At 42.0% G+C, this 60,948-nt stretch overlaps 1 protein-coding gene across 1 annotated transcript; it reads left to right on the top strand.

Annotated features, from left to right (window-relative positions):
- Positions 1 to 1,108: 1,108 nt before the first annotated feature.
- Positions 1,109 to 32,255, top strand: ZNF365 (zinc finger protein 365). Its single transcript, XM_065408585.1, has 4 exons — positions 1,109 to 1,839; positions 13,140 to 13,320; positions 25,876 to 25,913; positions 32,015 to 32,255. Exons 1-4 carry the CDS (start codon positions 1,109 to 1,111, stop codon positions 32,253 to 32,255), a joined length of 1,191 nt encoding a protein of 396 aa, XP_065264657.1.
- Positions 32,256 to 60,948: the final 28,693 nt, after the last annotated feature.

Raw genomic sequence — 60,948 nt, 5'->3', positions numbered from 1 at the left:
TCTCTGCACCACAGAGCCTGGAGGCGGGGGGAGAAAGAGAAAAGATGTGCTTGCTGCAATCAGTGCATGTGTTTGTCAGTGCAGGGAGGAATGGGGTTTAGGGGTGTGCCTGAGGGAACTGGACTGAGCTCAGAGCCCTCGTAGTACTGGGTCTAGGGAATCCAGGGAGACAGCATCAGGCATCGTACACACTGGAGGAGATGGGTCGCCTAACACACACACACACACACGCACGCAGTAGAGAGAGGTTGGAGCTCTGCCTAATCTTCCCCAGCCCATGCAGAAATAGTGACCTTGTTTTATTTAGTCCACTGTACCTTAAACATCTTTGTGCCCTCCGCATGCACACTGCACAGCCCCCCTGTTTTGCATGTAAGTAGCCTCTCCTTGCCCCCTTCTGCTTGAAGTCCTCCTCTTGCATCCCTCTGCCACCCCCCTTCAGCTTTTCTGTGTGTAAGCTACCCAGCCCCCATTTGTCCCCATCTGCTGAGTTCATGTCACCACCAGTACTGTCACCTATCTGCATGCACACCTATATGCATATATATGCACAGGTACAATTTTAGATTTGTCTTATCGATGGAAACAGGTATCAGGTCTTATTGCTTACTAATCAACATGATGAATATAAAAACCTTGTTTTTGGCCTTTATCTGTGAGTAAGGAATAATAATGAAAGTATGAAAAAGCACAGTAAGCTATTTAGTTTCTGAGCATGCTACACTACAGACTAACATTGTACAACAGGCTAGCTTTTCATATATATGTAGTCTGACTGTTAAACAACTGCTTCAGGGTTAGTTGCTCTCAATATCATGATGTTTCAGCTTAAATGAGAGCCTTATGAGGGCTTTGAGGCAGCTAAAGAAAGTTACAAATTAATTTGTTGATTTTATTCTGCTGTGTGATGTGCTGCCATTGGAATGAGATGGTTGAATTTGCTTTCCCAGGAACCAGTTAGAAAAAAATCACTCTGAAAGTTTGTTCTTACTTCTTGGTTTGTATTAGCAAAATATGCACCACTTTCCTCAGTATGCAATAAGAGCATCTTTTTGAACAAACCTGAAAATTAGTTGGTCTTTTCTTTCCTTCCAGGATTCAGAGAGTAATGCAACAGAACACTTTTGAAGAAAGCAGACACCCCTGGCAGGAGTCATTTGAAAATGTCAGTATCTGCATGCCATTTCGTTGCCCACGATGTGGTGACCACACTAGATTCAGAAGCCTTTCTTCTCTGAGGGCACATCTGGAGTATAATCATAGGTATGAAGAAAGAAGCCTTCTGACAAAATGCAACCTATTTTCTTCCCTCAAAAATGCAGACTTGCTCTCTTCCTCAGAGACCGTGACTCAAGGAAAACTGGGGAACACCAGCAATGCAATAAAACAAAAACCATCCTACATAAATTTTTGTGACACATCTCATGAGAACCCAAAGAACAGAAAATCACTGGAGGTGGAAGCTGAAAGGCCCGTCTCTTTTGTGGCAAATTACGGGTCAGCTGACTTCACAGATGAGCAAATTTCTAAACCTGGTGTTCCAACAACAGACTCCAAAGCCTCTTTTGAGGCACATGTACGAGAAAAGTTTAATAGGATGGTAGAAGCTGTAGATAAAACAATAGAGAAGAGAATTGACAAGCTTACCAAAGAGCTGGCCCAAAAAACTGCTGAGCTGTTGGAAGTTCGGGCGGCTTTTGCGCAGCTATCTCAGAAGAAACAGGAAGTTCAGAGGCGAGAGAGGGACCTGAACAGACAGGTGGATGTTGCAGTTGAGATGATTGCTGTACTGAAGCAACGTCTTACAGAGTCTGAGGAAGAACTTCACAGGAAAGAAGAGTAAGTGGAAGGGCAATAGAAGCACAGTGTTGATGGCTTTGCATGTGCTTGGAGAACATGTGCAATATTAGAGTAGATTATATATATATATATATATATATATATACGATCATGGGTACTATTGTTAACTGAACATGAGGGCATATAGGCGGTGTGTCTGGTGTTCTTTTGCTTCTCTATTTTATTTCCAGAGTAGTAACCCCTACCACACTGGCATTATCTATTTGCAGTTGCCACCAAAGTCTTACTATGGGTTTCATGTCACAAGAACCCCTAGGTCACCACTACACATTGCAATTGCAGCTTACATCAAATTTTACTCTCCGTTATGCGAGTGTAATTCCTTTGACTTCAATGGAGTGGCACAGGTGTCACTGAGACTAAACTTTGACTTAATAAATGAATTGACATGCATGCTTCATATCATTTTTTAAAAGTGAGGTTTAATAAGGGCCAGATTGTGGTGCCCTTATCATTCAGACTAGTAGCTTACTCTGAGCAGTCCTATCAAAGTGGTGCTACTCGTAGAAGAAGATATTCAGTGAGTAAGGGTATCATGATCTAGCTCTAGCAGAGGGCCAACGCCTGCCCTGTGTTGTATGGATGCAGCATGACGAAGCGGTAAAAGGAATTTCTTCTCCCCTATGGAGCAGCAAGGCATGGCTGCAAGCAAGTGCCCAAAAGCGCACTTCTAGAAAAACCTGGGAAGGGATTTTGGGGGGCGGGGAAGTAGATCTATAAAAACAGAATTTTGTGTATCACTGGAACCACAAGCAGATTTCAGACTCGTTTGGCAAGCCTAGTCCATCTAAAAATATGTTCATGATGCACCCATTAAAAATGTAGCAGTGTTTGTTACATTATTTATGGATGAACTACTTACAGTATTTAGCATTCTCAGAAACCCTTTCAGACAGTTCGCAATAACTTATTTTTAGTAAAATGCATGTTCTTTAAAATATGATGCTCCTAAACTGGTTCATTAGTTACCAAAAAGAACTATGAGGACCCCTAGTAGATATAACAGTGATTTTAAACAGACGTAAGTTTCCAAAATAATAGATCTAATCCAGCAGCGCTTTTTCATGTGGGCTGGATCCAGCTCCCGTTGAAGTCAAAGGAGGTATTGCCAGGGACTTCAGTGGGGCCAGCATTTTGCATTCTTTCAATTACATGAGAAGTCTTACTAATGGCAATCAGAGCAGTGGTCAGACAGGGGGAAAAATAAGTGGTGGTACTCTGCAAAGCTGTGCCCAGATGTGTGGTCAAAGTGAGATGCATTAAGTAGATTGTGCAAATCTTTGTAATAAGATCACACTTCTCCCTTTTGTGTGAATGCTTTGATCAACAGACACACTTTAAATGACGACATGGTTAGGCCTCAGAGTTAACATCCCACTGTGCTCCATGGGAGCAGTTTACACCTCTCAGAAATATTCTTTTAGGCTACTGGCAGACTCAGGCCTGGTCTACACATAGATGTTGTGCTGGTATAACTATTTAGTTTAGAGGTTTGGTAGTGAATGCCCCCCCCCCCACACACACACACCAAGGTTTTGCACTTGCTTAAAGTGCTATAGGCCGCAGAGGACATGGCCTGACCAATTCTTAACAGTGGTCCTGTATTAACTCAGTAGCAGCTGCTGCCGGAGCACTACTCAACTGTGTGGTCGCAGTGCCACTGAAATTTGATTCAGACAAGTCTCAGTGAATGGGATTGCAACCTGACACACAGGATTGCAACAGCACTGAACTTTAGCCCAGCCACTCCCTGTCCAGAGAGAGGAGCAGCCAGACAAATGGTGTTGTGACCTGTCACACTGGGCGTCTGTTCCTGTATGGCACAGTGCATGGGAGTCCACCAAGAACTTGACTCCAGACAGCACCTACTCATGTAAGTAAGAGCGAGGGGAGGCTCCTCAGCCTAGGAAACCTAGGGGCCCTGCAGCGGGTGAGGGGAAAGCAGGAACCAGAACATGGTCCTGGCTGGGAAGGGGCAGTAGGGATGCCAATGTTGGTTGGACGTATTCCTGGAGGTTTCATCACATGACAATCTTTAATTAAAGATTAATCTTTAATTCCTGGAGACTCCAGGAGAATCCTGGAGAGTTAGCAACCCTAAGGGGCAAGGACTGGAATTTGCTCTCCCCTGCCCCACCCCCAGACATATTTAAATTGGTGCCACTGCCTTACTGGAATAACCATATCAGTATAAAGCATCCTTGTATTGCTATAACTGTCTAGATTAGGGGGGCTGGACTGCTTACCTGTACCAATATGCTTAAAGTGGCACAACTGGTGTGTGTATATGAGCCCACAGGCAGACACCTGAAGTGGAACACCACCAGGGACATCGCTCAAAGAAGAAAGGCCAGAGATTTCGGTTTCTAATTTGGAAAAGAAAGTTTAATACTCTAGAACACTAGCTACAGTCAACAAAGATAACTCAGGTCACTGAGCCACCTCAATCTGACCCATGACTGAGACCACACAGATGAGTAAAGGTTGTGGGATTAAGCTGTGAGTGGAGCCCTTGAGCAAATTTCAGAGTTAATTGGAAAATGTGGGCAGAAAGGAAATACTCAATGTTTGATGAAGGAGAGTGAGAGTCAGCATGAATACTGTGAGCTTCAGAATACCACAGAAACCTGCACAAAGGGAATACATTTTAAGCTACCAATTAGATCACTGCAGCTAAGAGCAATTATGAATTCAAGAGGGCATCTAGAGGCTTGTTTCTGGAAAATAAGGGGATTTATTGGTATGGTGAGAAAAAAAATCAAGCAAAAGGGATTTGATTTTAATAAACCTAAACAGAGTAAGCATGCAAGGCCAGGGGACATTTGTGCACCCCTAAATTTTAGTATGAGAAATATTTAAAAGATTAGAGACCTGGGCCTAAGTAGTTCTCTCTGCCTTGATCATTGTTATGACTAAGGACAATAAGTAATCAGCAGGAACTCTCCCTTTACAGAAAAAAACAGTGCTGATTTTAATCCAAAATCTAGAATTTCTACTGGCATTTTCTTTTTGTTTTGTCTATTTGGTCTTTCTATGTTCTCTGGCTTTAGTATAAGAGCAAGATATAAGGACACTTATTAAAGGCCAAACTTTCAGTACTTAGACAAAACTTCCATTGGCTTCCCTCTATCACCCACCTGTCATATTGTTAGTTTCTTACTCTCAATGTAGAGTCATTATTCTGGAATAAAAGTCACTTTAACTCTGGAAGAGTGTGTCCACATAGGGAGCTATTGTGGAACAGCTTATTCCAACAGAGCTATGCTAATCAACTTCCCCATGAAGAGTAGGCCTTGGGGCCAGATTGTGACTTGTTTTTCCATGGCAGTTCACAGAGCTGTTCCCTTATGCCCCTAAGTAGCAAATTGACACAGCTGTGGTCAGTGGCTCTCTGGAGTACATATCCTATTCCTTCTGTGCACCTCTTGGGATGCCCGGAGGGGAAAGGGAAGGAGCAGAGCCATGGTCTCATCCGCTTGCACAGAGAATAGAAAGGGGATTCAGAATACTGGAGGTCTTCAACTCAAGCCATGTGTGTCAAATTTCACAGAAACTTGAAAGGGGAGTTGGGCACCACATTGAAAGTCTGTGGGAGTTGGGTGCCTACCTTTCCTTGGTATCTTTGAAAAATCTCCTTCAGTTAGTTAATGCTTATCATTGGTGTACATTTAGGGTCACTTAGGATGTGGAAACTATCGAGGCATTGCCTTGCTATCTACAGGAGGGAAAATTTTTGCCCGTATCCTCTTAAACTGATTACTTCCCGTTGTTGAGGAAATATTGGCCGAATCTCAGTGCAGTTTTAGACCATCCCATGGGACAACTGACATGATCTTTGTTGCCTGCCAAATCCAGGAAAAATCTTGGGAGCAAAATTAGGACCTGTACATGGCTTTCATCGATTTGACAAAGGCCTTTGACTCTGTCCATTGCAAAGCCCTGTGGAAGGTGCTGGCCAGATCTGGCTGCCCTCCAAAATGTATTAAGGTCCTAAGGCTTCTCCATGATCAGATGACTGCCACAATTCTCTGTAATGGCTTTGAGAAGGAACCTTTCATTATCAAAACTGGGGTTAAGCAAGGATGCGTTGTTGCCCCAGCCCTGTTTTCCATCTACTTAGCAGTCATTTTGGTCCTTGTTAAAGCTCACCAACTCCCCAGTGGAGCTGACATTCAATATAGAATGGGTGGGCAGCTCTTTAATCTTTGACATCTCGCTCAACATCTAAAGTCTTCAGGGGGTCCATTACTGATATTCAGTATGCTGATGATTGTGTCATCCTTGTGCACACTGAGAATGACCTTCAGTCCATACTGGATTTTCATGCACAAGCTTACCAAAGCCTAGGACTCTCACTCAATATTGAGAAGACTAAAGTGCTCTATCAACCTGTTTCAGGCCTTGCACATGACCCACCACAAATCACCATCGAAGGTCAGACTTTGGAGACAGTTGAGCACTTTTGCTAGCTCAGTAGCAAACTTTCTCCAAATGCAAAAATCAACAGTGAGATCCAGCACAGGATCCAGTGCGCAAGTGCTTCCTTTGGAAAATTGCTCCGACGCATTTTCACGGACCATGACCTACGGCAGGATACCAAGATCCAGGTCTATAGGACAATTGTTGTTCCTACACTCCTCTATGGATGCGAAACCTGGGTGACCGATCGACAGCACCTCAAGAGTCTGGAGAGGTACCACAAACGATGCCTCGGGAAGATCCTTCATCTCAAGTGGCAAGATCACCGCATTAGCGCCAGCATCCTTGCTAAAGCAAATGTTACCAGCATTGAAGCAATGATCCTCATTCACCAACTACGCTGGGCTGGACATTATGTGCAGATGCCAGACTCTTAGCCCCCAAAACAAGTCCTCTACTCTCAGCTCAGACAAGCTGGGAAGAGCAAGCTACCAACTGACCTCAATGGCACCATATCTCCACCAGGCAGCGGCCCACTTTGAGGAGAAGTGCCTTGCCCTTGAAGCTGAAGAGAGAGAGAAAGAAGGAAAAAGAAATAACTTTCTCCCAGCAGGCTGCTGGCCTGCCACAAAATGTCTATCTACTGCGGGCAAATTTGCAGTTCCACGGTCGGACTCCTGAGTCATCTCAGGACCCATATGTAAATCCATGGTAGAGAACATCCTCGAATCAAGGGATCGCCAATCGATTGCCAATCAATCATTTAGGGTCACAGAAGAGGTTTTTTTGTGAATGGGTGACACCTTAGGGCCAAATTGAGACTCTCCTGACTCACCCTGGTGAGTCAATGGAACTATTGATGCAAATAACTACTCATCAATGTGAATACGAGGTTCACAATCAGACAGAGACCAGCGCAACTCATGCTTTTTTAAAGTACACAGTGGAATGTGTTTCTGATTATTTTCAGCAAAGACAGTCTTTGCATTGCCTGTAAGTATAGTAATTAGTAGGGCCAACCAGCCTTAAGATGATAATACTTACTGGGCTGATGAAATACCATCAAGACAGCAACCTTAATTTCTAACCAGGCCTCAATATTTATGTGGTACTTTACCAACCGAAGAACTAAAAAATAAAGCTTGCTGTATTATAAATTAGCAACATTCCACGTCTTAAAACAACTCGAGGGGGAGGAGGTTTGGACAAAATTGTTCAAAATTGTAATTTAGGGTTTTGACTCCAAATCTTAGTAAGTATCTTAGTATTTTTCTCCATTTAAAAAGTTTACTGGAGGAGAGGATACTGTTGCAATTGACTGTAAATAATACACCATATTCTCAGAATCTGTTGGAAGGTTCAATCCAGATGGCTGACATAATCTATTATCCCTTCCTGTGCATAGTTTTTAAGTAATGAGAAACATCTTCACCCTTAGAGTTACACCCAAACCCTACCTCTATCTCTACAAAAGCATATAATTACTTACAAATTGAAAATATTTTAGATACTCAAGGTATCTACAAACGTCCACAGTCTTAACACCACGAGGGCTCAAGGAAACAAGAAACCAAAGTGTTGGTTCAAATGATGTTGCAGGACCAGCGTGAAATCCATAGACTAAACAAAGTCATAAGAGTGAATCTCACCTATTCCTGTCTATGTTTTGTGACTCCTTGCTGACCAGGCCTTATGCTGGTTTGGAGGGACCAGCCTCTGTGAATAAGTCCATAGAGATTCTGAGCTCCACTGAATAAAGCCATCACTGCTTGGAAGGTGTCCAAGCAGGGCTCAGGATCTTATGCTCTATATATTTTAAGGCATTATTTTAAGTGATAGCAGACAAATGAGGTATTTTTGAAGAAACAAAAGGTAGGAATCCTCAGGCTGAATGACTATGGAAAGGAGAGCCAACAGATTACATTTGGGGGAAGTGAGGAAGGGGTTAATGTTGAAAATGGAGGGGTTCAGGAGGATTTAATAACCCTAGAGAGCCTGTTTAGAAATATTAGGGGAGTACACAGGGTGTAGCATAGCGAGCATGACCTAAAGGAGTTCTCTTTTGAAGGTACAGTGCCCCAGCTTTGAGGCAGCCCTTATCAAATGTTTCCCACTTCACCTTGAGTCTGCTGAAGAGGCTAGTTTGTGAGGACATTGGTCCCAACTGTCTTGCCTTGGTATATTGTGTGTATTCTCCATTCTGTCCCTCTAAACAGAGGGCCCCAAAATGGGGAGGATGCCACTGACTTCATTAGGAGCAGCATCTGACCATACCATAGTGAGTGTCAGTTTTTCTGTGAAGCAAAGGAGTGAAAAATGGGGACATTCAGTGTAGGTAATATTAACAAAATCCAAATTAGCTAGCATAGGCAGGCTAAACGGGAACTAAAGAGAAAAAATAAAAAGCACATAGCTATTAGTTATATATATATATTAAAAATAGATCTGAAGCAAGAAGGTCATATATAAGCCTGTGAGTAAGACCATGCAAACTGCCTGGAGCGAAGGAGGCAATTAAAAAGACAATGTAGCTGTGGTGAAGTTAAATAGTTTGTTGAATCAGTCTTCTCTAGTATGGATAATGAGGGGGAAATTCCCCAGTGAACAACTTCTAGGTAATCAAGGCATAGCAATGGCAGAGAGAAAGATGTCTCTAAGGAAGAGGGTTGGAACAACTAAAGAAACTTAATAGCAGCAAATCCTCAGGGCTTGATGTTGTTGTTAAAGGAAGTACAAAATATAATAATTATAAGATAGCAGAGCTACTAACAAGTATGTAATCTACCTTAACAGAACAGGAGAGGTGCCTGAGGATCAGAGAATTGCTACTGTGGTGCCTATCTTTAAAAAGAGAGTAAAACCCACCCTGGGAGTTATAGAGTAGGGAGCAAATTAGTTGACAGTAAAGTCATTAAAGACACATTAATAAACTGCTTGGATGAATCTACACTAAAAAGCACAGGATTTACCATCCTCAGTCAGACCATCTAGCTTGGTGCCCTGCCTTTGACAGTGATCTCAATCTTCCAAAGGAAAATCAATCCCTTACATAATATATCTAGCCAACTATGGATGTGAAGGAAGGGGAAATTACTTTCTGCCCTCTGCAGGTGATCCATTCACACCCTAGAAAAGGAGATTATGTCTCCTTTTAATGATCTTTCCTGGAATAGGTACAAATATCATTAGTATTCATGAAATTATCCAGCCCATCTTACAGCAACTGCCAATTATTCAACTCTTGACATGCTGTCGCATTGAATCCCACCAGGATGACTATGTACTTCAAAAAGTTGTAGCTTCTCATTGTTCCAAATTGGCTGGTTCAGTAGCTGTTCCTCCTGCTGTTTCTGGGGGAAGGAAAACCAACTATCTGCTCCTCTCCCTGGCAAAGAGTAATGGATTGTTACTCACAAAAAAATCCAGGCCAGCCCACCTATACCCTATATACGCTCAACGCGTGACCCAATCAATTTAGGTCCCCCACCCTTTCCCTTCCAAGGGCTCAGGGTGTAAGGTGCCTGTCCTTACCCATGGGGCTCAGGAAGAAAGTCAATTTAAGTACCTGCCCATTTCCTCAGGGCTCAGGGCTTTACAGGTCTGCGGGACCTTTTCCCAGTGAGAGAGCCTTACACAGCTGTGCTCTAAACATCTATTTATTAGCAACACACATAGAATACATATACCAAGCAAATCTCTTATGCTCACCACTCCCAATATACAGACAAAATTCACCTGATGGCCAGTCAGTATCCTCTTGTCTGGAGTTCCGGCGATGCCTCTGCACATCACGGTAGTGCAGAGGGGTCAGAGTTCTAGCAGCTTGATGTTAAATTCCAATCCGGAGATGGTTCTCAAAGAGCTTTTTTTTTTTTTTTTTTTTTTTTGGAGGGGGGGAGGGTTTACATCATATAGGCAAAACTAGCTACCTCCTTTAACTTTACTAAACCTATCACATTATTCAGTTCCCCTAGGTAACCAAATTTAACCAATCACATACTGACATCTATGTTTTCTCCTCCCTGCTCAACTCTTTTTATATTTTATCTCTCATGCCCAAATTGTAACTTATGACCTTCTTTGTTTGTGCAGATGGTCAGCTTAAATTCACTGGTCAGAGCTTATCGTATCTATTTTACCAATTCTTTCTGTTTCTTCCCTAAACTTCCCAGCACCTGGGTGTCTCTACTTTACAATCCTTAGTGTTATAACTCTTGTTAGGGGCATTCCTGAGGTGGGGGCACCTTAGCAGCAGTGGAGCATTTCCCCCCCTTAATTTTAGTGGTAAAATCATGGAGTTTCACCCAAGACTGGTTTAGTATGGGGTGAGTTAAATCTCAGGCCTACAGTATAACAAACTGCAAGTTTCCATGTCTTTGAGTTTCCTCTCCCCTACTAAACAGTAGGGCATGTAGGGAATGAGAAGGCACTTTGTTAATGCAAATTCATTATTATTTTCTGTAAAGTTTGTTGCAAAACATTGTGTCATGTAATCTATGCAATAACATGTGGGCAGACATATTCATTAGATCATTTCTGGGAGGAGTAACACTGTAAGACAGATTTTTTTTTTTTTGTAAACAAAGTAAAAAATTTCCTCTGACACATACAGGGACTTCTGATTTGCTGTCCAGGTAAGCATACGATTCCAAGGGCCTCTATTTGCTCTTGCATCAGTATAAATCCAGAGTAATTTCATGGAAGTCAAAGAAGTTACAACGATGTAAGTGAGTTAATGAGAGGAGAGCCAAGTGCTAAAATTCATCTTGGTTTTAGTGTTAGCATTATCCTAAACTCTGATCTGTGCCTTTTACCTGTTTGTAGAAAACCTCATGTTATTCTGGAGCAAGCCGATAGTGACAGAAACCATACATAGCCATAAAGCTGGTATTACCCAGTAGACAGTTTAAGAAATAAGGTTCCCATTATCTCATTCTTGCTTGTCACTAGCAAAATCTGGACTATGTGTAAGTAAATATCCTAAAAGGCGCTGGGATGAAAGACAAAGCCTTTGTGTGCGCCTTTAAACCACCATTCCTGGAGCACCTTCCACTTCCACTCCTGCTAGATTAGAGAGTTTTTTAGTGCATTCTGGTATTGTTTACAGCAAAATCCAGAGGTAAATCAAATTCTGCATGTAAAGATTCCATAGTCATTTGCTTGTGCCTGAAACTGCTCATGAGACAGATTCAGTTCATGGTTTGTTGGGCTAGGGTGACCAGATGTCCCGATTTTATAGGGACAGTCCCAATTTTGGGGTCTTTCTTATATAGGCTCCTATTACCCCCCACCCCCTGTCCTGATTTTTCACATTTGCAGTCTGGTCACCCTATGTTGGGCAGAAAAACTGTAAGGACGCTATTATCTACATACAACTATGTGGTATTAAAACAGTTTTTTAGATAAATTTAGATGAAATGCGAAGAGAAACTTCTGAGTGCTGATGAAGAAACAGGGCTTTAGAAGGTCATCACCACTATAATGTTTTTCTTTTTAGCCACTGTTTATAGCGCTCTCATCTCAGACTACATTTTCCCTTGGCCAGTTTTGTCCTTTTTTATTTACCAAGCACTGATTTCCCCCCTCCCATATTCTGTGTTTTGAATGAAGCTAAAACATGGTTGTATTTGCATACCAGTAACCTCAGTTTATCTAGCACTTCGTGATTAGGGGCAAATCTGACATGCTCAGAATTGCACTTAACCAGCTCACTCTTCACCCTGCCCCTTTCCTTACCATGGCAGTGTAGAGGGATTATGCCTCGGGCTGTCTTACTTAGCCTTACTCACACTTTTGTCTGGAGCACAACAGTCTTTTTCTGCCCTATTGTGCCCTTTGTAATGATCAAGCCAAAATACAATTTATTGGGCCTGCCAACAGTGGCTCTGTTGAATAATGAAGCGCTGATGTTTTAAAATAAAGCTATTTGGGAATCATAAAATTGTTTCATTTAATTTAATTTACAGGATGGATGAGAAGTTTTAGGTTTCTTTTCATTTCTAGTCATATTTCAGGGTTAAGTGTCAAACTAGTGTGTATGTAAACAGGGGAAATGGCATCACGCTTGCAATTAAACATTAAGGAAGTGTCAATTTTGGAATGTACTAAATGTTGCTTTTACAAAATCTCTCCAGCCACCACAGTTGGTGATGAAGGTTATTTCTGAGATTATGTGGGAGATCCTCATCTACTATGTGTTGGCCTTTCATATTGCTCATTATGAGTGCAAGTTTCTTCCCTGGATGCAACAAACATATGAGTGATTTTAGTGCTGTTGGCAAGGATCTTCCGAGATGAATTTGTCAAGAGCGTCTGAGGTGGAATTTCCATTTAAGGAAGGAAGTTGTCTGAATCACATTTTGCTAAATCTATCCCATATTTGCATGTTTTTATTTTAAGGCACAGCTCTGAGCAGGGGATATTCTGTGCACCATCCTGGCCCAGAAGAAGCTCCAGGAGGCCACTGTGCTTTAGTAAGTTCCTGGGAAGCACAGCAGCTGTGCCACCCCTTAAGGAGTGCACGGGGTATGTGGCATAGCAGGGAAACCTTCCTACGCTTTGTGGGGTGGCCTGCACGTCCAGGACTGCTAGCAGGAGAACAAGGAAAATCTATAGGATTAGGAAAGCCTCTCCAAGAAATTCCAAGTCTTTGTCTTTTTTTCTTATTTCCAATCATTTACATAACCAGAAAAAAAGAGAAATATGGCAGTAAACACAAAGGCATTGGTAGGAGATTTCTACAATACAGGTGAGAATCCCCTTTCCACTGCTGTTTCTTAGCAACAATTACAACAACAAAAAAGCCAGGACTCTTTCCAATACTTTGATGTTGCTATATTTCAAATACTTTTGTCTTACAGAGAGGTTGTTACTTTTAACCACTTCCTGGAAGAGGCAGCTGAGAAAGAGGTCCGTGGGAAAGCCAGGCTCCAACACTTCATTGAGAATCTATTGCAGCGGGTTGATCTGGCTGAAAGACAACTAGAATATTATCAAAATCAGCAGATAATGTGCAATTACAATGTCGTCAATGAACACATGGTAAGCACACAAAATTGTCATCTCATGCAGGGGTTGTCAAACTGTGGACCGGGACCCCAAAGTAGGTCATAACCTTGTTTTAATGGGGTCACCAGGGCTGGTGTTAGACTTGTGGGGCCTGGGGCAAAAGCTCAAGCCCCACCGCTTGGGGCCAAAGCTGAACCAAAGGCTTCGGCCCGGGGCTGCGGGGCTCAGGCTTTGGCTTCAGCCCTGGGCAGCAGTGGGGCTCATGTTGCAACCCCAGGCATGGGTTGGTGAGGCTTGAGCTTTGCACCCCTCCCCCACACACACCCAGGTGACGGTGCTCAGACGGGCTGAGGCTTCAGTCCCGCCTCCTGGGGTTGTGTAGTAATTTTTGTTGTCAGAAGGGGGTCGTGGTGCAATGAAGTTTGAGAACCACTGATCTAATGAATTATACTGTAGTTCACTGCTCCAGGGAAAGTACCTGAATTTCAATGTGAATAGACTCAACAAGACTGAATCATTTAGAAACCAAGCAGATTTGTACTTGTAAAATGTCTGTATTTCTGTGAACTTTTGTTTTATTTGTGTTGTTAAGCTGTTGCTCTACATGGGCAACAAACTGTGCATATGCTGCGTGGTAACTAATAATAGGCGCAGGTCAAGCACTTGTGAATGTTATAGAAACCTGAGAAGTTCTGAGTCGCATCTGAATTTTATTTGAAGCTTTACAATTCTATTTTAATTGTAATGGTAAACAAATTTAAACACAAACCTAAAGTAATGAATTAGATGCGATAATTAAGAGTGGCAGAAGAAAGAGTGCCTTTTGTTTTGTAAATTCACAACTGCCACAAATGACAGCTAAATAGCTACTGCTGGAAACAAAAGCATTACACACCACTCTAAACATTACTAGTAATGGACAGGCAATGCTCCATGTCCATCATTCCTCGATCTCTAGCCGGGACTGATTACAAAGGTATCATTAGTGATGTGGATACCAGCCACATTTAAATTAATGGGAATTAGGCAACGCCCTTTGAGGATCTGGGCCACAGAAATGTAGTACAGGTTACTGAACAGCCAGTAGACGGTAACCCCTACCAACATGGGTTGTATACAAAGCTTTAACCTAGCAGTAGAGTTGAATGGGTAGCTGATATTTTGGTTCAGGAACTGAACTAAAAAATCTCCCCCTCCCAAAAAATTTGAGTTAATTTAAAACCAAAAAACCTGATTTTTTCCAGTTTTTCTTGCCAAAATGAAAAAAAAACAAAATAATAATTTTGGATCAAAAATACTTATGAAACATAACTGAAAAAATGTGTTTTTTGGGGGGCATGTCACCCCTTTTGTTTAAAATACAGCTCAATTTTTAAATAAAACATTGTTTCAAAATGTTTCATTTCAAAAAGGTCCAAACTAAACCTTATGACTTTTTAAAAAATAATTTCAAATTTTTTGGCTGAAACTATGTGCCAAATTTGATGCAAATTCAAAAATGTTTCGCTCCTCCCTCCCCCCCAATGCATTTTTGGGCAAATTTACTATTTGCAGAAAAATGTCACTTATCTCTACCTAGCAGTGAAAAACTCACTTATGACTTTGGCTGATGTAGCCATAAATGTAGCTGCACTGTACATATATTTATGCAGAGAATTAAGAATTTCACTATTTTTTTTAAAGATTTCAATGCCATCCAGTTGTGTGGCTGAGGGAGCAACACATACAGAAGCTCAGTTCATTCCAACCCCATTCCTTCCCTACCACTCAGACAGACTTCATTATTCCTCACTTTCTCCTTCCCATCTTTGGCTACTGCTGTCCTTTTCCTCTCTTCTCTATGATTGCCATCATTTGCTGAAAAGAAAATGCAGGCAATCTTAAGGGTATGTCTACACTACGAGAGTAGTTCGATTTTACTTAAAGCGAATTTGTGGAACCGATATTACAAAGTCAAACGTGTGTATCCACACTAAGGACATTAATTCGACTTTGTGAGTCCATACTAACGGGGCAGCGTTGACATTGGAAGCGATGCACTGTGGGCAGCTATCCCACAGTTCCCACAGTCCCTGCTGCCCATTGGAATTCTGGGTCGAGCCCCCAATGCCTGCTGGGGCAAAAAAATGTGTCGAGGGTGGTTTTGGGTAACTGTCGTCATTCAACCGTCACTCCCTCCCTCTCTCCGTGAAAGCGCCGGTGGGCAATCAGTTCGCGCACTTTTCTGGTGATTGACAGCGCGGACACCACAGCACTGCGAGCATGGAGCCTGCTGCGATCATCGCTGCAGTTATGGCCATTGTCAACACCTCGCACCTTATCATCCACCTTTTTCAGAGGCAGATGCTGAGAAATCGGGCGAGGAGGCTACGGCAGCGCGGTGAGGACATTAAGTCTGAGAGGGGCACAGACCTGTCACAAAGCACGGGACCCCGCGCCGTGGACATCATGGTGGCAATGGGTCATGTTGATGCTGTGGAACAGCGATTCTGGGCCTGGGAAACAAGCACGGCCAGGTGGGACCGCATAGTGCTGCAGGTCTGGGATGAATCACAGTGGCTGCGAAACTTTCGGATGTGTAAGGGAACTTTCCTGGAACTTTGTGAGTTGCTGTCCCCTGCCCTGAAGCGCAAGGACATCCGGATGCGAGCAGCCCTGACTGTCCAGAAGCGAGTGGCCATAGCCCTCTGGAAGCTTGCAACGCCAGACAGCTACCGATCAGTCGCGAACCAATTTGGAGTGGGCAAATCTACCGTGGGGGTTGCTGTGATGCAAGTAGCCAACGCAGTCGTTGAGCTACTGCTCTCAAAGGTAGTGACCCTGGGAAACATGCAGGTGCGATGGGATTCCCAAACTGCGGTGGGGCTATAGATGGAACTCACATCCCTATCCTGGGACCGGCCCACCAGGCCAGCCAGTACATTAACCGAAAGGGCTACTTTTCAATGGTGCTGCAAGCTCTGGTGGACCATAGGGGACGTTTTACCAACATCAACGTCGGATGGCCGGGCAAGGTTCATGATGCTCGCGTTTTCAGGAACTCTGGTCTGTTTAGACGGCTGCAGGAAGGTATTTACTTCCCGGACCACAAAATAACTCTTGGGGATGTGGAGATGCCTATAGTCATCCTCGGGGACCCAGCCTACCCGCTAATGCCCTGGCTCATGAAGCCTTATACAGGCGCCCTGGACAGTGAAAAAGAACTGTTCAACTACCGGCTGAGCAAATGCAGAATGGTGGTGGAGTGTGCTTTTGGACGTCTGAAGGGGAGATGGAGAAGCTTACTGACTCGCTCTGATCTCAGCGAAACCAATATCCCCATTGTTATTGCAGCTTGCTGTGTGCTCCACAATCTCTGTGAGAGCAAGGGGGAGACCTTTATGGCGGGGTGGGAGGTTGAGGCAAATCGCCTGGCTGCTGATTACGCCCAGACAGCCGGGCGATCAGAAGAGCACAGCGGGACGCGCTGTGCATCCGGGAAGCTTTGAAAGCTAGGTTCCTCAGTGAGCAGGGTAACCTGTGACTATTAAGTTTGTTTATTCAGAAGCTGAGCCTGCCCCCGTTTCTTTACCCAGTTAATGTTGACTATCCTCTCCAGTTACCAACCCCCTTCCCCCCCTTCCAACACACCTTTAAAAATAAAATAAATGGAACTTTGTTCATTAACACCGGTTTTTTTATTAAGGATTTCGCGGTAAAGTGTTGAAACTGGGACGCAGACTGTGGTGGGGAGCGGGTGTAGTGATGGAAAGGACGCTTCTAAACTCGAGGAATGACAGGCTCCTGCTCCTACAGCGGTCCGCAGTGGTGGACTGGTTGTTTCAACGGAGCCTGCCACCCCTCCTTTTCGGGACTCTGTGTGGGGGGGCTATGTGACTTTGTGGAGGGGGAGGGCGGTTACAGATCCCCTGCTGCGTGGCTCTGTCATCCAGGCTAAGGACCGCTGCATAAGATCTGTAACCGCCCTCCCCCGCCACAAACTCACATAGCCCCCCCACACACAGAACATGAAAACCACCTCCCAGACTGACCAGGGTGCCTAGTGATCGCAATGTGTGTGTGACCTTCTGCTGAACCTGCTCCCGTGTCTGTACCCTGGTAAAGGTGACTGTCCTCTCCAATTACCAACCCCCTTCCAACACACTCTCCTCTAAAAGAACATGACAGAAACAGTAATTAACAGAAACGTATTTTTTATTAACAACTACACAGTTAGGGGATGAAACTGGGACGGGGGCTTGGGTGAGGTGCTTTTGGAGTGAAGGAAAGGACTTATCAAATCTTTGGGAATGAGAGCCTTCTGTTAGTTGAGCAGTCTGCAGGGGTGGAGTGACTGTTTTCACGGCCCCTGCCCCCCCTCCTTCTTGGGACTTTGGGTGAGGGGGGGATGGGACTTTGTGGCGGGGGAGGGCGGTTAGAGATAGGATGCAGCGGGGCTCTGTCCTCCTGCCTCCGGTCCTGCAGGACATCTACAAGGCGCCGGAGCGTGTCCGTTTGCTCCCTCATTAGTCCAAGCAGCGTTTGAGTCGCCTACTGGTCTTCCTGCCGCCACCTGTCCTCCCGTTCGCTGTGTGATCGCTGGTATTGCGACATGTTCTCCCTCCACTGGGTCTGCTCTGCCGCCTCGGCTCGGGAGCAGCCCATAAGTTCTGAGAACATCTCGTCCCGTGTCCTTCTCTTTCGTCGCCTGATCTGCGCCAGCCTCTGGGAGGGGGATGCCGGGGTAGCTCGGGAGACACTCGCAGCTGTGGGATGGGAAAAAGGGAGTGAATTCCTCAGAAAGATACAGTTTTGCGAACAATGAATATAGTCTCTGTGAACAAGACCATGCACATTACCTATCACATGCGCACTCAGTACAAGGTAGAATTTTCGGCCTTCCCATTGAGTGCCTGGGGTCTTGCTGTACAGATCACAGAAGCGGGGCCGGACAACGGAATTCGGCTAGCAGGCGGACATGGTAAGCCGTAGACTTTTGGCTGCTTAAAGCTTAATTTATAGCAGTGTCCTCCTTTCACGTTCCAAGCAATGCTCCTAGCGTTGGCCAGTTCCTGCTGCCGGCAATCCGGCCAGCATGCCCCTGTCCCACCCCCCTCGTGGCTGTCCCCGGGAAAGATCACTGAATGCTGCCTCTGTCACGCCTCCACCACGTGGCTGTAAACGGCCGGTTACAGTTATGTAAAGGAACAGGCAATCAGTCCCAATACTAACATTCCCCTAATTCACAGCAGGTCACCATGAGTGATATCACTCTGATGAGGATTTCGGAGACAGAGAAAGAGCGCATGCTTCATGAATGCCAGCAAGCACCAGGGCCGTATGCCGCCATGCTTTGCGAGGCAATGATCCCGGAGTACTTGCTGCTAGCCTGGCGTGGAAAAGTTTCCTACCATGGAGGACGCAATAAGGCCGCTCTCCCCAGGAACCTGATGCAAAGGCTTTCAAATTACCTCCAGGAGAGCTTCGTGGAGATGTCCCAGGAGGATTTCTGCTCTATCCCCGGACATACAGATAGAATTTTCCAGTAGCTGCACTGGCAAGGAATAGAAAATAAAGCGCCTAGGGCAAACTAATCATGAAAAACCCATTGTTAAGATATTACTATTCTGTTCAAAATAAATGTTTAAAACACTTACCTACTGATGTTTCCCCTGAATCACGGTCTGGGTTACGGCCTTGGGAGGGTTGGTAGGGGATCTCCGTGAGGGTGATGAAGAGATCCTGGCTGTCAGGGAAATCAGCGTTGAAAGCGCTGTCGACTGCCTCGTCCTCCTCATCTCCTTCCTCATCTTCCCCGTCCGCGAACATCTCCGAGGAAGCAGCCGTCAACAATACCCCATCGTCAGAGTCCACGGACAGTGGTGGGGTAGTGGTGGCGGCCGCACCTAGAATGGAATGCAGTGCCTCGTAGAAACGGCATGTCTGGGGCTGGGATCCGGAGGTCCGTTTGACTCTTTGGTCTTCTGGTACCCTTGTCTCAGCTCCTTGATTTTCACACGGCACTGCGTTGCATCCCGGCTGTATCCTCTCTCCCTCATGGCTTTGGAGATCTTCTCGTAGATCTTCGCATTCCGTTTTTTCGATCGCAGCTCCGAAAGCACGGACTCATCGCCCCACACAGCGATCAGATCCAAGACTTCCCGATCAGTCCATGCTGGGGCCCTCTTTCTATTCTGAGATTGCATGGTCACCTCTGCTGGAGAGCTCTGCATCGTTGCCAGTGCTGCTGAGCTCGCCACGATGTCCAAACAGGAAATGAGATTCAAACTGGCCAGACAGGAAAAGGAATTCAAATTTTCCCGGGGCTTTTCCTGTGTGGCTGGTCAGAGCATCCGAGCTCGGACTGCTGTCCAGAGCGCCAACAGAGTGGTGCACTGTGGGATAGCTCCCAGAGCTATTAGCGTCGAATTACATCCACACTAACCCTAATTCGACATGGCCATGTCGAATTTAGCACTACTCCCCTCATCGGGGAGGAGTACAGAAATCGATTTAAAGAGACCTCTATGTCGAAATAAATAGCTTCGTTGTGTGGACGGGTGCAGGGTTAATTCGAGTTAACGCTACTAAATTCGACATAACCTCCTAGCGTAGACCAGGCCTTAGAGAAGAGAGGAAAAGGACAGCAGTAGCCAAAGATGGGAAGGAGAAAGTGAGGAATAATGAAATGTCCATCTGCCCTTTTACTGAAAGGTCTTGCCTTTGGGACAAATAGCCGATATAATTTTTTCCATTAATAACCACTACTATTACTTTGAGTCAGTAATTTCCCTCTAATATACTACATTTGTGTGGCAAGCTTCATCTACAAGAATTCCAAAGGACTTTTGACATTTAAACGGATACAGAGGACAAACTGTACCTAGAATGGACTTCATCCATCATGGAAATGCAGCCACGTTAGGTGAAAAAAGCAACTACTGTTTGTCTGCACACAGTGCTTAAAGGCAGTTTAAGGGCAGAAAGCAAAGGTCACCTTAACTTGAAATAGAAGGATCTTTTGGTAGGTACTGAAATAACATGAGAGTAGAAATTTGGTATGGAAACCAAGCTGATATCTCAGAAAGTGCTGAGAGATCTTTAAAGAAGACTATGGGTAAGAACCTTTGTTTTAAATTGCATCTGAAAGAGTACTTCCAATAGCACAGTACCTTTTAACAGCATACTGATCTATTGTCTCATGGAGGGAGCACTGCCTTCTGAATCAGCTGCACTACCAAACGCTGACCAGCCTGACCTTCCTGAGTTCACCAAGTTACCACAGAAACCAACGTGGTGTGACTACAGGCACGCTCATCCTAATAGACTCAAAAGCCAATGGAAATCAGATCAAAACTCCAACAGAAAAAAGTGTAAAAAAATACAGGGGTGGAGGAAGGATTTAGTGGACCAATAATTATTTTTAAATGCTGAATTTGGGAGACAAATTTATTTCAGGATCAAACTTTCAGCTGTGGACACTAGTTTTTTGTGAGTATATTAGACAATTAGAAATCTAAACACTCACTACAAATGTGCTAATAGTTGTGCAGGAGACAAAATTTATTGTGTAAGTTTACAGGCTGTGTCAACAGTAAATGCCTTCAAAGTCATTTGTCCTCAGGCTTGTCTTCACTACCCGCCTGGATCGGCGGGTAGAAATCGATCTCTCGGGGATCGAATTATCGCATCTCGTTGGGACGCGACAATTGATCCCCGAATCGACGCCCGTACTCCACCAGCGCAGGTAGGAGTAAGCGCCGTCGACGGGGGAGCCGCGGCGGTCGATTTGCCGCCGTCCTCACAGCGGGGTAAGTCGGCTCGGATACGTCGAATTCAGCTACGCTATTCGCCTAGCTGAATTTGCATATCTTAAATCGATCCCCCCCCCCAGTGTAGACCTAACCCTCTTGATTCTAAGAGCGTTATTTTCTTTTTGAAATGTGTGTTGTCCAAAAGTTGTTACCATCTGATGGCTTTTAGCCATAGCTGGTGTCCTATGTGAAATGATTATTTGGTGTCTTAGTCCCCTTCTCAGTGAACAACAGTGATTAGTGACAGGTTTCAGAGTGGTAGCCATGTTAGTCTGTATCAGTAAAAACAATGAGGAGTCCTTGTGGCACCTTAGAGACTAACAAATTTGGGCATAAGTTTTCATGGGATGTAACCCACTTCATCAGATGAATGGATTGGAAAATACAATAAGCAGGTATAAATATACAGCACATGAAAAGATAGGAGTTGCCTTACCAAGTGGGGGTTCAGTGCTAACGAGGCCAATTCAGTTAGGGTGGATGTGGCCCATTCTCAACAGTTGACAAGAAGGGGTGAATATCAACAGTGAGAAAATTATTTTTTGTAACCCAGCCACTCCCAGTCTTTATTCAGGCGTAATTTGATGGTGTCAAGTTTGCAAATTAATTCCAGTTCTGCAGCTTCTTGTTGAAGAATGGCAACTTTTAAGTCTGTTATTGAGTGTCCAGGGAGATTGAAGTGCTCTCCTACTGGTTTTTGAATGTTACAATTCTTGATGGCTGATTTGTGTCCATTTATTCTTTTGCGTAGAGACTGTCCGGGTTGGCCAATGTACATGGCAGAGGGGCATTGCTGGCACATGATGGCAGATATCACATTGGTAGATGTGCAGGTGAACAAGCCCTTGATGGTGTTGCTGATGTGGTTGGGTCCTATGATGGTGTCCCTTGAATAGATATGCAGACAGAGTTGGCAACAGGGTTTGTTGCAGGGGTTGGTGTTTCTATTGTGTGGTGTGTAGTTGCTGGTGAGTATTTGCTTCAGGTTGGGGGGCTGTCTGTAAGCGAGGACTAGCCTGTCTCCCAAGGTCTGTGAGAGTGAGGAATCATCCTTCAGGATAGGTGGTAGATCCTTGATGATGCGCTGGAGAGGTTTTAGTTGGGAGCTGTAGGTGACGGCTAGTGGCGTTGTTACTTTCTTTGTTGGGCCTGTCCTGTAGAAGGTGACTTCTGGGTACCGTTCTGGCTCTGTCAATCTGTTTCTTCACTTCTCCAGGTGGGTACTGTAGTTTTAAGAATGCCGGATAGAGATCCTGTAGGTGTTTATCTCGGTCTGAGGGATTGGAGCAAATGCGCTTGTATCTGAGGGTTTGGCTGTAGACAATGGATCATGTGATGTGGTCTGGATGAAAGCTGAAGGCATGTAGGTAAGTATAGCGGTCAGTAGGTTTCCGGTACAGAGTGGTGTTTATGTGACCATCGCTTATTTGTACTGTAGTGTCCAGGAAGTGGATCTCTTGTGTGGACTGGGTCACTACAAAAAATAATTTTCCCTCTGTTGATACTCACACCTTGTCAACTGCTGGGAATGGGCCACATCCACCCTAATTGAATTGGCCTCGTTAGCACTGACACCCTCCCACCCCACACTTGGTAAGGCAACTCCCATCTTTCATGTGCTGTATATGTATACCTGCTTACTGTATTTTCCAGTCCATGTATCTGATAAAGTGGGTTATATCCCACGAAAGCTTATGCCCAAATAAATTTGTTAGTCTCTAAGGTGCCACAAGGACTCCTCATTGTTTTTAGTGATTAGTGAGCAACACAAATACCACCCCAACCTTTGGCACTAATTGGCTCCCCATTAGCAATTTCAGTAGCAAGATCAAAGAATGAATGAACATGGAAATGGAACTCCCAGGGCATCAATGAGAGTCAAGCACATTGGTTGGACAATAGCAGGGAGACATGGCCTGTCATTGCTGTCTATTTTTAAAGATCTTCAGAGCTGTCAATCTGGCACCTTTCAGAAGCACTAAAATTCACATTAATATTTGGAAAGGAAAGTGTTTAATTTGGGGCTGCAGGCAGGCAATGTTGGTAGATATTGGGAGTTGTAACAGTGTATTGTACTTAAATTCAGTCATGGACAGATCATTGATTGGAAGGGCATGAGAGATCACAGTAGAACTCCTGTGAATTGAGGAATTGCAAAATGGACAAAATGTGATCCAGGAAGCTGGTGCAATGCCACCCAGATGCATAAAACCATTCCCCGACCCCAGCAGAGAATGTTTTCCTCTCCAGTTTTCTTTAGGCCCCATTCCTATACAGTGCTCAAACTTCAGAGCATTGTGCTGCAGGTAGGGTTGAAGGTAAGGGAGAGGAAAGCAAAAATTGTGGATCTTTGTTATTCTTTGCTAATATTTAACTCGGGTTTTGCCACAAAACTCTTGCAATGCAAAAGTTGGGATTTTGGCATGGCTCTTTGGCCTGCTATTTGGGGGGATAAAGTCAGACTATTTGAAAACACTGGTCAGGAAGACTTATTGCTTGAGTAAAATGTGTCAATCCTTTCATCTTGCCATATGGCCTGATGCTGCAGTCCTTACTCAAGCAAAACTCCCTTTGACAGTCTTGCTTGAGTAAGGACTGTAAGAATGGCTCAGACTGACTGTGTATGATTATCCCATGCAGAAAAACAGATAATTCTGAGACTGGAAACCCTGCCCCCTCCAGTGAATGCTGCTCTTGGCATAGCTGAGAATGTAGCTTAGAGAGTTTTAGTTGTTCTTGTAGAATAAATATATTTTGGCAAAATTAAAGGTTGTGAGGAAAAATTTATTTAATCCAGTTTAATGGGGAACAATGGCTTATTAATTATCTTGAACACAATAATTACTTCTCATTGTATCTAGACTGTATAATCAAATGTGAAGTACCTACAGTCAGCCCTTGCTATTCTTCTTTAGCAATTTACTTTGATTATAGTTACAATAAAAAAAATTGTAAATACCTGCTGGTAAATGAACTAACAAGGCATGCATAATTACAAGATTTAAGATTATTTATTAAATTGGAAGAGTTGTTAGTAGGAAAAGAAACAAAGAATTTTTTGTTTAAATGTTCCTAGTAGTGAAAGAAGGGAAAGATGGAAATATGATTCTGCATACTGAATATACAGAATTGTTTTTGTAACTAGAATAGTTTAAAAATATTCCACTATTGCACTTCAGTCATTTTAAATTTGGCTTTAAATTTTAATTGAATTAAAAATATGAGCAACTGGACTAAAATATACAGCTGGAAGATAATTTCATAGCCTTTGGGCTGGTCTACACTGTGGGGGGGGGTGTCGATCCAAGATACGCAACTTCAGCTACGAATAGCGTAGCTGAAGTCGAAGTATCTTGGATCGAATTACCTGGGGTCCACACGGCGCGGGATCGACGGCCGCGGCTTCCCCGTCGACTGCACTACCGCCGCTCGCTCTGGTGGAGTTCTGGAGTCGAAGGTGAGCGCATTCGGGGATCGATATATCGCGTCTTAACGAGACGCGATATATCGATCCCGGATAAATCGATTGCTACCCGCCGATATGGTGGGTAGTGAAGACGTACCCTTAGATTGCATGGCCTCAAGATGAGAGAATAACAGTGGCTTAACTAAGGAGATTAGGTGGGTGAGGTAATATTTTTTATCGAAACAACTTCTGTTGTTGAGAGAGAAGCTTTCAAGCCACACAGAGCTCTGCTTCAGGTTTGCAAATTACACCTATAGTTGCAGTGTACACATAGCTAAAAGTGACCAGATGACCCAAAATATGGGCTTTGCATTTAAAAAGAAATCCTTTTATTTGTTTCCAAACAAACTGTTATTAAGCTATGACAAACGTCCAATAACTACTTCTTTTCTTCCACTACAAATACTGGGCTACATGCTAACAATATGTAGAATTTAGTGCATAGGGGTTAGGAAGCACTGCAAGTTTCCACCTGTTGAATTTCCTAACTTTGAGGAGGACAAAATAAATCTCTCTTCTTTCCCCTCAACCCCTAGAGCAGGCAATGAGTTCTACCTCTTAACATACTGATGTCCTGAAATCTGTGTAGTCTAGGGGTGCCCCTGACTGAGGTTAAAGTTAAACACATGTGTAGATCTTTGCAGGATCAGAGCCTTAGATATACGTTGTTTTTTATAGATATTGATTTAAATGACCGAAGACCACTGTGTATAGGTGGCATGTGAGTTTTTCGTTTGGGGAGGCTACACCCAGGAGCATCAGAAGCTCCCTAGAAGTGGGGGGGCCACAGGAGCCCAGACAGTTCCCCCTGCTTCCCCGCTCTGGCCCTCTCCCTGAGGCCTCCCCCCGCCACTCGCTCCTCTAAGCCCCCCACCACCATCCGTCAATCGCCCTTAAGGCACGAAAAAAGTGGGAAGGCTTGTGTATGTCATTTCATTTTGCTATTATCTTCATTTATCTATATGTCCTCCCCTTTTTTTCCTGCCTTAAGGGTAAATGACAGACTGGAGGGGGCGGAAAGGAGCGAGCAGGAGGCAGGGCCTCAGGAGAAGAGGAGCCGGGGCGGGAAGGGGTGGAGCAGCATGGAATGGTGGTGGTGCCCCCCCGCCGCCGCCACTTCGAGGGAGCTTCCGGTGCTCCTGCTCCCAAGGCACAAAGGCGGCAGGCAGGCATGCCTCCAAAGGGAGGTGACTCACCTCCATCATTTGCCCCCTACATAGCCAGTCTTTTTTATTTTAGGGAGGCTTAGCCTCTCTAAGCCTCTTATACGCACCACTCATGTCACTATGATATTTGCTCATAATATGAACATTTCTGTTTTTTTTCCAGTTTACAGACCTCTCATCAAATAAGAAACCCAGATGCCTGTATGTATGTCATTTCATTTTTCTATCATTTAAACATGCTTGCATTTTAACATGCTTACATTTCTGCGTATGCTGTATAACCCTGATCCTAAGTCCATTACACTGACTTCCATGGGCTTTGGAGCAGGTCCTATATTTGATGATATATATGCATTTTGCATAATAAAGGAAAACCAGGTGTTTTGCTAAATTAAAAATAAAATATTTTATTCAAGAAAAAATAGAATCCTTTTGTGCCAATAAATTACTGCTTCCTGTTTGACCGTATGAGGTTTTCACAAAGTTTGAATCTACTAAATGAACACATACTAAGTTTCAGATGAAAATGTCTTTAACATTCTGTCATGGACATTCTTGAGTACCGTATGCGGGAGATTTATACTTGCCATTTAGGTCAGATTTTTTTTTAAAGGGGGCACAACTTAAAAATACCATATTATGAACAAAATTTCCTGACCTATAGTATGTGACTAAAACAGCTTCAGTTTTTAAAATCAAATTTAAAAATGCAACTTACACCTCTACCCTGATAGAACGCTGTCCTCGGGAGCCAAAAAAATCTTACCATGTTATAGGTGAAACCACGTTATATCGAACTTGCTTTGATCCGCCGGAGCGCGCAGCCCTGCCCCCCCGGAGTGCTGCTTTACCGCGTTATATCCAAATTCGTGTTATATCGGGTCGCGTTATATCAGGGTAGAGGTGTACTTTTCACTTTGTTTATTTTTTAATTTCTTAGCTTGGACAATGAAAATTATTGGAATCAGTTTCACTTTTGCTGATAGTGTAGGAATTATTCATTAACAGTGCAGGAGTTGGTGATTTTTGTGTTGGTTTTTTAACAATTTATTCCATTCGAAGTTTTTCTAAAAAATCATGAAACATTTCTCTACTGGTTTTAGATTAGTAAAAACAAACTTTTTTCCAAAAACCTAAACTTTGGCCTCTACTTGAGCTGACAGTGTCTCTAAATTTCAGACCCCTATCACTGTTTATATCATTGGAAGAAGTGGGAGAATGCGTGAAATGAAACATGACGTGACACATTCACCTAAGTGGGTATAACTCCACTGGAGTCAATGGAGATGCACCCACTTATGTCAGCATTGTAGAAATAAGACATATCAGGCCCAGTTCAATAAAATTTATGAATTGAAATCAGATGTGGGTAAGTGACCTGGACATGGATAATTGAGGGGATTGGTAACAGCATATACAAGCCACTGGTTTAAAGCAGCACAGGTTAGCAGAATCCAGTAGTTGCCACCATCTGCTGGGATTTCAGTGGCCTATATGAAATAACTTGCAGGTCTTCATCCAGCCACTGATAAGCAGTTGTCCTTATGAAAAACACCATTAGAACGCGCACTGATTAGCACCCCAGCAATCTCAGCAGATAAACCAAGGACTGAATCAGCAGATGGACTGAAATTACCTGCTATTTTATAGAGATGGTTACCACAACCAGAGCTGAGGCAGTATGGGGAAGCTCCTATTGCTGCTATGCCTGTTCTGTGGATGAAGAGATAACTTCAGTTTCCATAACTGTCAAGCCAGCTGTTTTTGAGATCACATTACAAATTAAGTTAAAGGTAAAAGAGTTAAGCAAGCATTATATGCATCAGCTGATTTGACATACTGTATCTCTATAGTTTACTCTCCATAAAACAAATATGTTGGCAATTTGATGAAGCTTCAACTACAAAAGAATTTTCCTACAATATTTTTATTTTTAAAAAGTAGCATTGTGGGTCACTGGTTGTTTAAGCAAGAGAACCAGGTTTGAGTCCCACCAACACTCTGGGAGGAGAATCCTCATTTGGTGTAAGCAGTTATAGCCCCACTGGGCCTATAACATTTTACATCAGTGTCCTACCACCTTATGTCAGAATGTGCTAATAATTAGAGGTGAAACAGAGGATAGGACAGTTGTCAGAACCAACTGTCAAAAGATGTCAAATGCATCTTTTTTGTAATAACTCAGTAACTCTTACTGTACACTATCTCAGCATCTAGCAACACAGACTAGTTCAGAACTGGTTGGTGTGATCTTTTACCATTATGATCTGTTTTAATAAGATAAAAAGTATTTTTAAATACATTGAGGATTTTTTAAGTTAATTTGCCTTCCATATGCACTGAAGTCTATAACCGTGAGGACTGTAAATCATTTGTGTCTGTAACCATGTAGCACCCACCTCTCATGAGAGTCCCTTCTGGTCCGATGTGTCTTCGGTCATTAGCCAGTCCTGGCCCTGGTATTGAGGCATGCCCCCAGGGCTTCCTCCCTGGTTTTACCTTCCTTGGTCTCTTCTGGCCCCAGCTTTCCAGATGGGCCTCTTAAAAGTTCAGCTACCCTTCTGGGGGTTTATCGCTGTCCAATTGTAGGCCACTTCCCCAGTGGTCTGGGGGACCCAGGCCCACCCACTATATCTGATCCCAGCCCAGGGACCCTAAAAATAACAGCCACATGTCCTTTTAATGAAACTGTCTTCATTTCCCTAGGCCACTTCCCCATGGTCTCAGCTTTCACCAATGTTTCACCCTTAGCTCAGGGTTTTTCTGCATTCAGGCCCAGCAGCCAGCCAAGTACTCTTTCTCACTCCCCCAGTACCTGCCCACACTGAATGGTCCCTGATACTACAGTTTCTTTTGGACAGCCAGCAGCACCATGTACACTCCTCTGGTTCCTACAAGGAACTGATTGTGGTCTGCACTGCAGCTCCTTTTTATATGACCCTCCTGGGCCCTGATTGGCTGGTCCCTACAGCCTCCCCCCTGATTGGCTGCTTCTGCGCAGTCTCTCCAGGCTGCTTGGAGGACTTAGCTCCACTGCTCCTTTCCTGGGATGAGTATGGCAGGACCCTGAGGCCTCCACCAGGGGGCCTCTGGGCCTAATCCACCCCATCACAGTGTCATATTAATGTTGGCTGCAATTTTCAAAGTAGCCTAAGAGAATTAAGCACCCAAATGCCCTGTGACCAGCACCATCACTAACTCCAGCAGCAGAGCCTCAGCTGGTGTCTGTTGTCATAACTCCATTGACATTAGTGGAACTATACTAATTTACACCAGCTGAGGATCTGACCCTGCTCTCCTCATTGGTCTCCTCAATTTCTCCACTGTTTGCCTGCCAAAATCTGAAAGCAACTCAACTTGCTGGGGGCAGCCACCTCTCATGTCCATGCTGCTTGAGATTAGGGTTGGGGGGGGATCTACATTCCAGAAACTCTTTACCTTTCACTACCCCTCCTTTGAGATTATGGGGTTCTTTTCTCTGTGAGGTTATCTTCATGAAATTACCTCTAAAGTAGTAATCTTAACAAAAACAAATGTATATTAAAGGAGAGAGAATGGAATTAAAATAAAAATTGTTTGCTAATTTATCTAAATTTGCACTTCTTATAACTTAAACTAGCTATTACAGTGTTGTTGTAGCCATGTCGGTCCCAGAATATTAGAGAGACAAGGTGGATGAAGTAATATCTTTTATTGAACCAACTTCTGCTGGTGAGAGAGACAAGCTTTCGAGCCATACAGAGCTCTTCTTCAGGTCTGGAAAATGTATTCCTAGTGTCACAGCAAAATGCAAGGTGGAACAGATTGTTTAGCATAAGTAGTTAGCACATACTGTGGTCCTCCATGATCCCTTAGGATATGTACTAACTACTTATGCCCACTTCCACCTTGTATTTTGCTGTGAAGCTGGGAGTATCTTTCCCAGTCCTGAAGAAGAGCTCTGTTTGACTCGAAAGCTTATCTCTCTCACCAACAGAAGTTGGTCCAATAAAAGACATTACCTCACCCACCTGGTCTCTTTAAACTAGCTAAGGTATTTTCAGTATAGTTACAGAGAAAACAGAAAAATAAATAGTTTACATCTTGAAAGCAATCTCCTCCCTTTGACTATTTTTGTCAGCTTTCCTTGCTGATTAGATACTCTCCACTGTGAACAGAAATTTCTCTCTTATCAAGCCCTCCATCTGAATCTGTATGTATCCCAGATATACCACCCTTGATCCAAGCCCAGTGCCCTGCTTTCCAAACCAGATTTCTTCAGCTACCTACACTCGCAGTGGGGATTGGCTCACTGCTTTCTCCTGTAAATGGTTTATTAAAGGTACAAAGACGTTTGCTAATGCTTAATAGCAACCCAGTTGAGTTTCGGTGTAGTGCTTTCTAACAGGCAGATTGGCATTTTCCTCATTCCAACCCCCTCTTTTCTGTTGTTATAAACTGTAAATTAGAGACATAGGTCCGATCTGTGTCACACTGTCATTTAATTTCTATGAGGTTTGGACACCTAACTCCCTTTAAAAATATCACCCTTGATATATTTTGTTTTGAATAACATTACTGAGTACAGTAATAATGTGACTGAAATCATACATTGGGATAGGTCTATAATTTGCCTCTGCCTTGAGAACAAATGAGTCAGCTTCACGATGTTATATTTGACAAATACAAACCGCCATATCTTTCAACATCAACCAATTAATTGGTCCAACATACAGTTCCATGAATGCAATGTCTTAAAGCAACAGTCACAGTGACATCTGTAACAATTTTCTGTTCCTATGGACAAGATTTCACACTGGGCTACATTTGAAGGAAAATAAGATTATTTATAGAAAATTTATCTTGCCAGTAGTTTTCTGTACTCTTCCTGCTATTACTGAATCATTTATGTTGGACCTAATCCTCCAGTCATTCGCTGAGCAGAACTCTCACATTGAACGAAGTATTAGGCCATGCTACAGTGTCAAAATGTTTATGGCTAGTGTTCTAAAATTGAAGTTCAAACATAAAAAATATAGCCTGCAACATGGAACTCTGATTAAGTTGGCAATGCTGCTTGGAATTCTATGAATATGGGGTTTGAATTGCATGCATTTGACCAGTTGCACCTTTTTCTAGAAAGGTCTATCAAATGTGCAGTACAGTTTAATGTTCTGTACAATTAATACTATGAGGTTTGCAGAAAGAATAAGATTTGGAAAATGGTAGCCCTTACACAGATTGATTTATGTCAAACCAGCTGTTCTATTCTTCATTTGCAGTATTTGGGTAGACATGTGTTGGTGCCTTACATTGAGTAATACTGTTTTTATAGTATGCATATCTATTGTAAAATGTTTCAATATGATGTAAAAATGGAATTGTCATGGTTTTATTTAATAAAAACGCGACAATATTTTTAAATGTTGGGTTCAAGTTAGAATTTCAGAATAGAGCACCTGGTTTTGCTCTCACTTACAATGGTGTCAACCTGAAGTAGCTCTGTTCAAGTCAATTTACTTCAATAAAGTCACACTAGGCATGAACTAGGACAAACAAAAGAAGGGGGAGGAGGTTGGCTTGTTTATAGGCTTACATTCTTTTTCTTTTCCCCACACCAATTACTTATTACTATTGATCCACACACACCCCAAAAATTCAGAATTAAGGTTAACTCAACAAGCATGATTTAAAAACTAAAACTTCCTCAATTGGTCAGCCAACCAGAGGCTTCAGACTTGAATTTGCAATACTGACTGTCAGCTGGCTTACAAATAAAAGGCAGACAACCCCCAGGGGGATCTGCCAGCACCACAGCAACCAAAGATCCAGCTGAGTTCCCACCACTGAGAAGTCACCGGAGTCCCACTCCCCTCTCTCCACTGCAGTATATGTCATTATTATTATTTAAAAATCAGGGTGAAATTCATCCTTCGCAGAGGGAAGTCCTGTGCACCACTTAAGTCCCTTAAATCCCTTTAAGATGTCAAATTAGGACACGTATGCCTTGTGCTGGCCCGCAGCACATGGACAAATTTCACTCTAAATGAACATGCACTGAAAGTGCATCCGATGATGCACATAGCGTGTTCCAGTAAGAAATGTGAATGTCTATATTTCCTTGGAGTAAAGGGAAACTACTATATGCTAGTCTCAACTCTTACATAACACTCTCCAAAGCAAAAGAACAATTTACAGTTGTCATTCTAAAAATGCTATTTTTACCATGCAATACCCCGGTAGCTGCAAGTGCTCAGCACCTTTAAAAATCAGACCAGTTGCCACCTTTGCAAAATCTGACTGACTTTTTTTTTTTATTTCAGAAGCCGAGGAAATCAGCCTGGTTCATATAATATACCTGATGCAAAACCTCATTCCCTTCAAAAAGGTAGAATGTTCCTAAAGAAAACCAAGGATGAGAAGAACAGCATCCAGCCAGTTATATTCTTCTATGAGCCTGTCGACTGCTCAAGAGAGCTATGGAGGCCACAGAAAAAAGGTGAACCTGTGAGTGCTGCCCGAAAGGTGAATTCAAAATCCAAACAGGGTAAAAAAGGCAAATAGCTACAGTAACAGATTATATTATATAACAACATGCAGGAGCTACTGGCACAAGGCTTCAACAAAACAGATATTGAATCATGTCTGTTAGCTAAGCAGTGTACTTTTTCTTATTCATTTGTTCATGCCATAAAATATTAAATATAAAGATATATAATATATATAGTATGAAAGAATATTTATATTATTTAGTAATTTTGTTTCCATTGGGGGGGTCTATAAGTGAAGTAACATTTATTTATGTCAGTTTGCATTTGATTTTTCTATTTATGTAATGCTAGAGCCTATTGAAAATGATCCCAGTATCTTGCTGTATACTATTGTGGCCATATGTTTTATAACCAGATATTTTAGTGGCAGTATGTGGTTTACTAATCTAATTTCCATCCATGTCATTGCATTAGTTCAGAAGGATCCATTTAATTGGCATCCTGATACTCAGTCTTTGCACTTAATTGGTGTGATTGCCAGGAAATATGTTCAATGACAAATCACTACATATACCAGCACACTCAGTTGTGAGAAGTGCATTTTAGTGTAATCCTACAGTTCTGGCTTCAAAGCTGTTCATAGCAGCAGATTGGTATTTGCAATCCTGAATTTTCTCTGTGCAGCCCTGAATGTTCATTTCATGCTCCTTCCATGCTTTACTATAGCTCCTATTGGGATCCAGGAAGTGGATAAAGGAGGTCCTTTATCCTAAGGGGGGGTCCACAGGACCTGGAGACCAAAAAATTACGGGGAACAACTAATAAAAGAACAGGGACAGGAGTGATGTCAAAGGGTGCTTTACTATAGCTGCTAAACAAATTGATTTTACCCAGGGCCAAATTTCAAGCTCGTGTAAATTGACACAGCTCAATTAACTTCAGTGCTTGCTTTGAAAATGCTGCGTGCTTTGTATTTTCAGTACCGTTACAACTCCTGCCATTGTTGATCAGCAGGAATTGAACAGAGGCCTACAATCAGAAGCTACTTTGTCCATGTCTACACTGCAGTTAGACATCTGCAGCTGGTCCATGTCAGCTGATGCGGGCTCATGCCAGGGCTCAGGCTGAGGGGCTGTTCAATTGCAGTGTAAATATTTGGACTCAGACTACAGCCCGAGCTCTGGGACCCTCCCACTTTGTAGGGTCTTAGAGCTCAGACTTCAGCCCAAGCCTAAACGTCTACACTGCAATTAAACAGCTCCCGAGACCGAGTCAGCTGGCACAGGCCAGCCTCAGGTGTCTAACTGCAGAGTAGACATACCCTTTGAGCTAACGGAATAACTCCATTACCAACTAGCAGTAGTAGTTTCTTTCCCTCCATGGATCAGCAGCTAGAGGGAAAGATAAGTTACGCTATGTGCCAGCATGTTCCACTGTAATATGTGTTTTTAGGCAATTAAGGAATATTTACCAGCACAGTGTACTACATGATCCTCTCTTAATTGGGATGATAATTTAAGACCCAATCCTGCTAATTTTTATCTGTATGAATACTCCTTTCACACACTAATACTCCCATGGATTTCAAATAAATACATACGAGTACGGATGTTAGAAAGGATTGCAGGATTGGAACCTTAACTGGAATGTCTCTACTTCCACTGGTTTGTGCCAATTAAAAGGATTCTACTTGATCATAATGTTCTTCAGAATTAATTTTGTGTGTATATTTTTGGTAGCATTAATCCTTATGCCAAGTTTATAAATATTAGCATCCTGTTGAGATTACTGGCAAGAACTGTTTTCTTGAGAAGAGAATAAATAGCCGAGTCAAGTCTCTGTTTAATTTATTTTTTAAATGCTCTTAACAGACGTAAATTGTCTTTGTGGAAGCTGGTTTTTAAAGTACATATATAAAGATGTGCAGAAAATGTTACTTGTTTTTTATAATTATGACTGTAAGCATAACTGAGTGAGAAGAAGCAGAAGAAAACATATCACCATGACTATTGCTGCAATAAACTCTAGATTTGCAATATATTTGATATAGACGATAACTAATATGCTAAAATGCAGGAAACAACAAATGTCACATTTTTCATTGTATATAATTCCCAGAGTGCATCATAGTGAAGAATGAAACGATTGAGTTCTCACTTTTATTTAAGATAATGTATATGGAACTATCACGTGTGTTTAAACTTTCACAACACTGTTTCAACTGAAAGTCACAGTGTAAAAAAAAATCAGGTATTTAAATTGTTGACATTTTAATATATGTTTAGATATCTCATTGTCAAATTTAACGTTATGTCATGTTAGATGTCATGTGCTGGTAAAAAAAATGATTTGTTAATTGTATTGCATGCTGTTTTTTGTCAGGTAGTATCTGATGAGAACCATCTTTTGCAATCCATGCAGCCAAAAATTCTTTAAACTTTTCTACTGCTTCCCACATTATCAGCTTTCTTAGAAAAAAATTGCCGATCTTTTACTGCAGATAATAAAGGGGGATGTTTAGAAAGAACTTAAGTAAAACCCATTAGCCCACTCTTTATTAGTCAAGAGTAAAAGTAGTCTTTTTATTTTTCACTACCTTGTCTACTTTTTTTGGATGATAAGTCACCAAAGTTAAGCACAACTATTCATATTTCATGCATGAGAGGCTTATTTTATTATTTATCATCACTTGAAATCTTTACTATAAGTTGTCCTTTAAAAAAAAGTTGCATGTTCTTTAACTTCCTAAATCCTAAATTGTTAAAGACACCATTTGCTGAATCAGTGCCAAACTAGTCAGTTGCAAAGAAGTTGAAATATACTGTAACCCCCAGAAAAAGAATGTAGAATATAAAAATTCTAAAATAAAGCTATATTTCTCAGGTATTGTGTTTATGAACTATGTAATAGTACAATGCATGTTTTTTGCAATGATGGCAGACAGGGGCATGAATACAAAAGAAAAATATCCCCCCTGATGGCACTGTTCATTAGTTAGTTGCTTGTTATATAAATGAGACAAGGTGGATAAGGTCATATCTTTTATTGGACCAACTCTGTAGGTGAGAGAGACAAGTTTTTGAGAAGAACTCTGAAGAAGAGCTCTGTGGAGCTCAAAAGCTTGACTCTTTCAGCAACAGAAGTTAGTCCAATAAAAGCTATTGCCTCATTTGCCTTGTCTCTCTTATATCCTGGGACCAGCACAGCTACACCACCGCATTACATTAAGTGGCAGTTTACATAAGTGTAAGTTAATTGGGCCCCAATCCTGCAAAGGTGTACAAATGAATTTGAAACAAACGACATGAAAATAAAATGCCTTTTTCTGAAAAGATTTAATTTCTTTTTGAGGAAGAAAACTTCTGTAGAAACAAAAGCTGCGGGAAGAAGTGGTATTAAGACATTGTAAAAGGAGATGAAAAACCTCTAGAGGATATCTTCAAGTCTGAATATTATTAATTCGTTACGCTGTAGGCCAAAATGGCTCCTGCATGGAAATACCTTGCAATTCTGTAGACATGTTTTTAAGTGAATGTCTGATCTTCAGCTGAACATAATTGCTTCACCAACGCTACAAAGTATCTATCATGTCCATTATTTTATGGCAGAGATAATAATAATGATAGGTACATTTTAAAAATAGGGGGGGAAATCTATATATCCAGTACATTTAATGTAACCTTTTTTTGTTTAGGTGGGGTTTTTTTTTGCCTATTCTACAATTTTGGAATGTAAAAATGTTCATTTAAAATTAAAAAGCTTTTTCTTTTTAAAATTAAAATAGAAATACAAATATCTGAAGCCAAGAACTATTAGGCTGGTATCTTCAAATGGGCCTAAGCAAGTTAGGCAGCTGAATCCAATGGAAAGTGAATAAGAGTTGGGTGCCTAGTTCCTTTTAGATCCTTTTGAAAATTACTGCTTCAAGTCCTACATCTTCTATCACTTTAAAATGATTCAATGGATGTTGAAATCTCAAAACAGCGTGCACTCATTTAGACCTTATGGGTCAGCTTTTATCTTAAAACAAAATGTTCTAACAGCCTTGTAACATTTCAGTGCAGGAAAATAGGAGACTCTAATGGAAATCCTCACAGACCCTTAATTATAGTAGTACAGAGAAGCACCACTACCATTTTGATGTACTCCTGTCAGTTGAAGAAATAGCCTGTTTTAAAGCACTTGAAGGCATTTGACCCCTCAGTATCTCAACAATACAGGGAATTTCAGGCTATTTGAGGCACTCTAAATACATGTCTTTTGTTTCCAGAAGAGTTACTGGAAATATTCAAATATTCATATTCAAGGGAATGGGCATCAATAATAACATCAACTATGTCTACCAAATTACCACTTCTGCTGTCCCTAATAATGCACTACAATGGTAGTCAACTCCTTGAGTCTACTTGAGCGAAATCCTGTCCCTTTATTCTGCATCACCAAATGGTTGCTGCTGTTTCTTCTTGCATCATCCTAATGTTGATTATTTCCAGAGATCCTGTCTGAAGTGTTTGGAGTAGACTATTTTAGTGTTTTGTGTACAAGCAGTAGTTCTTTTTATTCCAGAAGTGATTTTACTGGATGAAACATTCAATAGACTCTTATAAATAGAACCTGGTGTTGTGAACAAAATGTCCATTCTCATTTCATTGCTAATGCCACATTCTATTTAGCTTCAATGTTTTGCAATCTGGTTCTTCCCTCTGGGATGGGAGATATAAACAAACAATTATCTTTAAATGCATTTGGTGGTTTGGCAAACTCATTTTATCTTTCTTGATGTTATCTACATGAAGCAGGCATAGTTTCAACATTGGCTTAAATGACATATAAAATAATTAGTAAAAACATATACTTTATATTGTTTCAATAAAACTAGAATGTAAAGGTAGAAAGGGCTGTACAGAATTGACAAATGGAAATCAATATTCAACTTGTGTGAGAAGTAACTTTCAAAAAGCGAATATAACAGGCCCTCAAACAAATTCCAGACTATCATGGAACTTTTGTTGATGAATTAAGTTCTCATTTTAAGCAGCAATGGCAGAAGGAACTTCAGGTGTTTATTTCTGATGCATATTCCCAAAAGCAGTGCATTACAATTTCACTGCATGCTATGTGTTTCTTAGCCCTCTCTGATGCTACTTGTTGCCTAGGTCCCAAAATATAACTCGAAATGGTAGCCAACCTGTCACGCTAATACCTCAAATCACTGTTTGAAAAGACAGAAAGGAGGCTAAGAATTAATTTCACAAAAATAGATTTTAGGTTCAAATTTTTAAAGAAGTCCTCTGAGTCTAATGGGCAATTGTGTTTTTAGGACATTGCCATAGTCTTCAATGGGCTTTGGGTCAGGCCAATAAATAGCTTTTAAAATCATATGTTCTGGATTTGCTCTGTTATAGCTTTTCACACAAAGCAGAACTGTTCTGAGTGGCATGTAGCCTGGCTAATCTGTGGTACCTCCACTCATTTACAGTCAAGTTTTTCCTCACTTTGAGGATTTTTCATGTTGCTTTGCAGACAACACTTCTGCTTCATAATTTCAGAGCAATATCCTAAAGGAATAAATGCAAGGTCTTCTCTGCTTCAGGCTACAAGCTGTGAACTGGAGCTATGTCCATCCTGGCTAGTCAAGGCAAAGAGAGCGACATGATGTCTGTTTTGGAGGAGACTGTCAATGCTTCCAATGTTGTATGCAGTGTTATTGTAGCCATGTTGGTCCAGGATATTAGAGAGACAAGGTGGGGGAGGTAATAACTTTTATTAGTCCAACTTCTGTTGGTGAGAGAGACACGCTTTCAAGCTACACAGAGCTCTTCTTCAGGTTCTGGGGAAAGTATTCAGAGGGTCACAGTTACATACAAGATGGAACAGATTGTTTAGAATAGATACCACATATTCTAAGGGGCCATTCAAAGTGGATTGGCCTGTTAACACCTCTGTAGACATAGGAAAAAAAGGGGGAGAGAAGGGACAATGTGATGCTCAGAGTACCTTTCCCAGACCTGATGAAGAGCTCTGTATAGCCTGAAAGCTTGTCTCTCACCACCAGAAATTAGTCCAATAAAAGATGTTACCTCACCCACCTTGTCTCTCTAATGCTTCCAACAACAGCTAAATAAATAAATGACTACATACTGTTTTAGGGCCAAATCCTGCCCTCAGATATACAAGTGCAATTCATATTGACTTCAGTGGGCACTGCACATGGGTACATGAAACCAGAATTTAGCCCTTTGAGTCTGCACTTTCAGGAGAGATATCTCCCAGATGACACCAATTTATTTATGTAAATTTATCAAGCATTTGTGCAAACCTGCAAGCAATACTACATATTTTATAAAACTTATACAGATAAACCAGTGGATTCATTTCCTTAAAATGCCCCCACCCCCAAAAGTTCTCTTCCTCTCAATATGTACAAAACCTTTCCCTCTTACTGCAAACAAATTTCTTCTTCCTCAGCCTGCTAATGCCATATACTACATTATTCAGATAAAGTTACAAATAGTCTTTCTTAACTGACCTCCAACAATTTGAGAGACTTTTGCCTAAACACAGCTACTCTGAAAACTTTCCCATCACCTTCTAATTTAAGATATACAAAGTAAATAGAATTCTACATATTACATTGGAAATATAAAATATAGGTATTTCACTATCTTTTATGGGCTTCCAACAATCATAACATACGGCTTATCAAAATAACAGCCCTGGCAGTATTTAAAGAGGAGAAATACAATACGATTGAACTCATATGAAATGCTTTCCGGGAGGAGTTACCATTAATAAATAACTTGGAAATTCTGAAAATTAAAAAAAAAAGCAAGTCTGTAGTACAACCGTATATTGTATAACATTACAGGTGAGTGCAGTAATTTAAAAACAGAAACATGAAGACAAGCCTTCAAAATCATGGTAAACACTATTTGTGTACTTGATCCAAAACCCAGTGAAGTCTTTGAGAGCCTTGCCTTTGACTTCAATGGGCCTTGGATCAGGCCAGGAATGAATGAATACATCTAGTCAGTAGGGATTGTGGATAACCCACACGTGTAGCTTATCCAACTAAATAGCTAAAAAGCTTCTATAACAGTCAAAAGATTGATTTTCCCTCCTCTATACATATAGTTATTATGTGTGGGTCCTTAAGACAGTCTTGAGAGTTTCATATCAAGAAGATATGTGAGGCTATTTCAATTTAGATTTAGTTTGTACATGATCCACATATACTAGTGGATTAATATTCTTAGAAATCGGATTACAACATTAAGGCCTTGATTCTACAGACACTTATGCATGAGATCCCATGAGATTGCTCACATGATTAAAGCTAAGTGTATATATAAGTGAAGGTGCAGAATCGGGGCCTTACTCTAAGAAATAAATTGCTACAAATATATAAAAGATATAAATATATATAAAATCTAAATTTTATATCATTAGGAGAAAAAGAAATGGTCACTCTTGCCGCTGTTGTCCTTCAAGATATATTGTATATGTCCATTACACTAGGTGTGTGTGTGTGTCGTCCACCAGTGCTGGAGAGTTTTCCCTAGTGGTACCTATAGGGGCAGCCTTGCCCTGAGTGATTAGGGAAGGAGTGTGGGTCACATAATGGATATATGCAACTAGGGTGACCAGATGTCCCCATTTTATAGGGACAGTCCCGATTTTTGGGTCTTTTTCTTATATAGGCTCCTATTACCCCCCCACCCCCTGTCCCGATTTTTCGCATTTGCTGTCTGGTCACCCTATATGCAACATATCTTGAAGTACAACAGTTACAAGAGGTAAATGTTTCTTCTTTGAGTGCTTGCATATGTCCACTACACTAGGTGATTCCCAAGCAGTTTCCAATGGAGGTGGGGAGTCTCATTGGAAGAGGGGCTACAGGACTGCCTTCCCCATACTCATATCATTCCCTAGCTGCGGTAGAAATTGCATAATGTCTAGCAAATGTTTAAGCTGAAGACCACGTTGCTGCTCTGCAGATGACCACGATAGGGACATTTTCCATAATTGCCCTGGAGGCTGAGCATGCTCTGACTGAATGTGCAGACAGCTTTTCAGGAGGCATGATGCCTTTGATCTTGTAGCACATGACAATACAGCTGGTGATTCACTTGGACAGTTGTTGCCCTGTTACAGGATGCCCTCTCATTCATTCTGCACAGGAGATGAACAGCTGTGAAGAGACCAGAAAGGTCTCTGATTTATCCAGATAAAAGGCCAGTTCTTGGTGAATATCCAAAGTGTGGAGCTTTTGTTCATCTTCAGGAGCATGTGGCTTTGGACAGAAGGCTGATAAATATATTGATTTGTTGAGGTGGAAATCAGACACTACTTTGGAGAGAAACTTGGGTGTGGGCTTTCCTGTACCTTGCTTTGTAAAAAACACAATGGATGGAGGATCTGTTTACAGGGCACATAACTCTCCTACTTTCCTCATTGAGGTGTTGGCTGTTAGAAAGGGCACCTTTGCTGAGAGGTATAATAATGAACAGGAGGCTTTCACTTTGAAAGGGGGACACATAAGGACTGATAACACTGAGGCTTGTTCTACACTAACAACTTATGTCGGTATAGCTATGTTATTGAAGGGTGTGGAAAATCCACACTCCCGAGCAACACAGTTATGCTTGCCTGACTCCTAGTGTAGACAGCCCCATGTTGATGGCAGGGTTTCTCCCATTGATGTAGCATCTCCTCTCAGGGAGGTGGAGTACCTATACTGAAGGGAGAAGCCCTCCCATTGGCATAGGTAGCCTCTACACTGAAGAACTACAGTGGTGCCGCTGCAGCATTTTAAGTGTAGACAAGCCCTAAATTTAAATCCTACTGTGGAGTAGGGTCTTTGATAGAAAGATTGTTCCCACCTAAGCCTTTTAGGAACCTAGTAGTCAAAGGATTAGAGAATACAGCCCCACCTGTAATGTGGGGGTAAAATGCTCAGATTGTAGCCAGGTGCACTTTAATGGAGCTGACTGCCAAAAAACCTGACTCAGTAGTCCAAATAGCCCAAAATCTTTTGAATCATGGATTGTGTAGGAGACACACTGTGGCTAGCCATCCAGACAGAGAAACACTTCCACTTACAAAGGAAAGCAGCAATGGGTGGCCTGCATGAAGATGTACCTGAGATGCTCCTCAATTTGTGTCTTAGTTCTCATCTTGAAGCCCCAGCAAATTAGACTGCCTGTCCCTGACGTGACCCTCACTCAAGTCCTTGAGACAGTGAGAATGAGGGCTGCTCACAGGCAACAGCTTGTGATACTGGAGCAGGGCTTGAAGCCAGGTGACCTTGGCATAGACTCCCCTGGTACAAGGCAGAGCCCAGAGTCCACTGACTGCTAACCAGACATGCCAAACCTGTGAAAATAAAGACAGAAATTGGGCTTGTTTTTGGCTTAATTGGCTTGTGAGTTGCTTGTTGGCTAGTTTTTGGCTTGCTGCTTGTTTGGCTTGTTGCTTCTTTTTTTTGATCGGCTCCTGGCAAGCTGGGGCAAGGGGGGGGGGGGCAAGCAGGGGCAAAGGGAGCAAAGGGGGAGAGAGTTGGGGGTGCACAGCGGGCCCACCACAGTCCCAGACTGCATGCCGGGGGGATCTAGTCACATAGAGTGTTGGGGTTCTTAGGGATTGGCTTGTTTTGGCCTTGTTTTGAAATGGGATTAGCTTGATTTTGGGCTTATTGTGAAAATTGTGGTGCTTATTTACCGCATGAAAGTTGGCAACTGTGTTATTAACAGCAGAACAAATAGTAGAAGAAAGAAAAGAAAGAAGAGAGAGGTCCAAGGGACCCAAAAACAATAGTTAGTACCACTAACTATTATTAACTACCAACTATAGTGGCCTGTTCACAGAAAGAACATGCTGACAGCACACTATGACCACCTTCATAAGAAGGAATTGAAAGATGGGCAGGGAGACTTTGCCCATTTATATCCTCAGCTCTGAGCACCAGGCATGTCAGGGCACAGCTGTGGCCACCCCTACGAGAACCGTGACTCTCCGGCACCAGTGCACAAGACACACACACGCCCAGTGTAACAGCCATAAGCAACCATTCAAAGAACTACTATAATTCCCTTTTTTCAGACTTTAAAGGTTATAACACAGACATTATGCTTTTTACACCCGATGTCTATTTCATATCTAAAAAGTAATTAAGAGCTAATAGTCTTTTCAACAAATTATCATTTCACATTCTGCTATCCCAAAGCCTAGGAAATGAATTCCTTATCTGAATTTGATTCTCTCCAGCTGCAGTGCATCTCACTGACACAGACAGCTATTTGTGTGTGGGGGAAGGGGGGTTAAGTTGTAGTGCCTCTAATGTATTGACTTTATATCATCTGCACAGTGTGTCGAGTCCATCTTCTGTAATTCATTTTGCTCGTGTCTATTTGTAAATAGATAATACCCTACCTAAAAGGTAGATGATGTGCATTTGTTTGAAGGCATTGACACATCTTCAAAGCATCAGTCAGGTGCTAGAAAATTAAAGTAACCTTGACTGAACTTTTACTCTATGGAATTATTTTCACAGGAATAATATAAATGTGGTTATTTCTCTTCTTTAAAGTTATGTTAGGAGTTATGGCCCTTCACTTCTTAAGGTACATGCAAAAATCCTGGACTGCATCAGTGTTGTGATTATTTTTGTGGGGGAGGAAAGAATGAAGTTAAGGTAATTCAAACATTAAATATGTATATTCACCCGGGGAGATACCCCAGGGAAGTTAGAGAGAGGAGTATTCAGTTTTTCATCACACTCTACATTTCAGCAGTAAGATTTGATAACTACTTGATCCCAAAATACTGCATACAAATGGAAAAATGGATTTTAAAAATAAAGTTAAATAAGCTAGTCATTGTAATGTGTACAAAACATACATTTCCTTCCAAAATCAATTAAAACTGCAGAATATACATCTGAAATCATCTTTAAAGACTTTTCCAAACTGCACAAAAATCAATAGGAAAAATTGGCATGTTGTATCATAGACCAGCATTGCCCAACATCTGTAGTTCATCTGCTGAAACCCTAGCAGAACAGTAAAATATTCTGCATGTATGTTGCAATTCACAAAATTCCAGAGTTAGGATTTTAGGGCAGAACCAATCAATCAATTTCACATCTCAGATTCCTCTCCCCATCAATCTTCTTTGAGCATATAATTGAATGTGTTACAAACCATGTGGTTTTACCATGTTACTCCATGTAGTTTTAGCGGAATTATTTGCTTAAAAGGAACATGAATCAATTACTGGCTTTGCTTGCACTCTGTACACCCTAGAATGTTTATGCTAAATTGTCACATGTCCACTTACTTGCAAAATGCGCCCAGAGGAAAGTGGGAACAGAGATCTGTGTGAGGTGCAGGAGAATGTACTGAGTGCAAACTAAAGCCTCCATATTGTGGCAAGTACAGTTTATACTGTAAAGGAATCAAATTCATTTCCACCCAGGACATAAAGAGATCTCTTGTACAACTGCTCCTGCTGCAATCTAAGTAACTTAGGCACATAGGGCCATATTTTTAAAGGTATTTAGGCATCTAAAGATGCAGATAAGCACCTACTGTGGTTTTTCAAAAGTGCCCGGGCATCTCACTAGGTGCCTGTCTATCTTTAGATGCCTAAATACCTTTAAAAATCTGGTTCTGAGGAGTCTAGATCACATTGACTAAGTCACTTTTGAAAATGGGACTCCTAAGTCACTTAGGTGCTTTTAAAAATTGTATCTGTTAACAAGTAATGAAATTACAATCAGAGGGGAAAACAAGGAGCTATTTATGACATGGAGACCACACTGATAGCTAAACAAAGTTTTATTGTAGATTTTTAAAAAAATCAAATAGATTTTGTTTTAAGAAGGTACCCAGAAACTACCGAATGGTTTCATTCAAGTAAGAGCAACACGAAGAAATGGTCACAATGCAAAAAAAAAAAAAAAAAAAAAAAAAAATCTAGATCCAAACATCACCAGACTTTGATGAGTTTGGGATATGGATCTGAACTCCATGGCCAGCATTTATTCCTATGATAGTTCAGACCAAAACCTCAGTTCCACACTATCCTGAATTTGGATCCAACCTCATTTTCACAGTCAGTTCCTATAATGAACACCATTAACATCTGGATGTTTATAAAATTGTGGTATTCACCTTTATTAGGTGTCACCAGCTCCTGGTGTGGACTTTTGAGGGGTCTCTGCTGCTCCTGACTGACCCTCTTTAGTTTGCCCTCAGTTGGGGCAGTTCTTGGACCCTCACCTCTAATTAAGTCTAGCAGTCTGCTTCAGTTTCTTGACTGTGTTCATGGAGACAGCCTGGTTTTTGGGATGTCACCCCTTTGCTGCCCCGGGCCTTTCTGCCCCCATTTCCTTCTCTGTTCTCTCCCTGTTATAGCAGGCTTTGTTTCCTCTATTGACTGAAGCTGTAGGTGCCTGCCTCTATGATTGGCAGCTCTGGCAGCTGCGTGGGGGTGTGGTCAAGCTGCTTGCCTGTAAACAGAAGCACTCCTCCCCTTCTGTCTATGCTCAGTTTGGGGTTTGTAGACCCCATTATACCAGGGTATTTACAGTACTTCTTGTACATACCTGCCCTGAGTACAATGCTTATTGGTGGTTGCTTGGGACCCTGTTTGTGCTAGAGCTCTCACAGTTGAAAATTTTAGGGAGGAAAAAACCTAATGTAAGACACACAACCAAACAGTCTCTCTCCTCATGCTTTCTGATGTATTTTTCTAGCAATTAAATGCTCTAGATTCTTCAGGTATTTTCAAAATATCCCTGTTGGTATCACATGACAAGCACAAGCACATATGCCCTAGTTTATAATCCTTGAGTCCATAAGATCATCTTGTTTTGAAAAGTGAACTAATCACTGAAAATCTTCTCAAAGTGGGGTTATGTTAACCTAGTTCTGGGCACTTTATCTCTAATTGAAGCATGAACATGGATAATAAATATGCGCCTCTTTTGACCTCATATGTTGTAGATATGCCCAAATGACCTCAAAACATTTGAAATTGACAATGTTGATGTGGGTGAAGATGGCAAAAGAGCAGAATCCATATATTTACATTCTCCATGTTTATAGCCACATAAATTACGTCCAAACTAATCTTATTTTTAGTCTCCGATGGGGTTTGTTCTAAAATAAACCAATTGGCATTTTTAGTCTGTTCCATGCATGTTAACAAGAGGAAGAGAATATAACATCTATATTGTTATTGATACAGTTCTGAAGCTTTCTATTTTTTCATCTGTCCTGCAGGAATGGAGTTAGTTGTTTTTAGGTTTATATTTTTAAAATTACAGGAACTCAATGAAATTCAATGGAATGCACCCTGTTTACAAGGGAATCTGCTAAAAGACAGGTGGAACTTTCAGCTTCCAGGACTGTACCTTGTGGAAATACAATGAAAAAGCAGAAACAGCAAATACAGATTAGCATAGTATGTATTCATATAGAAGGGAATAATACAGCATTCCGTATATTGTAGTCTATGAACATAATGATGTGCCAATTTTATTAAAGACCCCAATGACCATTCAGGGGCAAAGACAAGAATTGTACAGAAAGGAAGAGAATAGAAATCCACTCCCAAAATATCATATTTCTGAGTATAGACCCATTCCTCAAGTTTTTACCTATGCCTTTCTGATTCAGGATTGGTCCTTAAAGGGAAAAAAATCCAAAAGTTTCCATACATGTGTGTATATTATGCAACTATTTACTTTCCCAGAAGTTAAGTAAGAATTACTGCTCAGCCTGACTAAAATGAGAAGTATATATGGAAATTAATTTGTCACATGCTTTGCTGACAAGGGGGAGAGGGGAGTTATTCCTCAAAGTATGTTTGAGCTATAGACCATAAAATCCATATAAAAAACTGGATGACTAGATCCCCATTTGTTTTAGGATCAGGCTTGTGACTTCTCTGCTTATATCAAAAGAAGCCCAAGCCATAACATTTCACTCTTTGTTTGGAATTTGGATGTGTTTCTGTAATGGGCTAGAGGAATGGATTACATCTGAAGCTGGGTTTTGGTTCAAGACCATCTTTCTCTCCATCTGTTTATCACATGCAGCATATGTGCAAGAACAAAATCAGACCCAGTAAACTTAAGTTTAATCAATGCATATGCTACATATCTAATAGATAACAGTCCTGATTCTGATCTCATTTAAACTAGTGTAAAATAGAAGTTGCTCCACTGAAACAAATTAAATTACATTATTGTAAAAAACAGTGTGAGTTCAGAATCAGGCCCGAAAAATGGTAACCGAATGTAAAGATTTTATCTACTATTGACCTGATCTGAACATTTGTGTTATTAAAAATCTATATAAAAATAGAGGTTGGCAAATTTATGTAGCTTGACTCCTTTTGCCACTAGGTGGTGATAGCTGATAATGAATTGATACAGAATTTAGACAATCATTCTATCAATCTTCATTTAAGAGTACTTTTGAATTTTTTCTCTACTCTGGTATTTTATATGCCTTTTATTTTATTTTTTACTCCCTTTAAACATGTTCCATTGTTGTCAGCCACCCTACATAACATCTACTTTCTGTTTCAGCTGAAAAACATTTGAAGCTATCAAAATTAATTCCAGGATTTCTCTGATTACTTGAATAACTAGAAATCGCATTCAACCAGAAGTAGAATTAGAAGCTAAATAGAGGAGAGAGAGTAATAATTGCAGTATTACTGTTGATCATTCATGGCAGCGGGATGTTAGTAATAAAATCCAATAGCAGTAGTTTAGTCAACCTCAGACTCACAAATGGAGTGGGAACGTTTAATATTTCTTTTCTTGAAATAGAGCCGGATCTTGAAACACTAATGGGCACAGTCTGTAAGTAACAAAGAGAGTGTTCCATAAGAACATTGCAAGATGAGGCCTATAGATCATTAGTAACTTGCTGTTATCAACATAACACCCCATATAAAAGCACTGCAGACGGAATGGGCCAGATCCTCCTTCCCTCCCCTCAGACAATTTCCTTTGTGCTTTCTCAATTGGTGGACAATCTCCATAACCAGCTGGCATAAATTAGAACAGCGCCTAGGCTGCTCTAACTCATGCCAGGGCCAGGAAGAGCACAGATCAACCCAGCCAGTCCCCCGAGAGCTCTCCCCTCTGCCGTCCACTCACTCTCCTGGGGGCCCAACAGCTACTGCTCTGCTGATTAAATAAGTCGATGGGGATTTGGGTCTGCCCTAACCCTAATAAAAGGCTGTTGTTGACACTATAGCAATTACATCTACCTGGAAGAGAATGGCAATTTTCTCTTATAAAATGATTCATTTGTAAAAAAAAATAAAAATGAAAAAGGTCTAATTCCCTGTAAAAGGCTAAAAGACCTAGCTGCAAATGGCATTTTGCTTTTACTGTTTACCTAGCAACATCTTAACGCTCCATCATGATAGTCACATCTGCCTCTTTTAAAGAATGATTGTGGACGGTTTGTAAAGACAATTTTAAAATACAGATTGCAAAAGAGAAGTGCCCTCCCTACAAGGACTCCTTAAGCCTGCAGTCCTGCAAGGGTTCCCCATAAGTGGGAGGGGGCTGATACCAGAAAGAGATTGGAATGACAGTGAGAGGTGGTGGGAGGAGGGTGGGGTATAATGGAGGAGGGGGGTGGAAGAGAAACAGCAGTAGTAGGCTCTGATCTGCACCAGCAATTATGAGAAAGGGAGACGCAGCACTCAGTGCCCTGAGGAAGGATCAGAAGGCAGTGGGGGTATAATCTCCCCTCCCTTCTCTCCCCGTCTATGCTGGGTCATCATCAGAGATGACTCTGCAAGGTGTGTGGGAAGGGAGCAGTACCTCATAACTCTTCAGTTTCACCTAGTTATTGGGCAGCAACTGAATATCAGAATTTTGGCCACAATTTGGCTGAATACCTGTATTAGAAGCCAAATATTTATCCAGCCCTAATCATCGCTGTCAAGTTTGGGGGAGCGCTTCTGGAGACACTTCTCGCAAATATGAGTGAAGTAAATGAGCTTTGATGAGAGCCCAGGGACTTGTCCCTCTGGGGAAACGTTGTTGGTTTGCTCCCCTCATACTACTGTGTTCTCTTTGATTATGCTACTCCCAATTCCCCTCACCCTAACCATGTTCCTCCAGCTGTAATCCCCCATTCCCCAGTTTGCATCTCTCCAATTCCCTTTGTAGAAAATGCAGAATGGCTAGTGTTATGACTACTCCCATCTGTGTAAGTTATAAATATTAGAGATTGGAGGAAGAACCATGTGTGTATTAGTTACAAGACTGGTTGTGACTGATGTCCATGTACTGTATCTATTTAATACCTACCAAGCCTGAAAAAGAGCTGCTTACCCCCAGGCAAAACACTTTGCTAAGACATAAGGTTGCAAATATATATCAATTGCTACCCTTATTGGAATGTTGCAGTTTTCAGGGAAGGGGAGGAATAAAAAAAAAGCATGGAAGTGGCCTAGAAAACAAAATGTTTAAAATGTCCTAAAAATTCCTTAGTCCTGTTGGCCTGGGTTTGAGTTGCACAAATGGCTTCCGCTTATTCCCATAGGAAACCAAAAACCACGCTTGTTCTCATTTTTAAGGTTACATTCATCTAGTCTGGGAGCAGTACTGTATGACTAAGATGACCAGTCACTTAGGCTAATGAATAATAACAAACAGCAAATACATCTGCATTGTTTGACGCTCTGAGTACAATCCATAGGTTGACATTTTTTTGCATGAAACATTAGTTAACTACCTTGAAGTAAAGAACAAATTAGTGTAAATCAAAGTAATCAAATATATTACTTGCTGTGAATAGCTGGTTCCGTTATAACCCTGACATAAATTCTTACCTATGAAATTTCAGGCAGATTGGTTTCATTTTGGTCAAGCTTGGGTGAAAAGAAGAGAAAGTCATGTCACAATGGGCCTTATAGTGAAGGCTTCTTTCAAACTTAACTAAAAAAATGTCTAGCTTTTTATTCTTAAATTGGTAAAATAAAAATTACTAAAATCTTTCTCGGACGCCCTTCATAGGTTGTTTATACTTTGGTTTCCCATTGAAGTAAGGTATGTTGACATTCACAACTTGAGCCTGTCCTTTGAGCACTGCACTATGAGTGTGGAGAGTACTTCTCACTTTGCTGGGAAACCTTTAAATAGCAAAGGGTAGCAACTCAGTGCTTCACAAAGAGCTACTTGAAGGCCTGGTTCCCCATGACAACAGCACTGCTTACGTATAGACAGCATGGTGCAGAATTAAAGAGAAAAACAGTTTATGCTAGAAATGTGAGCATTTCAAAGACTAAAGAACAAAGAATCCCACATATGAATTACATCTTGATTAGCCCTGATGTCTACTAAATCACTGAAACTAGGGGCCAAATTCTATTTTGAGAACTGACTCACATAACTATGCCATTATTGTGAATGTCTGTTAAGCACAGGTAGGTTGTCCCAGTGTTTCAGAAGATGTGATTGTTCATGGAAAAATTACAAATTATATTCTTGGGACCTTGCAAATCCAATGGAAGAAGAATCCAGATGCACATCACAAGATGGCCACAACTCAAACAAGCATGTGAACTAGTCCCAAGCCAACTCTAACCCAAGTCAGCAAAAAAGACCCAGCCCTAAACCTCACCCATGCCCAGAATCCAAACTCTGCCACCCTTCAAGTAGAGCCAGACAAAGACTTTGACTTGGTCCAAACTTTTACCATAGCCCTATCCTACGAATTGGCACTGACCCTAACCTAAGCCTGAAAGCACTAGTCAGCCCCAGCATTAAGCCTAGTCTGGGCCTACAAATAGATGCCAACCCAAACACTAGCCAGGCCTACAAATTGATACTGATACCAAACCTACCCCAGGTTCGCAAGCCTAGGACGTAACTGCAACCAACTCTTACCAGAGCCTATAAATTGGTGCCAACCCTAATTCTAGCTTGGTTATATGAACTGGATCCAACAAAACCTTTGGACTTTCAAATCATCCCTAACACTAACCCTATCCAAGAATTTACTCCAATCTCAGCCTTAGCTAGGGCCCATTCCACAAGCCTGTCCCAGACCTATACCAAGGCCAAGCCCTCAAATTTGCCCCACTACTTCTCCTGCCACAACCCATGAAATGACACCAAACCTGATCCTACCCTGAAATCACAAGCCAGCTGCAAAACGAACCACGTTTAAACCAGGTTAAACAAAAGGAAGTATTTCTGCACACAAAGCACAGTCAACCTGTGGAACTCTTTGGCAGAGGATGTTGTGAAGGCCAAGATTGTAACAGGTTTCAAAAACAACTAGATAAATTCATGGAGGTTAGGTCCATCAATGGCTATTAGTCAGGATGGGCAGGTATGGTGTCCCTACCTGGGAATGGGCAACAGGGAATGGATCACTTGATGATTACCTGTTCTGTTCATTCCATTTGAAGCACCTGGCATTGGCCACTGTTGGAAGACAGGATACTGTGCTAGATGGACCTTTGATCTGACCCAGTATGGCCATTCTTACATTCACAGTTTGGACCCACAAACTGGTCCCAACCCTACTTGTTCGGCTACACTTACTCCTACACTCATCCCAAACTCAGCTCCAATCTCAACTCTAAATTCGGCCCGCAAACTTGTGTTGCGCCAACAAGCAATTGTCTGAGCGGACAAGCCAGTACCCACCCTAACTCCATTCCTTGCAAAAAATCCAGTTTCAGCCATATGTCTGGGGTGGCGGGTGGGGATTACAAACTGGCATAAAACTTTGTCTTAGCCCACTCACAATGAAGAATTAATCCAAACGCTAATATGAGGCTTTGATCATCTGTAAAATATATACTGTAGGTAGAAGAATTTGTATTTGTAATGATACACAAAAGGAGGACCAAGAGCTAAAATAATCTTTTGTGCTAGCAAAATGGTATGTCTGTGTTTGTGAGTGTATAATCTCTAGTTTGTAAAGATTTTAAGGGAAGGAATCTAAGTGGACAGTTCCAAGGTAACAACAAAGGAAGAATTATAGTGTAAGATAGAGTTATAATATTCAGTATTACTGTGAGTATTAACATCATAATTCTGGCATTAATTGTCTCTCAGGATGAACAATGGCTACGGGGTGCTTGCCCAGCTACATATTTTTGAATAAATGCCATTATTAGTATGAGTCTCAGCAGCTGAAATACGAAAAACAGTGTGAGCTACCACAGCTTTATGGCAAAGAAAGAATTATCTATAGTTTTCCAAAGGTTGGGTTGGCTTCCAAATTTTTGTATAGGTGTTCACTCAAAGCATTAATCAGTTTACATCACCTTGTATCCAGCTTCAGATTCATTTATATGTAATACTTATCAGTTAAGGATGTTAATGCACTTTACAAATATTAATTAGTTAAGCCTCACTCCACTTCTGTCCAACTTACAGATGGATAAATTGATCCACAGAAGAGTTCATTCAAAAGTACATAATGAGTCAGTGACAGAAGAGGAAAGAGAATATAGCACTCATTCTTAACTGCCTGCTCCAACCATTACAAACCACCCCTGGTGTGTGGGGGACCATCTTTACAATTGCCTTCTGTTTTAAATGCAAGCCGCTCACTAACTCTATAGACATCTAAGAGATTCATTTACTGACCTTTGTGAATATTTGCAACTTTAAAAACATATTAATTCCAGTAATTCACCACTGGCAGCAAGTAGATTGTTGCTTTTGCTAAAGAGGCTAACACATAGAGATATGGTGCCTGATTCTCTTCTCAATGACACTGGTAGAAATCGGAAGTAATGCCACTGAGCTCATTAAAGTTACAACGGTGTAAAGGAAGGTATGTTGAAGGAGAATTGGGCCCCTATAGTTTAACTTGCACATCTTTACAGGGATGTGTATGTTCTGGAACTAGTGAAAATTTTTAAATGACAGTAAAGATTTTCACTAAAAATGTCACATTACATTTCTGTTATCTTAGCTGCTGTGCATAACTGTAATTAAGATACATTTGGATTTGTTTAATAGATATCCAAAGGGTGGTTTGTAATCTGTAAAATAATATGCCCCCAAGTGTTACAGGAAGTGTAGGATTTCATTAGTAGCAAAACAGGACCAAATATATTGTGGGTTAAAATTCCTAACAAGAGATCCTCTAAAATCTCTTATACTGTAATAGCTGTAATAGGAAAAAAGGCTTTTAGGTTTTTCTGATTTTTAAAGGACAGGAGTCTCTGGTATATAATTTCTGATGATTGATGGTTTAACCATTATCCAACCAGTGCACTGAGGCAATAGAATTTACACACACAGTATATATGTATAGAGTTTACACAGAGTGTATATATTCACACATACAAACACACAAAAGAAGATTAAAAATTTTAATAAGACCATGAATTATTAACAGTGATCGTCAAAGGAAAAACAAAACTGGGCTTTTTTGCTTCTTGATAAGATATAAAGGAGGACTGAAAACTATTTTAAGGGTTAATTTATATGATTGGGTTTTTTACATTAGAAATTCAGATCCTGACTAGCTTAGAAGATTCAATGATGACTGGAGAACTAGAAAAATGACATCACAAGATTTGAGAAAATGAAAGCTGAGCAAGTAAGAGGGAGATGGAAAATGAGAAGGCAAAAACTAAGAGTGACATTTAAGATCAGTCCCAGGGGCCAAGCCAGGGGTCTCTTCTCAGTGTAGTGTCTCTCAGCAGATTGCATCCCTGATCTCTGATTCATGATGTTTCATGTAAGGTCAGTGTCATTAAAATTACTATCTGATCATCCATGGCGTGAGAAAGGTTAAGGCCCATGTACAACAAATAGCTGGTTGCATGGCACTGCAAGTCCACTGTTAGCCCAGTTGTCTCCAACCAGGTGTTTGACTCAGCATGAATAAGGAGAGGATTGGGAAGTGGTGAGATCATGTTGTTTGCTTTGGACTTTAAATGTGAGAGGTCTCCTTGATAAAGCATGTCTCTCCTATGTATGAGTCCTGGGATGGGGTTAAAATGAAAATACTGTTGGTGGTGAGACTGCCCATACACATCTCTGAGCCCTTGCTTGAGTTGACTGATTTCCTGCCCAGGGCACTACTGGAGTCTCCAAGACTGTTTCAGATGACTTCAGTGTGCATGCAGATGATGATTTTTGTAGGTCAGGTCAAGATTTCATGGCCATCACATCACTGGTCCAGGCTGTTTATGGCTCAGCACATACTACAGGCCACTCTAGATCTGATTTATGTGCTGCGGCAGAAGGCAAAGGGATGAATATTGTATTATATATTCCTTTGTTTTGAGGCTGGAGTACATCTTTCCTGTCAGGATGGAGGACTTCTTTTGATGATCTATCCTTGGAGGCAGATGGAGGCAGTTGAGTGCCAGAGGGATCTGAAGAAGCATATTGTCTCACTGACAGACCAGTCGATGGCCTAGTGGGACGCTATAATGATCTCTTGTCCTTCACTATCAGTACACTGGCTCTTAAATACCTTCTTTCCTGGGTTTGTCCGCGTGGGTCCCCAGAGCATTCCTTCAGATGATGTGGGAGGGAAGCCTGCTAAAGCACCAGTGGCAGAAATCCCATTCTGAGTCTCACAGATTGCAACATAAGTCTTCTGTAGTGTGCCAGGGAATCCAGAAGCCACTGAGTCATCTAATACAAGTATACTAAGTAGCATATGAAATCTTATCTTCCCACTACAAGTCCTTTTTGTATGGGGAAAATTAATAGCAATGAATAAAATAAAGGAATACACAAAGGAATTTAAAAATCCCATTTATTGTGTTGGATTTGAACCAGGAGTGTTTCCCAGCTTCAGTCTAGCCACTTGATAATCTGAAGTGGGTAACTCTACATAAATTATTCATTGTTCCCACAAGGGGAGTTGTCAAAGGCTGCTCAAGCCAGTTAATGTTCATTTCCTCTCTCTTTGTTTTCTCTTTACTGTTAGTTACTTTTCACGCTAATGAAATACTACTTAGGATAGTAAAACAAAAACAAACAAAAAACCCCCCCCCCACACACACACCTCACCTCTGGCATATTATTTTTTATATTAAAATCCCACACAACACAGTAAAAGCAAGAAGATTGATTATGTTTCAGTGACATGACCTTATGATCCTTCCCCCATTGTTAAATAGTCCTATAGCTAGCAAATGGGTATCCATAGTTGCTACTTTTGTTGGCAGTACTGACGAAGTCCCAGGATGGCTTGGGCAGGTAGACTGAACTATCTTCTCATCACCCCTAGAGGTGGTCCCAGAAAGGAAACAAGGTGAGCTAGAACGGAGTTTGGAAAACTAGTATTTACATTAAAATTAGTTACATTACATGATAGTCACAGAGCACTTTAAAACTTGTATCAGAGGGGTAGCCGTGTTAGTCTGGATCTGTAAAAAGCGACAAAGAGTCCCGTGGCTCCAATACATCTGTTAGGCCTGGTCTACACTATGACTTTAATTCAGATTTAGCCGCGTTAAATCGAATTAACCCTGCACCCGTCCACACAACGGAGCCATTTATTTCTAAATAAAGGGCTCTTAAAATCGATTTCTGTACTCCACCCCGACGAGCGGAGTAGCGCCAAAATCGATTTTGTCATTTCGAATTAGGGTTAGTGTGGCCTCAATTCGATGGTATTGGCCTCCGGGAGCTGTCCCAGAGTGCACCATTGTGACCGCTCTGGACAGCAATCTGAACTCGCATGCACTGGCCAGGTAGACAGGAAAAGCCCCAGGAAAATTTGAATTTCATTTCCTGTTTGCCCAGCGTGGAGAGCACAGGTGACCACAGATAGCTCAGCTCATCAGCACAGGTAACCATGCAGGCTGATAATCGAAAAAGAGCACCAGCATGGACCGTACGGGAGGTACTGGATCTGATCGCTATATGGGGAGAGGATTCAGTGCTAGCAGAACTTCGTTCGAAAAGATGAAATGCCAAAACTTTTGAAAAAATCTCCAAGGGCATGATGGAGAGAGGCCACAGTACAGACTCAGATCAGTGCCGCGTGAAAGTCAAGGAGCTCAGACAAGCCTATCAAAAAACAAAGGAGGCAAACGGTCGCTCCGGGTCAGAGCCGCGGACATGCCGCTTCTACGCCGAGCTGCATGCAATTCTAGGGGGGGCCGCCACCACTACCCCACCTGTGACCGTGGATTCCGGGTCGGGGATAGTCTCATCAGCTACACCTGAGGATTCTGCGGATGGGGAAGAGGAGGAGGAGGAGGAGGAGGACGAGCTTGCAGAGAGCACCCAGCACTCCGTTCTCCCCAACAGCCAGGATCTTTTTCTCAGCCTGACTGAAGTACCCTCCCAAGCCTCCCAAGCCAGTAGCCAAGACCATGACCCCATGGAAGGGACCTCAGGTGAGTTTACCTTTTAAAATATAAAACATGGTTTAAAAGCAAGCGTTTTTTAATGATTAATTTGCCCTGAGGACTTGGGATGCATTCGCGGCCAGTACAGCTACTGGAAAAGTCTGTTAACGTGTCTGGGGATGGAGCGGAAATCCTCCAGGGACATCTCCATGAAGCTCTCCTGGAGGTACTCCAAAAGCCTTGCCACAAGGTTTCTGGGCAGTGCAGCCTTATTCCGTCCTCCATGGTAGGACACTTGACCACGCCATGCTTGCAGCAAGTAATCTGGTATCATTGCCTGACAAAGCCTGGCAGCGTATGGTCCCGGTGTTTGCTGGCATTCAAGCAACATCCGTTCTTTATCTTGCTGTGTAATCCTCAGGAGAGTGATATCGCTCATGGTAACCTGGTTGAAATACGGGAACTTAATTAAGGGGACAGAGATGGCCGTTCCTACTGGGCTGTTTGCCTGTGGCTGAAAAGAAATCCTTCCCTGCAGTTAGCCAAGCACAGGGGGGGGAATTGGCCCTGAGCTTTTTGCGTTTGGCTAGCAGGGATCTTCCCTGTTACCAGCCACGCGGTCGGGGGAGGGGTACATTGATCATCCCAGGGAATTCATGGCGGGAGGGGGTCGGGGGGGTTAGTTTGGTTTCTGCAGGGATCTTCCCTGATACCTGCCACGCGCGGTGGGGGGAGGGATAAAGCGATCATCCCAGAGAATTGGATGGGGGTGGGGGGTTAGTTTGTTTTCTGCTGCTGAAGGTTAACAGGAAAACCGCAGCAGTCAACAGGCTTTGCTTGGTATGTGGGAAAGGAGGGCGCAGAAGCCGAAAGACAATGGTTTACCATGGCCGCATGCAAGCCGAATTCTGTTGCCCGGACCTGCGTCTGTGATCTCTAACACCAAAGTGGCAGGCACTCAATATTAAGATGGAAAATGCGACCTTGTACTGAAATCACATGTGCTATGTAATGTGAATAGTGTTTTTCACCATGAAAGAGTATAAGCATTGTTCTGTAAAATGTATCATTTTAAAAACTTCTCTCCTTTCTTTCAACCCTCCCTCCAGCAGCTGCAAATTTTTCAAGCCTCCCTCCTCCGTCCCGAAGGCTATCTCAGATAAGGCGGCGTAGAAAGAGGATGCGAGACGACATGTTCACAGAAATAATGGAATCCACCCGCAATGAAAGAGCTCATTTGAATGAGTGGAAGGACACTGTATCTAAATTTAGGAAAGATGCCAGTGAACGTGAGGTCTTGAGGGACGCTCGAGATGAGAGGTGGCAGGCTGCAACGCTGGGGCTGCTGCGTGAGCAAACGGACATGCTCCGGTGTCTGGTGGAGCTTCAGGAACGGCAGCAGGATGACAGAGTGCCGCTGCAGCCGCTGTATAACCTCCCTCCCCCCTCACCATGTTCCATATCCTCCTCACCCAGACGTGTAAGAACGCGGGGGGGGAGGCTCCGTGCACCCTCCCCCTCCACCCCAGTGGACAGCCCAACCAAAAGGCTGTCATTATATTGAATTTGTTCAGTGGCCTTTTACTTCCCTCCTATCCTCCTCCCAAACCTCACCCAGATTATCTTCTTGGTTCTCTCCCTATGTTTATAATCACTTAATAAAGAATACATGATTTTTAAACGATAGTGACTTTATTTCCTTTGAAAGAAAGCTGGGGGAATGGGGAGGGTGGGTTCCTTACAGAGAATGAATGAGTCAATAAAGGGGGCTGGTTTTCATGAAGGGAGAAACAAACAGAAATTTCACACTGTAGCCTGGCCAGTCATGAAACTGGTTTTCAAAGCTTCTCTGATGCACAGCGCTTCCTGGTGTGCTCTTCTAATCGCCCTGGTGTCTGGCTGCACGTAATCAGCAGCCAGGCGATTTGCCTCAGCCTCCCACCCTGCCATAAAGGTCTCCCCCTTACTTTCACAGAGATTGTGGAGCACACAGCAAGCAGAAATAACAATGGGGAGATTTCTTTGGCTGAGGTCAGAGCGAGTCAGTAGCGATCGCCAGCGACCTTTTAAACGGCCAAATGCACATTCTACCACCATTCTGCACTTGCTCAGCCTGTAGTTAAACAGCTCCTGACTCCTGTCCAGGCTGCCTGTGTATGGCTTCATGAGCCATGGCATTAAGGGGTAGGCTGGGTCTCCAAGAATAACTATTGGCATTTCAACATCCCCAACGGTCATTTTCTGGTCCGGGAAGTAAGTCCCTTGCTGCAGCCCTTTAAACAGAGTAGTGTTCCTGAAGACGCGAGCATCATGAACCCTTCCCGGCCAGCCCGCGTTGATGTTGGTGAAACATCCCTTGTGATCCACAAGTGCTTGCAGCACCATTGAAAAGTACCCCTTGCGGTTTATGTACTGGGTACCCTGGTGCTCCGGTGCCAAGAAAGGGATGTGGGTTTCATCTATCGCCCCACCACAGTTAGGGAATCCCATTGCAGCAAAGCCATCCACTATGACCTGCACATCTCCCAGAGTCACTAGCTTTTGTAGCAGCACCTCAGTGATTGCTTTGGCTACTTGCATCACAGCAGCCCCCACAGTAGATTTGCCCACTCCAAATTGATTCCCGACTGACCGGTAGCTGTCTGGCATTGCAAGCTTCCACAGGGCTATTGCCACTCGCTTCTCAACTGTGAGGGCTGCTCTCATCTTGGTATTCTGGCGCTTCAGGGCAGGGGAAAGCAAGTCACAAAGTTCCATGAAAGTGCCCTTACGCATGCGAAAGTTCCGCAGCCACTGGGAATCGTCCCACACCTGCAACACTATGTGGTCCCACCAGTCTGTGCTTGTTTCCCGGGCCCAGAATCGGCGTTCCATGCCTATAACCTGCCCCATTAACAGCATGATCTCCAAAGCACCGGGTCCCGCGGTTCGATAGAATTCCATGTCTATATCCTCATCACTCTCGTCGCCGCGCTGCTGTAGCCTGCTCCTCGCCTCCTGGTTTTCCAGGTTCTTGTTCAGCATAAACTGCATGATAAGGCGCGAGGTATTTACAATGTTCATGACTGCTGTCTTGAGCTGAGCGGGCTCCATGCTTGCCATGGTATGGCGTCTGCACTGTTCACCCAGGAAAAAGGCGCGAAACGGTTGTCTGCCGTTGCTTCCTGGAGAGGGGGGAGGATATACCCAGAACCACCCGCGACAATGTTTTTGGCCCCATCAGGCATTGGGATCTCAACCCAGAATTCCAATAGGCGGAGGAGACTGCGGGAACTATGGGATAGCTATGGGATAGCTACCCACAGTGCAACGCTTCAGAAATCGACGCTAGCCCCGGTACATGGACGCACACCGCCGAATTAATGTGCTTAGTGTGGCCGCATACAATCGAATGTATACAATCTGTTTCCCAAATTCGAATTTTATAAATTCGGATTAATCCCGTAGTGTAGACATACCCTTTGTCTATAAGGTGCCACAGGACTCTTTGTCGCTTAAAACTTGTTGAGCGCTATATAAGTGCTAAGTTTTTATACAGCAGCTGCTGTATCTGTTCGAAATAGCTTAATAACTTCAGTCTCCAGGTCAACCAAGCCAGCACTTTTCATCACAACTAAATTAACTTTTTTTTAAAATCCCTGAGGTTTTCATTGAACAGCATGCTTTTCCCCATCTCTTACCCATTCCTAATGTTGCTTGTATGCTATAGGCCTCCATGATAATGCAGATCCAAGTGACAGAGAGCTCTCAGTCTTTTTAAAAGGTATTTTATACACATGACTCTGGATCAAAAACCTGCAAACACTAATGGCATTTCAAAGCCATACCCCAGTCTACATTTAGCAAATGATTCCTACCTTTGTAGTTAGGCCACAGTAAAACTCTGGCGAGAACCACTCCCAAACACTGAAATGTACAAAATCCTAACCATAGGGGAATTATGTCAAGCAGCATATAATTACACAAAGGGCAGTTTCACCAGGAAAACAAGTTAATACACTTACTCAGGCAAAAAGTGCCACAAGAAACAGTGTCAAGATCTCAGTTTTCCCTCTCAATAAAAATAAATAAAAAATCGTCAAGCTCCAAAATCTGGCACATTGATTCAGTAAGTGTCCCGAATTAGTCATCTATGTAACAACTAACCAACACATAAATACATCATGCCACATCTTAATAAGGTATATTAATATATTTATGATTCAATGCTAATTACAGCAATACCATTAATACATCATTTGACATAATGTTGCAAAAATAATATTTAACAGTGTATCAACTAGTTATTGCAAATGATGCATTTATCTAATACTATGCAATCATGCAATTAAGTTAGAATTTTTTAAAAAAAGTTCTTTCTTAATTTTCCTTGTTTTTCACTAGAAAATAAACCAGGAAATTCAGTAAATGAAACCTGCATGAAAATAATGCGAAATGTAAAGCATGAGAAGATTAATACAATACTAGGAATTATATGTTGTTCCACCTAATTTTACTTTACTATAAATCTTGTTAAGTTTAACTATTTGGATATTAATATTAAACTGAATTTCCTTTCTTTTCTATCTATATATTTGTATTTCCCCAGTCACCTTCTACCAGTAAATGTGCAAGGATCACACTTCCATGATGAAAGAATTATGTATGAAATTACTGGGCATGATCTTGACTTTAAACCTTGACTATCTGATCCATGTGTGTTTCTTGCATGTTAAGCCTAAACTGATAATATGTATGGGACCAAATATAGAAGTTTTAAACTTCAGCATAGTCACTGTTAAGAGTATGTTCCTTGCTTCACCCTTAATGATTACACTGGTCTACAATTTTTGAGAAGTCGTCTGCTTCAGAGATAAAATGTGCTATTTATTATGTATTTTGATGTGCTGAATTCAAATATGACAATTAAAACAACTGATTGGCTACTGTTTCTAAGATATTTAAGTTTTTACATTTTATGTCTATGTATATTGTTTAGATAGTAGAGTTTTAATCATAAATTGTAAACCTAGGTCTTTTCATGTGTTAATGGTTGCTTTACATGACAATATTTCACCTGTCCTGTTTATGTAACACTTTAAAAATCAGCAAAAGGGTTATATAACTAAAATTTATTATGAAACAAAAGGCAAAAAACTATTCTGTACATAGTTTAGTCCTATTCAGTGTCTCCTCGGCGCTTCTTGGCTTGTCTCTTGTATTCATTAAATGGAGCATCTCTTGTCACTGTCCAGCAATAGTCTGCAAACATTGATGGGCTTCATTTGCCCTGATAGCGTTTCTCCATTGTTGCAATGTCCTGGTGAAATCGCTCGCCGTGCTCGTCGCTCACTGCTCCGCAGTTCGGTGGGGAAAAAATCTAGATGAGTGCGCAAAAAATGTATCTTTAGTGACATGTTGCAACCAAGGCTTTTGTATGCCTTGAGGAGGTTTTC

This window comes from Emys orbicularis, chromosome 7, assembly GCF_028017835.1.
Source record: "Emys orbicularis isolate rEmyOrb1 chromosome 7, rEmyOrb1.hap1, whole genome shotgun sequence".
Lineage (NCBI taxonomy): Eukaryota > Metazoa > Chordata > Testudines > Emydidae > Emys > Emys orbicularis.
Note: the sequence above shows the minus strand (reverse complement) of the source record. Positions and strands in the feature narration are given on the sequence as shown.

Bases quoted from the DNA above. Each gene is read 5' to 3' on its own strand.
- ZNF365 (XM_065408585.1), top strand. From the start codon at position 1,109: ATGCAACAGAACACTTTTGAAGAAAGCAGACACCCCTGGCAGGAGTCA. The intron at 13,321-25,875 runs GTAAGCACACAA...TTTTTTTTCCAG, and splicing joins ATGTCGTCAATGAACACATG to TTTACAGACCTCTCATCAAA. The intron at 25,914-32,014 runs GTATGTATGTCA...TTTTTATTTCAG, and splicing joins AATAAGAAACCCAGATGCCT to AAGCCGAGGAAATCAGCCTG.